General features: G+C 52.4%; 3 protein-coding genes and 1 non-coding gene across 4 annotated transcripts in view; 1 reads left to right on the top strand and 3 right to left on the bottom strand.

The window, feature by feature from the left end:
- Positions 1 to 6,383: 6,383 nt before the first annotated feature.
- On the bottom strand, positions 6,384 to 19,600 carry DAPK3 (death associated protein kinase 3). Its single transcript, XM_068979682.1, has 9 exons — positions 19,554 to 19,600; positions 18,380 to 18,534; positions 12,204 to 12,564; positions 11,809 to 11,938; positions 11,527 to 11,575; positions 10,856 to 10,882; positions 9,622 to 9,774; positions 8,860 to 8,905; positions 6,384 to 8,384 (listed from the first exon to the last, which is right to left on the bottom strand). Exons 2-9 carry the CDS (start codon positions 18,439 to 18,441, stop codon positions 7,848 to 7,850), a joined length of 1,365 nt encoding a protein of 454 aa, XP_068835783.1. The 5' UTR covers positions 18,442 to 18,534; positions 19,554 to 19,600; the 3' UTR covers positions 6,384 to 7,847.
- Positions 19,601 to 23,300: 3,700 nt separating this feature from the next.
- Positions 23,301 to 32,095, bottom strand: EEF2 (eukaryotic translation elongation factor 2). Its single transcript, XM_068979361.1, has 15 exons — positions 32,037 to 32,095; positions 30,792 to 31,006; positions 29,759 to 29,940; positions 29,456 to 29,667; positions 28,812 to 28,990; positions 28,597 to 28,702; positions 27,977 to 28,090; positions 27,734 to 27,872; positions 27,422 to 27,617; positions 26,551 to 26,809; positions 26,088 to 26,195; positions 24,988 to 25,341; positions 24,657 to 24,839; positions 24,437 to 24,569; positions 23,301 to 23,998 (listed from the first exon to the last, which is right to left on the bottom strand). The coding sequence occupies exons 1-15, from the start codon at positions 32,037 to 32,039 to the stop codon at positions 23,805 to 23,807; spliced, it is 2,577 nt and encodes an 858-aa protein (XP_068835462.1). The 5' UTR covers positions 32,040 to 32,095; the 3' UTR covers positions 23,301 to 23,804.
- LOC138086715 (small nucleolar RNA SNORD37) lies at positions 29,066 to 29,130 on the bottom strand. The gene has a single exon (XR_011145421.1). It is a non-coding gene; the product is annotated as a small nucleolar RNA SNORD37 (small nucleolar RNA).
- Positions 32,096 to 55,864: 23,769 nt separating the features above from the next.
- The window catches only part of PIAS4 (protein inhibitor of activated STAT 4), a 23,231-nt gene continuing 12,289 nt past the window's right edge, over positions 55,865 to 66,806 (top strand). Inside the window, exons 1-2 of the mRNA XM_068980321.1 lie at positions 55,865 to 55,891; positions 60,631 to 61,057. Of these exons, the coding sequence (XP_068836422.1) occupies positions 55,865 to 55,891; positions 60,631 to 61,057 (454 nt within the window). The remainder of the gene's footprint in view (positions 55,892 to 60,630; positions 61,058 to 66,806) is intronic.

The following is a 66,806-nucleotide window of genomic DNA, read 5'->3' as shown; positions in this document are numbered from 1 at the left end:
CTCTGCTGGGGGGACCCTTCCTGAATGTCCTAACAGCCCTGGGAGGAGGAAGACAGCAGCAGAGGCCCAGGAGGCGGGGGGCGAGGCTGCAGAGCCCACTCCCTGCCCCCCACCTTCCTTGTTCTATTTCAGGACGCCCCCACCCCAAGCACTTGCCACTCACATCAAGTAGCACTCAGCCGGCCCTCTTAATCAGCAGTAACTCTGCCCGCCCCACCTGAGTCCCCACAGGGTCAGAGCAGTTGCCTCTGAAGGTGGCCCCCACCTCAGGCATCCTGTCTGCCAGGACGCTGAGGGGGAGTCCTTGAGACACACCCTGGGGTTGGGGGACAGCCAGTGCCTAAGGGAGGAGCAGGCTGACTGGGAGAGACAGGCAGCCACAGGCCCTCCGCGGTCGCCCAGGAGCACCCCCCAAGTCCACCCAGAGCACTCTGGGGGGAGCCTGGGGCTCCCTCCAAGACATGCCTTCATGGCCACCCTGTCCAGTTTAAGCTTCTCTCGGCCTTCGAAAAGCCAGGGAGAGGAGGGAGCGGCGGAGGGTGCAGAGGCAACTTGCCATCATACAAACAGGGCCCACCTGTAAGTCCTCCTTATCTGGGGACCCTCAAAAATACAAAACCCCAGGTGGTGGGGTTCAGCCACCAGCTTCCCTAGTGGCTCGAGTAATAAAGAATCAGCCTGCAACGCAGGAGACCAGGTTTGATTGCTGGGTCGGGAAGATCCCCTGGAGAAGGGAATGGCTATCTATTCCAATATTCTTGCCTGGAGAATCCCATGGACAGAGGGGCCTGGTGGGCTACAGTCCATGGGGCTGCAAAGAGTCAGACACGACTGAACGAATAACACACACGCGCAGGGGGTGAGGTGGAGGTGGACACAGGGGTGGGGGTGGGTAGGGGGGAAGCCCTGGGCTCCCTGAGGGGAGACAGCACCTCAGCCGTAACTGCAGGATGCAGGCATCCTGGGGTCGACCGGCCAGGGAGGGGCCCCGCTCTGTCCCCGCAGGACAAGGAGAGTCCAGCAGGAGAAGGCCCAGCCCCCACTCCTGCCCTCCCCCTCCCGGCACCCTCTCCCAGCCCGCCGGTGGAGTGCCCCAGGCGAGGCTGTGTTTGCGCGTCCTGTGCGTGGGGTATGTCTTTCACCGTGGTTCTGTGTCTCACTTTTCCGGCCACCGAGTGGGGCTGGGCAGAGGGACAGGGGGATGGTTTCAGTACTTACTTTTCTTTTTCTCTCTGTACAACGGGGGGGCTAAAGGTCTCGGGGGCTGAAGGAGCCTCCTGATGCTGGCGGGGCTGGCTTTATAGGCCACCCTGTGCCCTGGGCAGGCGTTTCGGTTATTAATAGTGGCTGCCGCCTCTTGCCCGAGTATGGTCAGGAGCACAGCAGCTGTGGGTGTGTGGCCACTGGGCCAGGGCAGGTGGCACAGACAGACAGCCCTCTGCCCCCTGAGAGGCCAAGCATGGGCTGGTGACACCTGGGCCAAGCCTCCCAATCTAACCCCACCAGCTTAGTGATGGGGTGCCCAGGGTGTGCTGGGCCCCGACACACCCCTTCCTCCATCCCTTGCCCCTACTCTGGGTACCACTGTCTCTAAGGACAAAGCTGACTCACACAGAGGTGCCCTGCCTGCCAAGAGCCAGGTCAGGGGCCACGTGAACCTAGGCCCAGCTGACTCATTTAGCAAATAGCGCGTGGTTAACGCAGATACTGGTGGGCGGCCTCAGTTAAGGCCCAATCTGGGACTTCCCTGGTGGTCCAGGGGTTAAGACTCCACGCTTCTATGCAGAGAGAGTGAGGGTTCCATCCCTGGTCAGGAAACTAAGACCCCACATGCTGTGTGGCCAAAAAAAGGCCCAATCTCATGTGCTAGGAAAACCGGGAGGGCCCCAGCCACCCCAGATGAGGTCCACTGGCCCAACGCCAGATTTCTCAAGGGACCAAGAGACCGGGTGGGCTCCTGCTGTTACTGCCCCGCCAGCCCTCAGAATTATTCAAGCAAGTCAGCAACACCCTCCCACCTAGTCCTCTCACCACTAAAGCCTGCCCCACACAGCCCAGGGTTCACCCTGCCCGAGTGCGCCCCAAGTACCCCAGGGGCCTGCGGCATCCTTCTTCCCAGAGCTGTGAGTCCACATGATTAATAAGGAACCATCCATTCCTCTGCCTGTGTCAGACGTCCTGTGTCTAGCCACCCTTGACCCCACAGTGGGGCCCTTGCTCTCTCCAATGAGTGACAAGGAGGGGATTGAAACACAGGCCACTGGGAATTCCTTGGCGGTCCAGTGGTTAGGACTCTGCACTCTCATTGCTGTGGCCCCAAGTTCAATCCCTGGCTGGTGAGCTAAGATCCCACAAGCCACATGGCATAAAAAAGAAAGGAGAAAAAGAAGTCACTCACCCAGGATCCTCCAGGTGAGCAGCCCAGCCATAACCCACAGTTCTGTCCACGCCCCACCTGGTCCACTCCAGGGTCTGAACCCTGCCCACCCCACCACCCTGGAGGGTCCACATTGTCTCAGCTCCCTGCCCAACAGGTAGGCAGGAAGGTACATGGATGGGGCGGGCAACCACAGGACATTGCTGGATCCCCCTGTGCCAAGTCCTTGTCCTGGGGTGGCCTTGAAATCATCTCCCCTCAAGGGGGCCCCAAGACCCCCACCCCTCCCATGTCTTCCCCCAGCTCCAGCCCCTCCTGACCCTTCTCTGCTGGCCTTTGGTAGTGCCAGGAGGCTTCCTGACCTTTGGAGAACTTCTTTATAGGTCCAGCTGTCAACCCTCCCCCGAAAGATGGAAGCCATCGGCCAGATTCAGGGAACAGTGAGAAAGCTCAGCCCAGGGCTGGAAATAGCCCCAGTGATGCATCCCCCTAGCCTGAGGGAGCCGACAGAAGCAGATAGGGTAGGGGGGCTGAAGAAACAGAACCAGGCTCTGCTTTCTTGACATGAGAGAGGCCATTTCTGGTCTTAGTCATTTCAGGATCTAAGCCTGGCCATGGTGTGCATCCCAGAGAAGGTCTCTATAATTAATGAGCTTAAAGAAACAAAGGGCTTTCCTGGTGGCTCAGACAGTAAAGAATCTGCCCGAAAAGGGAGAGACCTGGGTTTGATCCCTGGGTCCAGAAGATCCCCTAAAGAAGGGAAAGGCTACCCACCCCAGTATTCTTGACTGGAGAATCTCATGGACAGAGGAATATAGTGGGTTACAGTCCACGGGGTGGCAAAGAGCAAAGAGTCGAACATGACTGAGTGACTAACACTTTCACTCAGGAAACGAAAGCAGAGATGAAAGACTGTTCATCAGGCAAGAGAAGCAACAGTGGCAAAGATCAGTTGTAAAGACACCTCAGTTCTGGTAGTAATGGTAAAGATTAGCCTAAAGCACTTTTTCATTCACATTTTTACTTTTTTGGGGGGGGGACCATACAGCATACAGGATCTTAGTTCTCTGACCAGTGATTGGACCTGTGCCCTTTGCAGTGGAAGTGCAGGACCTTAACCACTGGACCACCAGGAAAATCCCCTGAAGCACCCTCTTGAGCTGTTTGGCGAAATTTAAACCCCCCTTGAGAGCTAAACCATCAGATCAACTGGAACCTAAGGGGTGACGATATTGACCTTCTCTGACTTTCGTGACTTCAATCAAATAAAGCTTGGTCTCTGTCTAACGCCCCAAATCAGAGCCCTCCCAGACCCTCTCCTGGTGTGGCTCTAGAGGCATGATCATGACCCCTGTGCCCGCCACCATCTCTCTCTGCAGCTGGTGTCGTGACATCTACTTGGAGAATTTGACCTGCCCGGGGACTGCTCGGCTGGCCTGAGTTCTCGTGCACTCTGAGTTGCTCTGATTTAATTCGTTTCCGCAGGACTCTAGAAGTTCCCGCCCCTCCTCCTAGCATCTCTGGTGGGAGCAGCTGTTGCCATCCTGGTACGGTAAGCAGTGAGGGGGATCTCTGCAGTTTCAGGGTGCAGCCAGCAGCAGAACCCCAGCCTCCCTCACTCGCCATCCTCTGCACAAGCTTGGCTCTGAGATAAACATGGGCTTTCAGTGGCTTCCTTGCAACAAGCTTCACATATATGAACCAACCGCTGGGCAGGTCCAACCTGACGCCACCAGCTGGGAGGATGGGACTCATGGCTCCCATGGTTCATACTCCCCATCCCCTACCCACCCCCACCCAGCCCCGCTCAAGAGGCAGCACGGGTGTGTGCTAAGCCTCCTTAGTCGTGTCCAGCTCTTTTCAATACTATGGACTAGTCCACCATGCTCCTCTGTCCATGGGACCCTCCAAGAAAGAAAATGAGTGGGTTGTCATTTCCTCCTCCAGGGGATCTTCTCAACCCAGGGATCGAACCCACGTCTCTACTCCTGCATTGCAGGCAGATTCTTTACCACTGAGCCGCCAGGGAAGCCCCTCAAAAAGCAGGCAAGAAGACAAAGCCAGACACAGGGAGCCCTGGTTCTGCAGACCTACTGGGAGGCCCATGCTCCTTGTAGCACTCAGCACTAACTTGCACCACCGCCCCCCTAATCACACTCCTGAAAGAAAAGGGGCTGAGGGCGTGGCAGAGGGACAGGGTGCTGAAAGAGGGGAAGTGAGAGTTGAGTTGCTCAGTGAACCAATAGGGGGGGTTGCTGTGCGCCTTCATCAGTGCAAGTCTGCTACCTCACACCCAGCGCCTTAAAACATGTGTTGTCATCTCACAGTTGTGGGCCAGGAGTCTTGATTGGCCTACCTGGGTCCTCTGCAGAGGGTCCCTCAGGAGGCTGCAATCCAGGTGCCAGCCCAGGCTGGGCTTTATTCGAAGGCTGGACTAGGGAAGGACCCACAGCTAGGACCCCTCACATGGTTGGTGGGCTTCACTGCCCGCTGGCTGTTACTTGCCACATGGGCCTGTCCAACATGTGGACAAAGCTCACCACGTCAAAGCCAGCAATGAAGTCAGCTGGAAGTCAGTCTGTGCAGCCTACCCACCAATGTGACCTCCAGCACCTCCACAGCATCCTGTCATCAAACTGCCAGGAGGCCAGCCTGCTCTTAAGGGAGTAGGGAGCAGGAGCGGGGGCTCCTTGGGGGCCTGTCTGCCAGACAAGGTGAATCACAGCATGTTAGCTTGCAGGCTCTGCCAAGGGTCAATACTATCAGTAAATGATTGTGGGGGACAGAGACACTGGCAGGTGCTTTGTGAACAGACAGTGGTTCCCTGTGCCCTTAGCTGACAGATTGAGAAAGCAATTCGAGACGACCTGGGTCAGGGGGCAGAGGTCGTCTCAGAGCAAGGACCCTGAAGACACTGGGAAATTTGCCCTCAGCACAGAAGTGCTCTGGATTCTGAAAGGGCAGGTGTGAGTCCAAAGAGGGCTGTGGCTTCTACCCGGAAGCCTTAATCAGAAAGACTGGGAGAGTGAGGCCCCTCCTTTGCCTCCCATTATCTCCCTGACAGCCTAACTGGGTAAAGGCTGGCTAGCTGAATGCTATTCACTGGTGCCCCGGAGTCTTCAGGGGGCCTCTGGCTCACCCCTCTTGGGGTCTGGAGGCCCTCCAGCACTGCATGGAAGCCCATTTCTTTTCCAGGTGGCACCCGGACAATGGCTCACACAGTCACCCACACTGGGCGCCCCTTTCCTGCCACAGGCTGACTGCATTTTGCAATGAATCACAGGGGGACGTGCTGCTCAGAGTCCTGTCTCAAAGGGCTACCACCAGGACAATCACGGACCGACTGGAGATACCTGAGTGGGTTCGACCACGCCACAGGCTGCAATCTACTGAGACTCTGAAAGTGGAAGTCGTTGACCAAAAAGACAGGTAATTCCCTGGTGGTCCAGTGGTTAGGGTCCTGTGCTTCCACTGCAGGGCACATGGGTCTGATCCCTGGTTGGGGAACTAAGATCTCCCATGCTGCACTTCATGGTCACAAAAAAAGGAACACCCCCAAATAAAAAATGAAAAACAAGTTTTACAGAGTCTTCTCAATTTTTCTAAAATTGGTTTAAAACAGGGGGAATAGGGAGATGCAAGGAACGAGGGAACAGAATGCTGACCAGGCCGCTGGGAAGGAAGAAGTGAGTCAGAGGGACCCTCTTCAGAGCCACATTCCAGACCCAGAAGCTGGGTGACTGGGGGCAGGAGTGGCAAGGACACCTCCAGGCAGGCCCAGAGCAGGCAGGGGGCTGTGACCTGGCAGCGTCTCAGGAGCAGCAGAGGGACAGGAAACCCCTCCAAGCCAACTACAGTCGCCTGGACGCCTCCAGCTCTTCAGAGACATCCCCAGCTGAGCCCCAAGACAGGGGCAGCCTCCAACACCCCCCAGGGCTGTAAGGGCCGGGAGCAACAGAGGAAAGAAGATACAAGAGGCCACAGAGGCCGTGGTGTCAGCTAACTGCCAGGCAGGCCACCCCCATCCCAGCCAAGCAGAGAAGAGCAGGAGCCAGGGAAGTGGGTTTTATTTCCTTAAGGCTGGCAGCAGGCACATGCTCAGAGCTGTGTGTGTCATACAATGGTGCTTGTGAGGGGCACAGAGTGGGCCCGCCCTGCCCCTTTTTGCCAGCCCCACAGCCAGGCTCCAATGCCCTCCTCAGCCCTGCAGGGTGTTGTAGCCTGAGCCCTGCCAGGGCCACGGGTGAAGTGCCACCCACCTGCCCACCCATTCCTCCCCGCATATGGCCTTGGCTGGCCTCTCTTGCGAGGAGTCCGGGGGGCTGCATAAGGGCCCCTGGATTAACACAACGGCAGCAGGGAACTCCGCTGGAGCTCAGCATGGCCACAGTTGGGACCCAGGTTTTGCTGAAGCCTGGTTCTTAGGGCACATTCTCTGGACCATGCTGCAGGGCAGCACCTAGTGGCAAAAAGCAGCACTGCCACGGAGACCACTTGGGGCGCCTTCTCCAGCAGCTGCACGGAGCGCAGGAAGGTGGGGCAGGCTGTAAGGGACCATGGGGCTCTCCAGGTAGGGGATGCTGGTAACAAGGGTCCCTAGCAGTTACTCCAGGGTGTCCACTAGAGAGATGCTGATCCAAGGGTAGCACTGGCGAAGGGAGTATGATAGGGTGGGGCTAGGGATGAGGCGGGGTTGGGACCCTACTGAAGGCTCTAAGCGTTGTCAGGGAGCTGAAGAGACAGGGAGGTTCCAGGGCTCTTCACCCCCTTCCCCATGGGAGGCCTGCCTTGGCAAGAAGTGGAGACTCGGCCTTGCAGATACTTCCTTTACCGCACCTGGGCCCTGTGCCCTGCCACCACCACCCCCTGCAACACAGCCCCCAGACTGACACCTCCTCAAGGGCTGGGGGCACTGAAAGGGGCTGGGAGATCTGGATCAGAGGCCCTTCCACCACTGACTCTGGAGGAGCAGTTTCTCTTCTTCAGAGTGGAGGAGCCAGGGTGTTGAGCAGAGGCTCTCCCTCAGTTCGGAGCCCCAGGACATTCACAGACAGCCGCCATGCCCCCGCACCGAGATTCCACACCCTTGGACCAAATAGAGAGCCTGAGGCTGCCAGCCAGGCTCTGAATGTGAAGGCTGCCAGCCCAACCCGGGGCGGGTGTGAGGCATGTGTGTCCACCGTGGCCAGTTTCATGGATGTGCCGCCCCTCGCAAGAGGCCCTGAGGTGATGCTGCCCTGGAGGCTCCCGGAGTGGAGCCACAGGAGGGAGGGAGGGGCTGGGCTGGGGGCACTAGGGCGGTGCAGAGAAGACCCAGACCGGCCCCCTCCTCTGGGGCGGAGCCGGGCCAAGCCGGCCGTGGATTCCCGGGCCCCATGGAGCACATCCTGCCTCCAGTTCCTGGGCGCTGCGGGGCCACATCGGGGCGATGGGGCCTGCCACGGCAGAGGATGCCACACCCTGGGCGGCCCTAGCGGAGGCTGCACTCCCCCTCCTGCAGCTTCTCCTGCTCCATGGCGCGCACCAGATCCTGCACGAACCGCATCTCGGAGGCCACCTGCTTGGCCAGTGCCTCGTATCGGTTCTCCAGGCGGCTAAAGCGGCGCTTGAGCCCAGTGGCCCCGAGCAGGGCCCCCTTGGCCTCCTCCTGTGCCTGCCGCTGCAGCGCCTCCGTCTTGTGCAGCTCCTGGCGCAGCCGCCGCAGGTCCTGGCCTAGGCTCTCATTCTCCTCACGGTACCAGGCCTCCTTCTCCTCGTAGATGGCCGTCAGCGCCTCAAGGTCCTCATGGAACAGGCGTCGGCTGTGCTCCAGCCCGCGCAGGCCCTCCTCGGCTGCTGCCACCTCCTCCAGCACTTTGGAGAAGCGCTCGAAGTTGATGTAGGTGTTGTTGGGGGGCATGCTCGAATGTGACTTGATGGTGTACTCCTTGAGGCGCGCCGTCTTCAGGCGCCGCCGCTCTGGCTTCCGGCCGCTGTCTTCCCGCCGTACATTTCGCCGCCGGATGGCCTGCAGGGGGAGAGGAGGGGAGAAAAGGGCGCCTTGGACCAGGGCCGCAGGGCAGCCCCCCCGGGCCATGTCTGGCCCTCCACCCATGTTATATTAGCCCATGGCCCTGCCCATCTAAGTACACATGGTCCTGGCGCTTTCCCGCTGATGGTTGAGCTGAGACCTGAGGGCAGACCACATAGTCACACCAGAGACCACAGAGCCAGAAGTATTCACTCTCTGACCCTTGACTGAGGCTGCCAAGCCTGACCTTGGCCTGGAGGTGATCCCTTTATGAGAAGTTCTGGGGAGGCCACCCTGCTGTGTGCAGAGGGGGCTGTGGACTCTAGCCAACAGTTCAATGAGACAACTCCGACACTACAGTGACATACACCCTGTGCCCACAGCATCTAGGCCCACTCCCGTGGGGACCCTCGCCCATGCTGGGGCTGCTCCCAACTACCATGCCCATGTGGGGGCAGCCCCACCACCTCACCTTGATCCAGGAATGCTCCAGGCTCTGGGCGATGGTCATTCTCCTCCTGGAAGAGCCCCCAGAACTGGTTAGTTGCATGAGTGCCGCCTTCACTGTCCTCCCCACAGACAGCAGGAAGGGGTGGTCCACGCTCTCCCCGCTGCAGCTCTGGCTCTCAGCCCTACTTGTGGCTGACTCAGGGCACCTCCCCTGGGCCACCACCCTGAAACCTGGTCCCTGAAGTCACTGTTCAGCCCAGCAGCAAGTTTCTGAAACAACCATGCCAGTACAGGCACAATTAAGGTCTCCCACTCTGCTTGCCCGGCCATAAGGAGCCCATCAAGGGGCTTGGGGATGATGTGGACTCCAGGGTTTCCATGTTTTCCGCTAACAGCACTGACACCTAATGTTGGGGTCTCATAACTCAGACACCCAGAGGAGGAGCCTGGGGAGGACTACCCCATGGGAGCACCTCTCGGTGAATGAAAGCTCTGTGTTGCCAGCATATTTAGCTCTTTCTAGGGAAAAAACCCAACAGTAATTTAGAATTTTATATGAAACCTCCTATCCTAAACACTGGCAACAAATGAAAAGCTTTGTAAGAAGCAGCTTCATAGGAGGGCCAGCCTAGGCCTCCCTGTGCTATCTCCGCCCAGAACAGGCGCCATGGCCAACTCCCAGGTACGGGAGTGGCATCTCAGATGGATACATTACTTGTCCTCGGCCACAGCGCCCATTCTGGGGGACTTGCCTGGCCCACCCTGCCCGGCCCAGTGCTCCTACTTGGGGTCTTTGACAAGCAGACGGCGGATGAAGTCCTTGGCCAGCTCGCTGGTGTTGCTGAAGTACTCCTCGTCAAAGTCGTAGTTCACAGCCGAGATGTTGGTCAACGTCTCCTGCTTGGTTTCACCCAGGAACGGGGATGCGCCACTCAGCCTAGGAGACGGACACCAGGCTCAGGGGGGCCAGACAGGTGTGCGGTCACTCCACGACCAGGATGCTGCCCAGGCCACCACCCAGCTCCGCTGTGCCCATGGAGGGGGCAGATGGGGAGGGAGGTTGATGCCAGGCCCCTAGTCACCCTGCATAAATGCGCCCAGCCGCCAACCAGAGGCAGGGAAAATCCACTGCCCAGCCAGTGAGGGGTGCTAAAATGAGTCAGCAAAATCTCTGCAGAACCTCAAAGTATCCCCATAGACTTAGTCTCAGAGGCTTGGTCTCAAAGCCCCTTCCCTGAAGCCTTTAGTAGTTAGAGGCAAAATGGTTAACTGGGGTTGGGGGGCGGTGCTGGTGGTCCTGGCCGACACCACAGACGTCAGGTGTCCTTCCAGTGTGCTGCGCTGAGGCCACACCACCACCCTGCACGGATCTGGATGTGTGATGCTGTGACTTTTTAGGTGAGAGATATGTATAGCTGGTTTTCACTCCTAACTGCAGGCACACAAAACCGTTGTAACTTCCTAAAACCCAAGGCAGGAGCATCTACTGCTATAAAATTTGGTCTTTGTTTCATTTCCTAAAACAACTCCAGAGAATAGAGATAAAAGAAGCGTCTTTTCTTGCTCATGACAAGCCCCTTCCAGCCACACCTGAGTTGGTACCAATGAGGTGTCTGTGGAAAGGCCCTAAGGAGAGGGCTGCCAGTTGGGGAGAGCAGTGGGGTCACAGAGATGGATCTTTCATCCTGCCTCTAACCTCCAGGAAGGGGAGGGGCTGGAGGCTGAGTCTAATCTCCGAAGGCCTGTGATTGAATCCACCACACAGAGGAGTTGCCAGTCCAAGGACGAGGAGACAACAGTCCCAGCCCAGAGCCTCGCGTGGTTACTTCACTGCCTTGGAACTCTCCTGAACATACTCTCTCCTGCACACACTCACGCAGTTGTCCATCCATCGAGAGCCCCTGAGCACTGCAACAGGTCAGCGCACTGCAGGTCCTGCATTCCCCTTGTGACACCTGCACAGAAGCCTCCCAACCCTCCTCCTGACCCAGCAAAGCCCTGGGAGGGCGGGTACTCACAGGATGTAGGTGATGACGCCAATGCTCCTGGAGGATAACACACAGAAGAGATGGAGTCAGCTCAGCCGCAGGCTCAGCACCCCAACCCCCAGAGTCCCAGACTGTCTAGCCAGGTCGGGGGCAGGCCTGTCAGCCCCAGGGACCCTCTCCCTCCAGGGTCTGAACAGCCCCCACCAAGTCCCACCTTCTGCTCCAAGGGTCTCAGGACCAAATACTGAGGCACCTCTGGCCATGGCTGCCTGCCCAGACTCAAAGTGGCCGGGGTGCGGGCAGGGTAGACAGAGCACAAGGGCACCACAGGCCATGCAGATGTGGAGCCCTTTGAGGCCTCTGTGGCTGAGGGCAGACCTGGCAAACTCTTTCCATTAATGTAAAGGGTGAGACAGTGAGTGTTTCAGGCTTTTCGGGCTACAGACAGTCTCCGTCACATATTCATCTGTTTTTAACAACCCTTCGAAGACCTGAGAACCCTTCCTAGCTCACAGGCCTGGATAGGTCAGCAACCTCTGTCCTAAGGCGATGGTTTGTGTTGTCCCTGACCCATGGCTCCAAGACCAGAAGAGGGGCTGCACCCCAGCCCGTGGCTGTGACCCGGCAGCTCCTGGGCACAAGGGGAGGGTTCCCTGAGGAGAAGCAACAAGGGCGGCCCTGGGCCCACCACCCTCACTCACCACATGTCTGCCTCCAGACCCAGGGGCTCATAGTTGACGATTTCAGGAGCTGCAGGGACAGGGAGACAGCGTCAGGGGCACCCTGGACACGGCCCAGGGGAGTAACAGAGCCCACAGACATGGCTGGCTCTTGGCAGGGAAAGCCAAGGTGGTGATCGCCCCAGGCCTTGAGTCCTCGGTGCCCAGCACTAGGGACGATGGGAAACCTGAGGCCTGGGGGGCCTGCCTCCCCCTAAGCCAGCTGGAAATGCTCCACTGCCCCCAGGCCCACCCGTTCCTCACCCACAAACTCCGGGGTCCCAAAGATGTTCTTGAACTCATTCCCTGCCTCGATCTTGTGGGCGATGCCGAAGTCAATGAGCTTGATCCGTGGGTTCGGCACATTCTTGTCCAGGAGCATGATGTTTTCTGGCTGGTTGTGGGGAGAAAGGCAGGGGGATGGACAGGGGCCTCTGAGCCTGCTGGCCCCATGTCTCAGGGAACAGCACTGGCCCAGCCCAGTGTGTGGGATGTGTGCAGGCTGACTCGCCTCCACAGGTCCAGCCCAGAGCCGTCCATCTCCTCAACGCCCCCAGCAGGGACACCCTGGGAGAAAGGAGGTGGACCCTCTCAGCCCTGTCCTCACCCACGCTGGCCAGGCTCCTCCCCGGCTCTGTGTTGCGGGCCCAGTGGGCTACCTTGAGGTCGAAGTGGGCGATGCGCTTGGAGTGCAGATAGTGGACACCGTCCAGGATCTGCTTGAGGAACTGGGTGGCCTCGTCCTCGGTCAGTGACTCCTTCTCGGCCAGGAAGTCAAAGAGCTCACCGCCTGAGACCAGCTCGAGGATGAGCACCACGTCCGTCCTGTTCTCAAAGATGTCATGCAGTGTGATGATGTTGGGGTGCCGGATCTCCCGCAGGATGTTCACCTCCCGCTCGATCTCCTCTCGGCTCACTCCCCGGCGGCTGGACGACAGGCGGCGCTTCTTGATGAACTTGGCTGCATACTCCTTCCCAGTACCCTTCTGCCGGCACTTCCGCACAATCGCAAACTGTCCGCTGCAGGGACAGACGGGAGGGGAGGAGGAAGCAGGTGCTGAGAGAGACGCAGGACTCTGGGGACCTGGGCCACTCCCCAGGACAGTGCGTTCCAACCACCTCAAGAATGCACCCCTGGCAGCAGTGCTCCACATGAGCGCAAACTGGCCCTGAACACAGTGGCTGCCCAGAGTGTCTGCAGCAGCGAAAGAACCAACATGGTTCCATGTTTACCAAAATGAAGCGGGACCCTATCATGGCAAATCAGGTGGAATTTTTTGCAGTCTTGAAAGATGATTCTTGAGGCACTGAGAGGACAGACCCCCATGAAGACCTGCTCAGTGAAGACAGCAGCAGAGGAACACAAGGAATGAGGTTATTCTGGGTAAAACAGAAAGGTACAGGATTTCCCTGATGGTCCAGTGGTTGAGAATCCGCCCGTCAATACAGGGGTCACAGGTTCAATTACTGGTCCGGGAAGATCCCATGTGCCATGGGGCAACTAAGCCCAAGTGCCACAACTACTGAGCCCAGGCGCCCCGGAGCCAGTGCTCCTTAACAAAAGAAGCCACTGCAATGAGAAGCCTATGCACCACAACTAGAGAGTAGCCCTAACTCACCACAACTAAAGAAAGCCTGAGCAGCAACAAAGACCCAGCTCAGACAAAAATTCATTAACTAATCAAAAGAAAGAAAGGTACATGTTATACCACATATAGAGGTATGTTGGCATGTAAGAGGCTGCCACAGGTAAGAGGTCTGAAGGACACATGCCCGGCTGTGAGCAGCAGATATCTCTGAAGAGCAGGACTGAGGGCAGTGAAGCAGGTTTTTTCTTTTTATTAATATTTGCTATGATTCTGCATGATTCAACTTTTCACAGCACGTTTCATCACAGTTTAAAATCTAAGAAAAGATAAAAAGCCACTGAGTTCAAAAGAGCTTCAGAGTGAAAGAAGCACACAAGTTTTCACAAGAGAGGAGGGAGGATATGGAGAAACTGGAACCCTGGTGCATGGCTAGTGGGAAAGCCAGACAGGGAAGCTGTGGTGAAAACTGTCTGGAGGTTCCTTAAAACCTTAAAAATGGAGTTACCTTCAGACCTAGGAATTCCACTCTACAAAAACTTGTACACAAATGTTCACAGCACCATCATTCACAGCAGTCATAAGGTAGAGATAAATGCCGATCAGGGGATACAGCATACACAAAATGTGGTCCCTCCACACACAGGAGCATTATTCAGTCCTGAAAAGGGGGGAAGCCCTGACACTTGCTACAATGTGGATGGACCCTGAGAATATGATGCTCAGTGAGAGAAACAGATGCAGAAGGACACTCAGTGTATAATCCACTGATGTGAAACATCTAGAACAGGCCAGAGAGTAGGTTTCTGGTTGTCAGGGGCTGAGGAGGCGATGAGGGTGACTGACCAGAGGGATGGAGCTCCTTTGGGGATGATGAAACGTTCTGAGATTATTTAATGGTGATGGCTGAAAAACTGTGAATATATGGAAGATCGTTAAGTTATACAGTTTAATAGAGTAAACAGTATGGTGTGTGAATTATATCTCAAGACAGCTGTTATTTGAAGAGAAAGAAACTATTTACTGTCCTTCAGGGAGCTGTCCAATGTCCAAATTCTTTTGCTGTCTAGGAACTTAGCTATGTTAACTTGCTTTCACTCACGAGTTGAGTGAAAAAGGCCAGAGGATAATTATTTTAAGCTTTACAGGCCATATGGTCTCTGTCACAATTTGTGTGTGTTTTTACAACCCTTTAAAAAAGTGAAAAACCATCCTACGTTCATGAGTGGACCATACTGAACTAGGCGAGGGCTGGACGTGGCCCACTGGCTATGGGCCACGCGAAAGCAGACTAAGTCTAAGACAGAAGGCACACAAGGGACCTCAACCAGGTCCCACCAGGGGCCAAGAGAAAGGGGACAAGGTGACTCTGTGACAGCTCTCAGAAATGGGACCCCTTGGGCAGAGGAAGGGGTGGCCGAGATGGGCCCTGGGGACAGGGGGGATCTCTTCAGTTGGTGATAGCACAGACAGGACAGGCAGAACAAGAGACAGATGAGTGAGGGTGTCTTTGCCCAGCGAGCAGGGTCTTCAGAAAAACCAAGGGACCCAGTAAGTGGACCTTACTAGGACGGTCTGTACCAGATGCAGCTGGCAAGCATCTAAAGCCGCTGTGCACATGAGCATCAAGGCACAAAGGCGCCACGGCGGCTACTGCAGACATGCTCTGTGCCCACTCAGGCAGGCAAGGTCAACATAGGGAGGCGGGAAGTGCAAATTATCTCCAATCAAGATGAGCTAAATAATGGTCCACGTCTGAATCCCTGGGACCTATGGGCGTGCCACCTCACAGGGCAGAGGGGCTCTGAAGACAGAATTAAGGTCCCTGAGATGGGGACGACTCTGGACTCCCCAGTGGTCCCAGTGTTATCACAAGGTCCTCGTAAGAGGGAGGCAGGAGGGTCAGAGGCAGAGAGAGATGGGAGATGTTGTGCTGCTGCCTGTGAGGATGGAGGGAGGGGCCGCAAGCCAGGGATGCGGTGCCTCTAGAAGCTGGAAGAGGCAGGAGCCTCCAGAGGGACCAGCCTAGCAGATTGATTTTAGACTCCTGACTCCCAGACCTTGACGTAAAACATGGGTATTCTTCTCAGCCACTAAATTGTGGTAATTTGTTACAGCAGCAACAGGAAACTCATACACTAGTCTAAAAGCCAAGAGCACAGTCAGACGAGAAATGTCATGTGTCCCTGATCAGGCCTCCCCCCAATCCCTTAAATCCACCACAATGGTCCCCTGGGTACGTTGTGCTCCTGCCCCCATCAACATCTTAGCTAACACTCCTCATTTCTGAAATGTCTTTCCTTCTCCCCTCTGCCTACATCAACCAAGCAAATTCTTCCAGGTCCACCTCCCACCCAACAATGACACTCCGACAGTAATTACATCAAATGCCACGTGTTTGCTGCCTACTGGGAACATTCTAGGCTGGAATGTGTGGCATGATTCTCAAATACAAGGATTTCTTCCCCTCTAGTTTTATTCCAAGATGAATCAAAAAACTAACAAAGAGTTCATGGCAGGGGGGAGGTGAAACTTTCCTGGTCATCTAGTGGCTAAGACTCTGCACGCCAATGCAGGGAGCCCTGGTCTAAGAACTAGATCCCACACGCTGCAATGAGGATCAAGGAGTCCATGTGCTGCAACTGTAACTAAGACCTGGCAGAGCCAAATAAATAATATATTCTCTTTTAAAAAAAAAAATGTCATGGGAAGGGAAACCAAGACACTATTAGTGCTAAATTGTGTCCCCAAAATCCTAATCCCTAGGACCCCAAAATCTGACTACTGTGATTTAGGGCCTTTGAAGAGGTAATTTAGTAAAAATGAGGTCACTGGTGCTAAGTTGCTCAGTTGTGTCTGACTCTCTGCGACCCCATGTACTGTAGCCCAGCTCCTCTTGTCCATGAGATTCTCCAGGCAATACTGGAGTGGGTTGCCATTTCCTCCTCCGGGGAATGGTCCCAACCCAGGGATCAAACCTGCATCTCCAGCACTGGCAGGCGGATTCTTTACCACTAAGCCACCAGGGAGCCCGAGGTCACTGGGGTGCATCTTAATCCAACAGGGTTTGGTGTCCTTGTAAGAGGAGGAGGTCAGGACACAGACACGCACAGAGGGAGACCACGTGAGGATGCGGGGAGGGGGGGCATCACACACCAATGAGAGAGCCTCAGAAGGCCAGCCTGCAGCACCTTGACCTCTGACACCAGCCTCCAGCAGCCTGAGTTAACGGTTGCAGACATGCTCCGTGACACAGAAACCAGGCTGGCGTCCACACTGACCAACCATAGATTAATTTATCTTCCAAGATTGCCCAGGTGACTTGACTTGGGAGAACCCTCCATACACATCCACACAAAAATATTCACTCCCATTTTATTCAGCCCATGACTCCCAGGACAAGGAAACTTGGCTGGGCTTAACTCAAAGCAGAAGCCAGACGCCCACTTCTGGCTCCAGCACACTTGCGCTTTACGATCAGGAAGGCTTAGTCTCAAGGCCTGAGTCCTGCCTGCCCGGCCATTTTCAGTCTACATGGCCTTGGGCAAGCTGGTTTCCTGTTCTGAGCCTCAGTTTCTTCATCCACAAAATGGGGATGATAATGGTCCTGCCTGGTAGAGCCTTTCACAGATGAATGCGAGTGTAACAAAAAACAGCCCAGGACTCAGATGGCCAAACAACATCTACAACTTCTACAGTTGCAGCACAGTCTGCACAGTGTTCCATGGCATTAATCCTTCACCTCGTGTGTCTCTAAGAATGTTCTGGATCATTACATAGGGCAGCGCTGTCCATGATGACAGCCACTGGCCACACAGAAGCTGCCCAGCCCATTCAAACTGAGGTGTGCTGTGAGCATACAAGACACACCAGAATTCAAAGGCTTCACATCAAAAACACGTAGTAAACTATTTCATTGAAAATTTTTATAGGAACTTCCCTGGTGGTCCGGTGGCCAAGACTCCATGCTCCCAATCCAGGAGGCCTGGGTTCCATCCCTGGTCAGGGAACTAGATCTTGCATGCCACAACTAAAAAAATCCCGAGCGCTGCAACTAAGACCTGGAGCAGCCAAATAAATAAATATTTTTAAAATAATAATTTTTATAATGAATGACAACCAAAATGATAATAGTTTGACCTAACAAGTTAAATAAAACACATTATAATAAAATTATTAAAGTTGACAGTTACTAGAGAATTTCAATAAAATTCCTACATGGCTTGCTTTATACAAGTTGCCATGCTCTTTTTAATGGCTGCATAATATTCTGTTGACAAGGCAGTGGTGCTGTGATGGTCACTGAAAAGGCCCCATCTTCTGTTCACATAAAGTCCTTACAGTGACTCTCCCCATCCCTAGATCTTAGGTCTACATATATGCTATACTCACAGAATTAACTCCTAGGAGTGAAATCGGTGAGTTAAAGGGAACACACATGATAGTTTTACTGACTACTGCCCAGCTACTCTCAGCAGAAGGCCCTAACATTTTCAGTAACAGAGTCTGAGCTTTCCGTGGGGGTGGGGGAGATGGCCTGCATTCCCTGCTGCTCTACCAGAGGAAATTCCTAAAGGAGGGACTTCAGAATCCCAAATGAGCCCCACAGGCTCTCTCAGCAAAAGCCTGATGAACGGCTCAGTTATTTACATTCCCTTCTGGTGACATCATGGAGCCGGCCAAGGCAGTTCCGGGAAGGCCAGCCAGCAACAAACTCACCAAATAAGGGTTGAGGCTCGGGAGTAAAAAGGATGGTAGCTGGCAGGTCTGAGGCAGGAGAGCTCCCAGGGGACACTCCCAAGCCCGGCCTGGCAGGAAATCAGCTGCCTGGCTGGACTGGGAAACCTCTGCTCTTTCCCACAAGAATGCTAACAATGGGCCAGGGTGTGGGCTCGGACAGGAGGCCTGAGAGGCTCCACTGCCTCCCACAAGACAGGTTTAAAGACACAGAGAGACCTTTACCAACATCTACTGCTCTCATGCCATAGGCCAGGCACTGTATTAGGTGCTGTTTGGACTCAATCATGTTTATTCCCAAAGGAAGTGCACAGGGGATGTCGGAACAAGAATTCCAGGCCCAGAATGGCTGCCTCCAAAGCCCAAACTCATCCCACAGCGCATGATACTGACTCATCCCTGCTTGGGGAGAGCAGGAGAAAGGACAGGAGGAGAGGAGATACCCTAGAAGACCCCACAGTGGGTCGGGTCGCCCCCCCCTCCTCAGGGCCCCATCAGAGGGGACTGCTCACCTTCCCAGCTCCTCTCCCATCTCATAGTGGTCTTCCACATCCTCCTGCCTGAATGTTGACATGGTGGCCGGTCTGCCTTCCAGCGTCTTCCACCCCAGTACAAACCTGGCCAGTGGTCTAGGAACAGTACCTCACGGAGTCCTCTCGCTGTGACCCTGGAGGAGACAGAAAAACAGAAAAGGACTGAGATGCCAGTCATTACTTCTGGGTCAAAGGATCGATCAGCATCTCCCAAATAGGTTTCAGATTCACCATGCTGAAATTCCACATTCCCTGTAGAAAGCACTTGCATTTGGTGGGCAGGGTGCTTTCATGTGTCATCTCATTTAGATACCACACTGCCCCAGGGGTCAGTGTTAGCCAGGCTTGTGCCACTTACACCCCCGTAACTCCCAGGAGCCATGGGTCTGTGGTTCTGCACACAACACCCCAGTCTTTTTCTGCCTCTTCCTTCTAGGCTTCTCCCAATCTTATCCATAGCCCCCAAATTCCTATAAGTTCTCCCACACTCTTCACACCCCCAAACCCTGGGACACCCTGATTCTCTGCCAGATTTACGACACACTCCCATCTCCCTGTCCCTCAGCAAGCTTAACCCCTCCTCCTCCTTACCCACTGCCCCCACATGCCCTCCCCTCCTCGGCTGGTCACTAAGACCCTCTGCGGCGCTGGGCTTACCCCATCTCTTGCCGCCGCCTTCCTGAATTTACCAGGAACTGAACAATGGCTTCCAAGCGCCTCCAAGGCCCTAACCCATTCTTGCTCCCTCTGACCTCCGCCGTGCTAGCAGTTAACTTCCTCCTCCCCCTTCCTCGAAGACACCTCTTTCAAGTTTCAAAGGCCCCCGCCCCAAGCTCCACACCCACAACGGAACCCCGCAAAGGGCCACATCTGAGTCTCCTCCATGATCCTTCGCCCCCAACCTTCTCACAAGCTCCAAGGCAGACCCCTACAGCTTCCTTCAGAGACGCAGCCAAGAGTCCCCCAATCCCCAACGTCCCGGCTCCAGCGTCCCAGAGGCCGCCACGCCCCTCAGAGGCCCCGGCCCAGATCCTTCTCCTGTTCAGTCATCCCATGGGTCCCCAAAAGTACCCCCTACTAAGTCTCCTAGGACGCCCTCCCCCGGCAGCCTCGGACCGAGTCCGCTCCGCACCCTCGACCCCACGCCGCGGACCTGTCCCTCAGCCGCGCTGGCGGGCGCCGCGTCCTCAGGCCCCGCCGCCTCGGCCGCCGCGACGCGTCAACCCTTGCGTCGTCACCGTGCCCGCCAGAGCCCGCCCCCGAGAGGTGGATCCCACCCCCCATTGGTCAGCACACACAGCGCTCGTGAATCCCCGCCCATCGCCTCCTTTCAGGCCCCAGCCCACGGGCGTCCGGCCCTCCTCACCAAAATGAGGCCTCACCTTTGGTACAGGCTCGCCTCCCACAGCTGATTGGCTGTAAAGAACGTCGGTCAAATTTACGGAAGTCGACCTCCCGACTTCCGGTCCCTGGACCACCCCGCCCCTTCTCCTCTGACCGGGGTCCTGAAGCTGGGAAGTAGGATGCTGAAGTCCTGCATCCCTGTTCCTGCCTTTCTTGGGCGTGAAATACGCGAATCCTATGCCCAGCTCCGTCTAGTCAAGGCTATGGTTTTTCCTGTGGTCATGTATGGATGTGAGAGTTGGACTGTGAAGAAATCTGAGCGCCGAAGAATTGATGCTTTTGAACTGTGGTGTTGGAGAAGACTCTTGAGAGTCCCTTGAACTGCAAAGAGATCCAGCCAGTCCATTCTGAAGGAGACCAGTCCTGGGTGTTCACTGGAAGGACTGATGCTATAGCGGAAACTCCAATACTTTGGCCACTTCATGCGAAGAGTTGACTCATTGAAAAAGACTCTGATACGGGGAGGGATTGGGGGCAGGAGAAGGGGACGACAGAGGATGAGATGGCTGGATGGCATCACCGACTCGATGGACGTGAGTTTGAGTGAACTCCGGGAGTTGGTGATGGACAAGGAGGCCTGGCGTGCTGCGATTCATGGGGTCCCAAAGAGTCGGACACGACTGAGCGACTGAACTGAACTGAACTAATGCCCAGCTCTCTCATGACAGCTCCTGAGGCGGACCCTGGGGCTGCTTCAGTCCCAGGCAGTTTTCTCCTCTGTAAAATGTTCAGTTCAGTCGCTCCTGAACTGAATCAGGTTGGATCTCCTTGCAACCATAGCCTTGACTAGACAGACCTTTGCTGGCAAAGTGATGTCTCTGCTATTTAATATGCTATCTAGGTTGGTCATAACTTTCCTTCCAAGAAGTAAGCGTCTTTTCATTTCATGGCTGCAATCACTGTCTGCAGTGATTTTGGAGCCCTCAGAAATAAAGTCTGACACTGTTTCCACCGTTTCCCCATCTATTTCCCATGAAGTGATGGGACCAGATGCCATGATCTTAGTTTTCTGAATGTTGAGCTTTAAGCCAAATTTTTCACTCTCCTCTTCCACTTTCATCAAGGGGCTCTTTAGTTGGTCATAACTTTCCTTCCAAGGAGTAAGCGTCTTTTAATTTCATGGCTGCAATCACCATCTGCAGTGATTTTGGAGCCCTCAAAAATAAAGTCTGACACTGTTTCCACCGTTTCCCCATCTGTTTCCCATTAAGTGATGGGACCGGATGCCATGATCTTAGTTTTCTGAATGTTGAGCTTTAAGCCAACTTTTTCACTCTCCTCTTTCACTTTCATCAAGGGGCTCTTTAGTTCCTCTTCACTTTCTGTCATAAGGGTGGTGTCATCTGAATATCTGAGGTTATTGATATTTCTCCTGGCAACCTCAGTTCAGCTTGTGCTTCTTCCAGTCCAGCATTAGACGGTAAAGTGTCTGCCTGCAATGCAGGAGACCTGGGTTCAATCCCTGGGTCGGTAAGATCCCCTGGAGCAGGAAATGGCAACCCACTCCAGTATTCTTGCCTGGAGGATTCCATGGACTGTAGCCTACCAGGCTCCAGGCTCCAGTCCACGGGATCGCAGAGTCAGACACGACTGAGCAACTTCACTTCACTTCACTTCTTCACTCTGCATGTAAGTTAAATAAGCAGGGTTGCTATGTTGCTTCAGTTGTGTTTGATTCTGCATAGCTAGCCAGTCCCCACTGTCCATGATACTCCAGGAAAGAATACTGGAGTGGGTTGCCATTTTCTCCTCCAGGGAACCTTCCCGACCCAAGGATCAAACCTTCGTCTCAAGTCACTTTGCGTTGGCAGGTGGGTTCTTTACCACTAGTGCTAAACCTGGGAAGCTGTTAGCCATATTGCAAATACATAAAGATACGAACTAGGATAGGTGTTGCCATTAAATGCTTGAGGACTGTTTTATGACTCCTTTTAGGCTCAAGATACATAAGAACTAGCACTGGTTGAGCTTTACTGCATACCAATCAACAACGTGAAGTAAAATATTTTACTAGTTCTATACTTGGGGAAACAGACACAGAGAGGTTAAGTAACCCACCCAGAGTCACACAGCCAGTAAATGCATTAACTGAGATTCATTCCCAGAGAGGCCTGAACCCAAAGCCCACACTGAACCACTTCAGATACCATCTGACACAGGCCATCCTCTGGTCATGATAGTCCCAATCTCATGCAATTCCACTTCACAACTTGCCTTCTTCGCCTCACACCTCATCCTCGCTTAAGCTTTGACATGAAAGCTCTTCTTCCAGCCTGGGGACCACCTTCCTCCACTAAACCCAAAGCACACTTCACAGCTAAAGCAGCACTTTCTCTCACATTCCCTTCTCCCTATTGTTTCATTAATCTGGTACATTTGTCCCCACTAAAGAACCAACAGTGATACATTATTAACCAGTCCTTACTAGACTTTCTCCCAGGATCACATCACATTTGTCTTCTTAGGTTCCTCTGTGCTTTTTGAGTCTCATTTCCAGGGGTTTTGATGACTGGGTTTTGAAGATTGGTCTGTTCCCTCAATGTGGATTTGTCTTGATGTTTTTCTCAGTTAAAACTGAAGAGATGAGTTTTGGGAAGACCATGTGGTGCCATACCATCATGGGGACTTACCACTGATGACCTTGGTCATCTGGCCCTAGGCAATATTCACCAGGTTTCTACTCTGCCTCCCTCTTCACACTTAACACCAGGTGGCTCAATGGTAAGGAATCTGCCTGCTACACAAGAGACTAGAATTCCATCCATGTAGGAAAAAAGCCCTGGAGAAGGAAATGGCTACCCACTCCAGTATTCTTGCCTGGGCCTGGGGGGCTTCAGTCTACGAGGTTGCAAGAGTCAGACACAACTTAGCAACTGCATAGAAGTAGCCACAAGAGAAATTTAAAGTGAAGTTGCTCAGTCTTTGCAACCCTGTGGACTGCAGCCTACCAGGCTTCTCTGTCCATGGGATTCTCCAGGCAAGAATACGGGAGTGGGTTGCCATTTCCTTCTCCAGGGGATCTTCCCGATCCAGGGATTGAACTAGTTTCCCTCATTGCAGGCAGACGCTTTAACCTCTGAGCCACCACAGGGAGGATGGGTCCAAAGTGAGCACCCAGGCAATCTTCCAGGCCTGAACTGACTGCTACAGCACCAGTGTCAATTATGTAAATACTGGGTTTGCCAAAAAGTTCTTCAGTTTATTTCCCGGACATGTTACAGAAAAATCCAAACAAGCTATTTTGCCAACCCAGCACTCAGTTCTTGAGGCACTCTCTCACATTTGTAATGCTTAGGGGACACATGGGCAAAGTGGCTGCCCTTGTGGACAGCAGACGTCTGGCTGGCCTTGTGACAGATGGACTGCTGGACTGTCACTTGGACACTCACCCCTGTACTGGAGTATCACCGATGGCCTTACTCACTGGCCCAGGGAGCCCATTTGAGCCTGAGCAGATTAAGAAAGACCACATACACACAATCTCCACCATGTTGAGTTTATTATTCCAATGGCACTAATACAGCTGGAGGTGGTCAGTGACACTGTGCGGGCGGGGTTTCCTGCCTTCTAGCTTCTGTCCAAAGAACATCTACCCGCTTGTTTCTTGCCCCTTCTGGAGGAAAATCCACTAGGGGCCATTTACCCAAATAAACCTCTTAATGCGTTTATTTTTAACTTTTTGACATTAAGTTTCCCTCTCAACAAAAAAGTATTGGTTGTCCCATCCCCTCCCCCATTCCCACCAGCCAGATAAGTCCCTGCTCCGAGGGCACTTGTTGCCCCTAAAATCTGGAAATAAATATCGAAAGAAACAGCATCAAGTGTTCATGTTGAGTGATGGCACGAAGTGGGCCCCAGAAACCTGTCAGGCAGAGCATTACTGGGTCTGGACAGCCTCGAGGTGTTGTGGAGAATGTGGGGGCTTGTTGCTGTGGTCACTTGTCCCTGGGCGCAGGGGACGCGCCAAGTCCCACCCAGTGGCAGGCTAAGCAGAGGCCGCCTACAACTTGTCCAGGAAGTTGTCCAAGGCTGGGATCCCTTCCTTCAGGCCTTTGCGCTTGCGTGTCTCCGCCACCACCTGACTGGGGCGGCTGGTGTTGTCAAAGGGGTCACCGGGCAGGATCTGCCAGTGGTCGAACACACACTGGGGGAAGGCCTGGCCACCCGTGTTGGACCTCAGGTCAGCGGTGAAGCCTGCAGAAGGGGCAAACAGTGCTCACTGGGAAGCCCAGATGTGCCTCACGGTCCCCTGGCCGAAATCAGAAAACACAGACACACCAGAGGATCCCAGAAGTCGTATTAGATGTTAACCCCATTACCCTACACTTCACCCAAAGGTTCCCTCAAGGGCTATGATTAAAGAGCGAGGCAGGGCAGGCCCTTCCTAAGCCCCAGGCCTCCATCTGCACCTTCTGAGGACGAGCCAGATCTCCAGCATGGCTGCTCTGTGGCCGTGCTTAGATCCACAGGCCGAGGCCTCTCCACTAAATCAACATAGGTCATCCCCTCCTTCACAAGCGTGCTGCAAAAAACTGCAGGAGGGAGCGCCCTTCATGATGAGAGAGAATGGGCCTGCTAGACTCCACCCAGAAAGCAGCGGGCATCTGAGGACCATGCCAGACTGGTACTCACCAAAGGACTCATTGACAGGGAGGTAGGCCTTCACAACAAACATGGGAGTGCCGGCCACCTGGGTCTCCTCAAAGACGTGGCCCCGCTTTCTGTTCAGGACACCGTAGATACCACCAACCACTTGTTCCGGACACTGTCGGGCAAAAAAGGGCTCTGAGCAGCTGCTGGGCAGGACGGAACCCAAAAGAGCAGCTGGAGGTTCCCGGCCCAGCCCCCTTACCTGGATCTCCACAAGATAGATGGGCTCCATGAGCCGGGGCTGGGCAGTCAGCACACTGGCATACAGGCAGCGCCGAGCTGTGGGGATGATCTGGCCACCCCCACGGTGGATGGCATCAGCGTGCAGCGTCACATCATGGACGTCAAAGCGCACGCCCCGCATATTCTCCTCGCACAGCGCCCCCTATGGAGGAAAGAGGACCATCGTCAAGAACCCACCTCCACAGCAGCCGAGGGACAGGCTGGCCACAGCTGTCTGTTCAAAAGACCACACACAATCCCACCTCGCCCGATGACTGGCCCTGCAGTGCTGTGCCTGAGCACCCCCTCACCTCCTTGGTGGCCCACTGGAAGCCAGCCACCACACTGTCCTTGATTTCATTGAGGTACTGTACACCCTTGGTGATGTCCGTGAGGATGTTGGGGCCCGTGCCATCAGGGCCAAAGCACCAGATCTTACGGGCCTCAGCCACGTCCCACTCGTACTTCTCAGCCAGGTAGCGGGCCCGCTGCTTGAGCTCCTGGCGGGCGGACACCTCGCCCTTGTCGATGTCCTCAGCCAGGCCATCAGGGAAGGGCCGCGCCTTCATGTAAAGCCTATTGTGCTTGTTGGGGGACTTGGACAGGCAGAGCACGTTCGATTCCTCACTGACAGTCTCCCGGTACGAGACAACTGGGTCAGATTTCTGGAAGAGGAACGTGCAGGGTTAGGTCTGCCCCAGAAAGCAGACACCCCAGAACACCACCTTCCTAATGATACCCGCTTCACACTGGCAGAGAATAGAGAGCAGAGCAGGCTCCACCTGACTTCGTGTAAACAGGTGTGCAGCTAGCTACTCGCTAAATGCCCACTGCCAACAGGGCTGGCTACATACACTTCTCGTAAAACTATATATGCAGTATTAATAGAAAAGTGATTGCAAACATACAAGTGCAAGATCCCATTTCAGTATAGTTTCCTTATTCAGAAAAAAACTGTCAATTCCCTGAAGCACAGAAACTTTAATTGCCGCAACTAAAAAGGTTTAACAAGGAAAAACAGCATGTAAAGAAACCCAAAACCTCGGCCAAGCAGACACAGATCTGAGCTCATTTTTATGAAAAAGCAAAAAATGGAAACCAGGGTGTACCAGCTGGGGGTGGTGGGGCCACCTACAGAACCTCAGTGTCTGCCCTTTACCCAAGTTTTTTTTTGTAAACTTGTTAGCAGAAGCTAGCAGACCCCTCACACTCCAACCTTACCTGCGCATCTACAGAGCTAACGTCACAACAGCACATATTATCTGGCAAAAAGGGGCTGAAGGAAGGAGAACCGAGTGACCCCCCCACCAGTGGGACCCTCAGAGCCCACCCAGGTCATCCTCTCCAACAGCCCTTTTAGTATAGGGCATGCAGGCCTCCAGCTGTCACTGTGTGGCAGCACCAACCTCACCTTGATGGGGATGCAAGCATGATCCTCCTCCAGGTCCTTGAGGCAGATCTCCAAGTGCAGCTCCCCAGCCCCCGCGATAATGTGCTCCCCGGACTCCTCGATGATGCACTGCAGAAGGCCAAGAGTCAGCCCAACACTGACCCCAGGACCAAGCAGTAAGCCAAGGGATTCCAGGGGGCAAGTGGAAAGTCAGCTCCAGCTGGACAAGGTGGACTCCCAAAACAGGATTGATGGGGAAGGTATCAGGGCCCGTTTTACTAGTTTTCAACATTAACCTTCTAAAAAGAGCCTCAGGATCCAACCAGTCTGAAGAGACTGTATCAAAGTAGTGTATCAAAGTTGGACTCCTGGGTGGAAAACCATTTAAATGGGCGGGAGTTCTGCCAGGTCAGCCCAGTCACACCACATCAATAAGTCAACAAGCCACTGTGGCAGATGTCACCTCTGGCCAAGGGGCACCCACCTGCACCATGGGGTCCGACTTGGCCAGCCGCTTCAGACCTTCCACCAGCTTGGGCAGGTCGGCCGGGTTCTTGGCCTCCACAGCGACCCTGACAACAGGGCTCACGCTGAACTTCATCACCCGCATGTTGTGGGCATGCTCGAAGGTGGTGATGGTGCCAGTCTTCACCAGGAACTGGTCCACGCCCACCAGACCCACAATGTTGCCACAAGGCACATCCTCGATGGGCTCCACGTAACGGCCCATCATCAGGATTGTCCTGGGGAAGGGGGAACGACACAAAAGATGTCAACACACTAGAACTTGTGTGGCAGATCCAAGTCACCAGACAAGCCTCCCTTGTTTTTTTGGTAGTACCACACTGCATGTATTAATTTTTGGACCAGCGACTGAACCCAAGCCTCCTGCAGTGGAAGCACAAAGTTCCCCTCCTTTGAGCCTGTGCCTGTCTTCATGTCTAGAGGGACAGAGCCAGCTCACCAGGGGCCAGTAACCCAGTGACATCTCAGTGATGGTTCTGGCTCTATCACCAGAAGATCAGGCAAAGTGCTGCTGTGCCTATGCAAGCCTCTGTACCCTAGTACAGTCAGGGCAATCCCACACCTGCACCGGTTGACTGGGGGGCACCACCCTCAACTGCGGTCTTTGGGATCAGGGCCTGCTCTCGAGGCACCTTAACTCTCCTATCACTCTAATTTCCTACCTGCTTCCCAGCTCAGGACTGTGTCACACTGAGAATCCTTAGTTGGGAGGAAGGGTACTATTCCTCCCCCCAGCAGGTCTTACATTCAGATGACCCCACCCTTCCCCCCTCACTGGACAGAGGAGCAGCAGGAGGCTGTTCAGCCCCCTCTAACTCCGAGTACCTCACCTCTGGATCGGCTTCAGGTACAGGTCCTCCTTCTTCCCAGGAGTATAGTTGGGTCCCATGATGCGGACCTTCAGGCCGGTAGACACCAGCCCTGAGAAGACCCGGCCGAAGGCATAGAACCGACCTTTGTCAGAGGTCGGCACCATTTTGGAAATGTACATCATGAGAGGGCCTTTGGGATCACAGCTTTTAATGCCTGAGAAGAGAAATGAAACCCCCAAAGGGAAAAACGTGATTCCATGACAGCTCAGCTTTCCAAACTGAGGCTCTGTCCAGCATCAGGCCCCCGGGGTGCAGGCAGGCCCCACATACCCATGGCTGCCTCATCGTCTGGGGGACCCTCATACAGGAGCTCACAGCGGTACTTCTGGGCTGTCACAGGGGAAGGCAGGTGGATGGTGATCATCTGCAGCAGGGCGTCCCCAGCAGGCAGCCAGCGGCGCATCACAGCCTGGAGTAGAGGATATAAGGGGGAAATGTTAGCAAGAGACCAGAACGAAAATCAGCACAAGCAGCTCCAAGAAAGAGGACTCCAGGGAAAGCCTCTCCACTCACCTTCAGAAGTGGTTTGCCCTCCTTGTCCTTATCTTCACTGTCCAACTTGATGTCCAGTTTTTCAATTAGTTTTGCCGTCTCCTCTTTCTTGAAGTTCATGATTGCATCAAACACCTGATATGCAGGAAAGATGGCAAAGTGGGTTTGGGAACAGACTCAAAGTCTGCAGTTACGTGTAGAGCCTGAAGGGCATGGATGGAGCAGGGCCAAAGCTGCAAAAATCCTCACACCATCAAATGCCTGACTTAATCTAGCAAATAAGGAAATCTCTCAACAGACTTAAGAAAAACCACCCTATGTAAGTGGGCACATTCTCACCGAAAACTCACAGGCTTACAATAGTCAGTCCTTTCTGCCACATCTCGCCTGCTGCCCAGTCAAGGAGGCTGACTGACCCCAAGATGCAGCCCAAAAATGTGGGAGATCTGCTAGCCCGGGCTGAACTGGGGGCCTTCTGATCTCATGCTGTCTCATCTTTGTTTCAGGAGCTGACATGCAGCCTAACCCTGCCTTGCCTTGTGGCATCTTGCCATCAGTTGCAGCAGGTTGGGTACCAGACTGTATGGGGAGCCCAAGGACAGCCCTGGGAATGGGTATCTACCAAGCTTACACTGGCTCACCTTGAAGATTGGGTCCAGGATGAGCTGGCAGAACGTCCGTGGCAGCTTCTTGCCATCAGGGCTATTGGCTGACTTGCTGAACTTGCCAGTGGCTGGATCAAAGTACCTGTTCGAAGAACACCCAACCCAAGAGTTAGAGAAATCAACAGCAGGGGAGGGGGTAACCTGGGTGGGAATGACCCTACCGATACTTGAGCTGTGTCTCGAACACTTACCGGTCTCCCCACAGCTTTTTCATCATGTCCTCCACCTTCTTGGCCCGCTCAGCAGGCCCTAGCTGTCCCTCGCCCTTGGCGGCAAACTTGGCCACATACATCTCTGCAAACTGCTTCAGGGTAAAGGCCCAACCATGGAGACCAGATCCAAAGCCAACAGTACCAAGGACGGGGTCAATCTGCAAGAACGGGAGACAGTTTAGCTGGAATAGATGGACAGAAACCACAGCTACAAAATCCCCAGGCACTCCATGCCTCAGACCTTAGATTTCTTCAGTAGCCATCAGGTCAAAGTGAAGAAATTTTAGTCATCATGTACAAGGTACCCAACCCCTGCGGGGGTGGGGGGGGTGTGTGTGTGTGTGTGCAAAGATCCCACAGGGACTGCCCCATGCACCTGTCAGCAAGCAGGGGGAGCCACGACCTCACCTCCCCAAAAGTCCAGCTTTCCTGTCACTCTAAGGTTCCCTGGATCCCCAGCTTCCACCTCCCAAGAATCCCCAGGAAATCACTGATTCAGAAGCAGTTCCCCAGGGGCAGCTCAAGACCACAGCCCTTCCAGTCTGCCCCACGGGAGCAGCGAAGGGGCTACTATGAAGACAGCAGAGAAAAGTACCCTAAACCCAGCAGTCAGGCTGTCCTACCATGATGTTGCCCATGGGGCCACTCTCGCCCTCGCCATAGGTGGAGATAATGACGTTGACATTCTCCACGATACGCTGGAAGGTTTGGTAGAGCTCCTCAGGCTCCAGTTGCAGCTCAAGCAGGGCCCGGTCCATCTTGTTCATCATCAGCACTGGCTTGATGCGCTCAGCGATGGCCTGGCGCAGCACCGTCTCTGTCTGCACACACACACCTGCAGACCAGCAGGGGATGAGGTGGCTCTTGCAGCCAGAGAAGGGACAGCACCAGGTTCCAAGCTGTCTTAGGGGGTGCCCACTGCTTACCAGACACACAGTCCACCACCACCAAGGCACCGTCAGTGACACGGAGTGCGGCTGTCACCTCTGAGGAAAAGTCGACGTGCCCAGGGGAATCAATGAGGTTGATGAGGAAGCCAGAGCCATCCTTGCTCTGCTTGATGAAATTCAAGTCGTTCTCTGAAAGCTCGTAGAAAAGGGAGATGGCCCTGAAACAATGGGGACAGGTGAGCCAGGTGGAAGCCACACCTTAGCCTGGCCTGTGGTCAATCAGGTTCCCACCGAGGGGGAGTCAGGACGGACACTCTTCATTCCTAAGTGAGGCTGGGATCCAATAAAAAGCCAGGCAGATGCTGCAACCTGTCCCCTCTCCCTGCATTACTCATCCCTAAAGATGAACTTAAGACTCCCAACAGAAAAGCCACCGCCATCTGGGACATTTATCTTTGCTGCACCCTCTGCCAGGGCCAGCCACTTCCCTGGCACCAGAGTCCACCTAGGTCGTCCCAGGCTTGACACACCTGTTGTAAAAAAGCAGCTACTACATAGGAGCTAGAAAGCCCAAAGGCTCCTTTCCACCCTTCCCTGCCCTGGAGGGAAGTGAGTCTCAGAGCAATGACCAAGGACAAACGACTAAATGAAGACAACTGCCATCACTGCTTTTTCTTTGGGGTGGAGGGAGATTCTCACCATGACATCTGGGATCAGAAAACTCACAGGGGGCTGCCGTGCGCAGAGCAAGACTTTGGCATTGACCCCGGATGCCAATACCATCCTCAGACTTCTCCAGACATTGCCAAGAGCCCCCAGCTCCCTTCCCCTCCAACCTCCTTAACTCTACCACCCGTCAATGTGCCTCTTCCCCTGGAGACAAAGGTGCCCATCCCACTAGATGAAGCTCCATCATCCCTCCCAGTTCAGAAGCCCAGCTCTAAAGTGCTCCTCTCCCCAAAACCCTGTGGGAAAAGGCCTATGTCTATCCATCCTGCCCACTACCAAGGACTCAGAGCAAGCAGCACCCCCCTTTCCCTGTGGAGATGACACCAGGGGACTTGCTCACGTTGACTTGATGGTGATGCAACGCTCCTGCTCGTCCTTCCGGGTGTCAGTGAAGCGGGTCTCCCCAGCCCGGGCAGAGGCAATGATACCCGCCTTACACACCAGGGAGTCTGTCAGAGTGGACTTGCCATGGTCCACGTGGGCGATGACAGACATGTTCCGGATGTTGGCCTTCTTGTCCATGATGGCCCGGATCTGGTCTACTGTGAAGTTCACCTGGGCAGGGTAGAGGAGGGGAGGGTCATGACAGGCCAGCACTCCAGGAAGGACCCTTGGCACAGAGACTTTGATCAATAGAGGCTGCAAGGCCCTAGCCAAGAGAGGCTGATCCTTGGTGCTGCCAACTCCGACCTAAATCCCCCTTTCTTTGTTAACACCCCTTTAAAGATGTCCAACTCGCCCTGTCCCTGAAAAGCCTAATCTTGGCTGTCACACCCAAAGTGACAACTCAGAATGGAAACTGGGGACTAAGTCCCAATGAGTGACAAGAGACTCCCTTTATACTACGTAGGTACTGGAGTCTCATGGGGTCCGGCTGAACATCAAGTGTCCCACTGTGCGGCCACTGGTATACCTCGAGGCTTCCCAACCAAAAGGGCTTTCCGAACTCCAAGGTCACCCCTCGCTGGGGTTGTGGGGGTCAGAGCCAACACCCCACCTTTGATTCGTGAATATGCCACCCCCGGTTTGGGGGAGGGGGGGTTGCGCAGCCCTAACAGGCGCGAACCTCCACCTCGTGGCTCCAGGATCAGGTGTTCGCAATTGGGAGGTTCAAGAAAGACAAGAGACCAAAATAACATTACACAGCGGGAGAAGATCGGGCGCTTCTAAAGGTCTTACTCTTCTCTCCTTCAGCCATTTCCAAGACACCCACGGCTCCCGACAGAAAATCAGACTGAAACTCCCGGCCCGCGGGTTACATAAGGCGGCTCCCCTCTCCCGGCTCGCGCTGCGGCGCCCGCCATTACAGCGTCTGCCACATCATCATACCCCCTCGCCCCGCCTCCGCCCCAGCTTTAGCCGGACCCCGGACCCCGCGAGGCGGCGGCGCCCCCGGAAGCGGAGGTCGCGAGCAGTGCGGCGCGCAGACATGGCGGCAGCCGCTTCACCTGCCCCGGCCCCGCCGACCCCACCGCCGCCATGTCTCCTCCCAGTCAGGGAGGCCACAAGTCCCCAGGCTTGGCAGCGCCAGCCCTGCCGAGGCTTCGCTGCCGTTTCAGGTCCCCGGTTGAACAGCGTTGCTCACCATGGTGGCGGATGGCGGTGGATTCTCCCAAGCAGATCCGAGCGAGCTGGGTCGCGCCGAGGATGGCGGCGACGACGGCGGAAGAGAACGCTGACGTCAACACCCGAGACTTTATAGGCCGACGCCGGTTGGGCGGGTCATCTGACCGCGCTTCGGGGGCGGAGCGAAGCGACGCGGCGCGCAAGCGCGTGAACACCCTCCCCAACACCCCGCCCGGGTAACCCCTTAGGCGGCGGCGGGGCTGCTCTAATACCAAGGGTCTGCATGCCATGCTTGGATTTTCCCGGGGGCGTGGTTGCCTCGAGCTGGGTGCACGCCTCCAGGATGCACTACTTAGATGCAGAAAGCGGAGTGGCATTTTAGCTGCGACTAATAACCATATGTTAGCAACTATGTCATTTTGCAAAGTGCCAAGCATTTCAGTGAAGAGGATATTACGATGTGAATAGGGTCTGTGGATTGTACTAAGATTAAGGTTTGATATGGTGTAAGATGATTGACAGTACTAGGTCCGGGACTGGGAGAAGAGTACTTGGACCTCTGGACTAGTTCTGCAGTCACCCGTCTTTAATTCTTTCTTAAAACAAAAAACCTTTTCAAAAGCAGATATTAATCACCCACTTTTCCCACAAAGACAAATTCACCGTCTACTACGGCAGGCATTGCTATAGGTTTTGTGGATAAAACAGTAAATAAAACACCTTATCAGCTCCATCACTAAGTGTTCTTACATTAGATATGCAGGTTTTTCTATGCTTCAGTTTCTTTATCTGCGCAACGGGATGATCAATACTACTTCTTTGTTTGAGGGAGAGTAAAATTCACTAAATACATTTAGAGGGATTAGCACCGAGTCTGACACAGTTCTCAATACTCCTCAGTTATTTCTAATTAGTTATCGTTACCATTATAGAACACATTTTAGGGACTGGCTTGCTGCGTCGCAAGCGTGGGAGCTAAGCGCTTTTCCACATGCGCAATCTCATTTGCGCAATCTCATTTTCTACTTCATTTTCTCTCCAGGGGGAGGCGCAGGAACACTATTTTGTATTCGTGTCCTGATCTGACCCTAAGAAACCGTTGTATATCGGATCTTCTACTCCAGGGAAAGAACTGGCATGTAATTCAGGTTCTTTATTCTTTATAAAGAGTCCAGCTCAATGTCTGGTACACAGTAGGCGCTCATAAGTATATCTTGCATCAGGTAATCATATTCTCATTAGTGTAAATAAATCCCCTTCAATAAATCTTCCCCTAAATTCACGCTGTCAAAAGAAGGGAGCCTGCAGTGATTTCCCTGCGCTGGAAGAAGAAACAGTTGTGCCTCTGTAAAAAGCTATGCAAGTTCGGATAGACTCTAAAATAAGACTGTCTTCTCCTATCCCTACAAAGGGCTTTACGCATTTTGCTTTGTAAAGCGCGGTCACAGCCTTGATTTCATTTAATCAAAGATTACTATCACTATCCCACGTTTAACCCAGGGGGAAACTGAGGCAGTAAGGCGCTGCTCCCTAAATATCTATTGAACGACCGAGACGCAGAGCTGCAGGCAGCTAAAGTCAATGCCCTAGCTCAATTCCGGGTGTTCAAACACGTGCGCCTGTGTTCGTGTGAGGAACGTTTTATATTAATTTTACCAGGCAAGGGCATGCACCCTTTGGGGGACGCGTTTTCAGCAGATGGGTTGAAATAAATGTCTTCTTATTAATTCTTATTCTTAATAAATGTTTTATCTTAATTTTTTAATGTTTAAAGTGCACTCAGCATACAACGTGCACTAGGCTCTGTTCTTGCCTGGAGAATCCCAGGGACGAGGGAGCTTGGTGGGTTGCCATCTATGGGGTCTCACAGAGTCGGACACGACTGAAGCGACTTAGCAGCAGCAGCAAGATAAAATTTCTCAATAAACAATCTATTCGCTTGCGAGCAAATTCAACCCTATTATTGAAAACCTTTGCTTTTCTTCTCTGAAATGTTCTATTTTGCAAGGAAGTGCTGTCAAGTGCCTAAGACGGAGCCTAGCACACGTTGTATGCTGAGTGCACTTTAAACATTAAAAAAAATAAGATAAACCATTTATTAAGAATGAGAAGCTGGATACCCATCTGCTGAAAATGCGTCCCCCAAAGGGTGCATGCGCTTGCCTGGTAACTTAGTCTAAATTAAAGAAGCTGAGGAGAGGAGGATGGCGAAATTTAAGACACCCCTCCCCATACAGGGCTTTCCTGGTGGCTCAGATGGTAGAGCCTGCCTGCAGTGCGGGAGATCTGGGTTCAATCCCTGGATCAGGAAGATTCCCTAGCGAAGGAAATGGCAACCCACTCCAGTATTCTTGTCTGGAGAATCCCATGGACAGAGCAGCCTGGTAGGCTACAATCCACGGGGTTGCAAAGAGTCGGATACGACTGAGCAACTTCTCTTTCTACACTCTAACCCCCATGGGGAGGAGTTCCACCCTGAAGCTGTAGGGATGGGGCCAGGTGTTGGCAGAGGACAACTCCCCACCGGACCCAGAAACCTGGGGGAGAAGCAGAGCTTCAGCATAGAGAAAGCAGCTACAGCCAGGCTCCGGGTCTGCAGTAATAAATACCCGCGGAGAGGTAAAGGGCGGGGAGGAACCAAAAGAAAAAAGTAACCTCTGCAGGGAGGCTCTGCTGCGCATGCGCATGCTGCGGCGCAGGGAGGACAGGAAGACCCCCGGAGGCCCTGGCAGCGGCCCCTGCTGACCAAAGGCCGCCACTGCATGCCCCTTGCATCTGCCTTTGATGCTGTTGAAGGCTTATCGCCACCTTTTAAATTTATTCATTCATGTAGTCTTCCCCACACCCCGGTTTTGTGTGGGCTGTTTTACGCAGGAGCAAACTGAGGCTCAGAGAATTAATTTCCCCAAGGTCACACAGCTAATAAGGGCGGAACCAAGTGACTTTAAAATGTACGGTTGGAATATTGTTGCTGCTGCTGCTAAGTCGCTTCAGTCGTGTCCGACTCTGTGCGACCCCATAGACGGCAGCCCACCAGGCTCCCCGGTCCCTGGGATTCTCCAGGCAAGAACACTGGAATGGGTTGCCATTTCCTTCTCCAATGCATGAAAGTGAAATATGAAAGTGAGGTCGCTCGGTCGTGTCTGACTGCAGCCTACAAGGCTCCTCCATCCACGGGATTTTCCAGGCAAGAGTACTGGAGTGGGGTGCCATTGGAGTATTACTCAACCTTAAAAAGGAAGGAAATTCTGACCCGGGCTACAACATGGATAAGACGACATTGCTGCTGCTGCTAAGTCGCTTCAGTCGTGTCCGACTCTGTGCGACCCCATAGACGCTCCCCCGTCCCTGGGATTCTCCAGGCCAGAACAGTGGAGTGACCCGCCATTTCATTCTCCAATGCGTGAAAGTGAAAAGTGAAAGTGAAGTCGATCAGTCGTGTCTGACTCTTAGCTACCCCATGGACTGCAGCCCACCAGGCTCCTCCATCCATGGGATTTTCCAGGCAAGAGTACTGGAGTGGGATGATATTGCCTTCTCTGAAGACGACATTATGTTCAGTGAAATAAGCTGGAAGCAAAAGGACAAATATTGTATAATTCTACCTATTATCATTGTTTAGTCACTAAGTCATGTCCATGACCCCATGAACTGTAGCCTGCCAGGTTCCTCTGGGTATGAGATTTTCCAGGCAAGAATACTGGAGTGGGTAGCCATTTCCTTCTCTAGGGATCTTCCCCACCCAGGGTTCAAACCCGTATCTGCTTGCTTGCCAGGCGGATTCTTTACCACTGTGCTACCTGTGAAGCCTTAATTATACCTATACTCCTTAAAGGAGTCAAATGAAAAAGACAAGCAAAGTAGTGGGTGCCAGGAGCTGAGGGAAGGGGAACGGGAGTCAGTGTTTGAAGGGGACAGAGTTTCAGTTTGGAAAAATTGAAAAGTCATGGAGATGGATGATGCGGGTGGCTGCACTACAATGTGAATGTACCGAACACGCTAAACTGCACACTCAAAAACCATTAAAAAGGCCAGTTTTACGTCATGTCTATTTTGCCACAATAAAAAAGGAATGGTTTAGTCAGGAACCAACTCTGCCCCACTACTACTTCCCAGATGGACTTCAGATTTGGCTGACATTAAGACAGATATTGTGTCTGCCCACGGGGGTTGCAGGCTGCCCCCTTCCTGCCAGACCGGAGGGGCTGGGGGGATCCCACCAGGGGGAGGGCAGTCCCTTCACCCCAATTGCCAAACAGCCCCCCGCCCACCCCCTGGACCTTCCTCCTCCCTCCACCCCTGACGGTTCTGGCCTTCCCAAACTGCTTTTGATCTTGATTCCTTTTGGGTTGAAACAGACTAAGTTCCCCCCACCACCAGGAACCCCTGTTTTGGGGGGGCCTGTATTTTTTTTAACGACACCCCAGTCCCCCACCTGTTCCTCCCCTTTCCCATGCTGCCAACTTCTAACCGCAGTAGTGACTCTGTGCTTGTCTGTTTAGTTCTGTGTATAAATGGAATGTTGTTGAGATGACCCTCCCTGCGCCGCCTGCTTCCCCTCCCCCCTTTCCTCTGGTCATAGCTACTCATGGAAGCAGGACCAGTAAGGGACCTTCCATTTAAAAAAAAAAAAAACACAATAAAAAGGTTCACTAAAAAAAAAAAAAAAAGACAGATATTGTGAGTTTAGATTCAGCCCTCACTGTCTGTGTGACCTTGGGCAAGTTACATAACTTCTCTGAGCCTCAAATTCTTCAGGTAAAATGTTGAATAATAACAGAACCTGTTGAATTATGGGGATCTTGTGAAACTTACAGAAGCTAATATAAATAAAGCACCTAGGGACTTCCCTGGTGGTCCAATGGCTAAGACTCTGTGCTCCCGATGCAGGGACATGGGTTCCACCCCTGGTCAGGGAACTAGATTTTGCGTGCCACAACTAAAGATCCCACACGCTACACGCTTTAACCTCTGTGTCACCAGGGAAGCCCCAACAACTAAGATGGGACACAGCCAGATAAATAAATAAAATTTAAAAAGCACCTCGCACATTAAGCCCCATTGAAGAGTTTGCTCCTCTTATGGGCTAAACTGTGCCTGCTCCTCAACTCATACATTAAAGACTTAACACCCCAGGACTTCAGAATGTGGGTTTATTTGGAGACAGAGTTTGGAAGAGCCAATTAAGTTAAAATGAGGTCTTTAGGTCCTAACTTAATGTGACACCAGTCACACTGGTGATTGTGGAAACTCAATCTCACATGCAACAGAATATCCCTGCTGTGTATAGCTGGACTACCTAACCCTGAGCTGTTTGCAGTAATCCTGGACCCCTGAGACAAAAGGAGAAATTGACAATAACTAGTCCTATCTTTAAAAAATCGGATGCTGAGATCCGATTTCCCAGAGGGAAACTGTGAAGACACAGAGAGAAGGCAGCCATCTGCTAGCTAAGGACAGAGGCCTCGGCAGAAACCAACATACCTCAATCTGCGACTTCTGACCTCCACAACTGTGAGACTATAAATTTCTGCTGTGTGAGCCACCCAGTCTGTGGCATTTTGTTGTGACTGCCCCGGCAAAGTGAAAAACAGCCCTCATTGTGGAATAAACACTAGATTTTATATATTGCAACCATTCCTTCTAGGAGCATTTATTAACACTTACTACATGCTGTATTGAACAGAGCGAGGAACTCTCTTATATTTTGAGGCACAAAATTTAAACGGCGGGTTGGGTGCTCCAAAATACTCAGTCCCAATGGTCATTATTATTATTTTTTGACTGCACCATGTTGCATGTAGGGGTCTTATTGTTCCCCAACCAGGGACTGAACCCATGCTCCCCCACATTAGAAGTACAGAGTCTTAACCAACTGGCCCTCCAGGGAATCTCCCTGATGATATTATTGTTGTTTAGTCTCTAAGTCGTGTCAGACTCATTGCGACATCATGGACTGTAGCCCACCAGGCTCCCCTATCTGTGAGATTCTCTAGACAAGAATACTGGAGTGGGTAGCCATTTCCTCCTCCAGGGTATCTTCCTGACCCAGGGATCGAATGGATGTCTCCTGCATTGGCAGGCGGATTCTTTACTACTGGGCCACCAGGAAATGCCCCAATGATTACATTAAAAAAAATTTTTTTGGCCGTACTGTGCAGCATGTGGGATCTCAGTTCCCCAACCAAGGATTGAACCTGTGTCCCCTGCATTAGAAGCATGGAGTCTTAATCACAGGACCATCAGGGAAGCCCTCTGATGATTATATTTTAATATCACTTTTTAAAATTCAAATAAATACAAAAACAGTCCATGACGACAAGGAAAGCACCCAACTTCTTTTTTTTTTAATATTTATTTATTTGACTACACCAGGTCTGAGTTGCCACACATAGGATCTTTAATCTTTGTTGTGGTATGTAGGATCTTTTTAGTTGTGGTATGAGGGTTCTTTAGTTGCACGCACAAACTCTTAGTTGGGGCATGTGGGATCTAATTCCCTGACCACCCTGCATTCGGAGTATGTAGTCTTACCCATTGCACCACCAGAGAAGTCCCAGCATCTGATTTTTTAAAGATAGGACCAGTTATTGTCGATTTCTCCTTTTGTCTCAGGGCCCAGGATTACTGCAAACAGCTCAGGGTTAGGTAGTTCAGCTACACGCAGCAGGGATATTCTGTTGCATGGAATTTTCTGGAACAGGTTTAGGAAGGGGAGTATCGCTTCTCTGAATGATTGGACAGCTGAGTGTAGGGAGGTCTGGCAGGCTGCATGGTGGGAATGGGCAGGCCAGCGCTGGTACCTAAGATCACTGAACTGTGTCTAGGTTTCAGGGAGGAGCTTGGCCCCTTGCAGAGATTCTGTTCAGATCCAGTTTACAGAGGTTAAAACTGAGACTCCTAGAGGGTAAGCGAAGGTGGGTCTGTTGACTCCACCTTTCGTGAGGGTTCCAGTGAGCCCTTAGGGACTCAATTAGAGACCTGCTCGAACTGTTTTGCATTTCTTTGTTCCTAAACTGCCCCCTGGGACCTCCGGGCTTCGGGACTTTCCACCTGCCCCGCCCTTCCCTGCCTGCAAACACACCCATCAGCTCCGAAGCCAGGCTCAACCTTTTTGCAGGGGATCGCTGACATCCCTCCAGGCTCGCCGCTGTTGGGTCTAAGCAAATGTTTTCCTGGGAGCCTGTGAAGTGAAGTAAAGTGAAAGTCGCTCAGTAGTGTCCCACTCTTTGCGACCCCATGGACTATACAGTCCATGGAATTCTCTAGGCCAGAATACTGGAGTGGGTGACCTTTACCTTCTCCAGGGGATCTTCCCAACCCAGGGACCTGAACCCAGGCCTCACACATTGTGGGCGGATTCCTTACCAACTGAGCCACCAGGGAAGCCCTGGGAGCCTGCGGTTGGCGGGGGGCGGGGGGAAAGTCCCTGCCCTCTGGGGAGCTGACCCTCTGGAGAAGGAAATAGTCAATCAGATATTTGCACAAATGGAAACTTTCAAATTGTGCCAGGAAGGAGGGAGAATGAGAATTGGGGCTTGAACAGAGGGTGGTGATCTAGCCTGGAGGAATCTCAGAGGGCTGCCTGGAGGAGGTGATTCCTGAAAGATGAGAAAACTCTACTGAACTAAAGTGGAGAGGGTAGGACTCTGGTGGATCTAGGGGTTAGAACTCCGAGGGAGGGGAGGGGAAGGGAAGGGGAAGGGTGGCAAGGTTTGATGGGGGTGGGGACTAAAATCCTGCATGCTTTCCAGAGTGGCCAAAAAAAAAAAAACCTTAAAAAACAGAGTGAACAAAAATAAGACTTTAAAAAGAAAAGAAAAGAAAAATACTATAGAGGGCATTCTAGGGAGAGGGAACAGAGCAAAGGGTTCTGCTTTAGAAGGACCTGTCAAAGAATGACTCTGAGACAAAAGTTGGCTAACTTTTTCTAAAAGGACCAAATAGAAAACTTTCTGGCCTTTCCAGCCACACAGCTTTTTGGTCACAGCCACTCAACTCTGTACATAAGCATCATCAGGTGCTGCTGCTAAGTCGCTTCAGTCATGTCCAACTCTGTGCGACTCCAGAGATGGCAGCCCACTAGGCTCCCCGCGTCCCTGCGATTCTCCAGGCAAGAACACTGGAGTGGGTTGCCATTTCCCTCTCCAATGCATGAAAGTGAAAAGTGAAAGTGAAGTCACCCAGTCGTGTCCGACCCTCAACAATCATCAGGTGACACATACTCAAATAGGCGTGGCTGTGGTCAAATAAAACTTCATTTATGAGCTGTAAAATTTTAATTTCATATCATTTTCACATGACATGAACTATGATTCTTCTTTTGATTCCCCTCCTTAATCATTTAAAAATGTAAAAACCATTCTCAGCTTATGGGGTATACAAACACAGGCATTGAGGGGAATATGGCCCCCAGACCATAGTTTGAGACCTTCTCCTGCCCCCACAGGATAAGGATGTCCCTATCATTTATCATCTAAATAAGAGCACTTTACATTTGCCAAGTTGTGACTGAATTTTTAAATTGAAGTATAGTTGATTGACAATGCTGTGTCAGCATCTGTTATACATATTTATGTGCATATATATATTTTGTATAAAATATGTATACTATGTTGTTGTTGTTTAGCCTCTAAGTTGTGACCGACTCTTTTGCAACCCCCATGGACTGTCTTCTCTGGTGGCTCAGCTGCTCATGAGTCTGCCTGCAATGGGGGAGACCTGGGATCAATCCCTGGGTCAAGAAGATCCCCTGGAGATGGAAATGGCAACCCACTCCAATATTCTTGCCTGGGAATTCCGATGGACAGAGGACTCTGGTGGGCTATAGTCCATGGGGTCACAAAGAGTCAGATACAACTCAGTGACTAACACACATGGACTGTGGCCCGCCAGGCTCCTCTGTCCATTGGAATTCCCAGGCAAGAATACTGGAGTGGGTTGCCATTTCCTTCTCCAGAGGATCTTTCAGACCCAGGGACTGAACTCTCGTCTCCTGAACTGGCAGGTGAATCCTTGACCGCTGAGCTCCTAGGGAAGCCCTATACATAGTATATATGAGTATTATATATGTGTGTATGTATATTGTATACATGTGTTCTTTTAAAGATTGTTTTCCACTACAGGTTATTAAAAATACTGAATCTAGTTCCCTGTGCTCTACAGGAGGCCCTTGTTGTTCATCTATTTTGTACATACTAATGTGGATCTGTTAAAGCCCAACTCCTAATTTATCCCTTCCCTCCCCCTTTCATAAGTGTAAGTTTGCTTGCTTTTTATTTATTTATTTGGCTGCACTGGCACGAGGGATCCTTCGTTGCTTCATGTGGGATCCAGTTCCCTGACCAGGCCCTCTGCATTGGGAGCACGGAGCCTTAGCCACTGAACCACCAGAGAAGTACCCATAAATTTGTTTTCTGTCTGAAGTTGTCATTGAAGTTTAACCAATATACAGAAATGGCATAAATCAAATATATGAAATCCAAAGCCTTTCACAAAGTAACACACACACTAGTAACCCAATATGAAAATCAAGAACACAATGATCAGCCCTCAGAAACCCCAGAAATTCCCTTGTGTCTCTTCCAGTCACTGCTGTCCAAAGATTCCCACCATCATGTCCTCCAGTCACACAGGTCGGGATTGTTGTTGAGTTGCTAACTTGTGTCCTTCTCTTTGTGATGCCATGGACAGGCTTCTCTGTCCTTCACTATCTCCCAGAGTTTGCTCAAACTCATGTTCATTGTGTCGATGATGCCATTCAACCATCTCATCCTCTGTCACCCCCTTCTCCTCCTGCCCTCAACCTTTCCCAGAATCAGGGTCTTTGCCAATGAGTTCTTCCCATCAGGTGGCCAAAGTCTAGCCTTCAACTAACTGGATGAGGCCCACCAATATTAGGGAGGGGAATCTGCTTTCTTTAATAATACACTAACTTAAATACCAAAATCATGGAGAGGGAAACGGCAACCCACTCCAGTATTCTTGCCTGGGAAATCCCATGGACAGAGGAGCCTGGCGGGCTACCATCCATGGGGTCTCAAAGAATCAGACACAACTTCCACAATAACAACAAACACACAATCAGGCAGACTGTGATTTGGGAAAATACCTTTGATGGAAATGTGGCATAAAATGGAGGGTGAAGTGATCCAATGATATGGAATGTATCACATCAGGCGGCCAAAGTATTAGAGTTTCAGCTTCAGCATCAGTCCTTCCAGTGAGTATTCAGGGTTGATTTCCTTTAGGATTGACTGGTTTGATCTCCTTGCTATCCAAGGGACTCTCAAGTCTTCTCCAGCACTACAGTTCGAAAGCATTAATTCTTTGGCGGTCAAACTCTTTATGGTCCAATTCTCACATCCATACATGACTACTGGAAAAACCATAGCTTTGTCTGTATAGACCTTTGTCAGCAAAGTGATGTCTCTGCTTTTTAAGATGCTGTCAGATCTGGAGAGGGGGGAAATTTTTGAATTTCATACATGTTGAATCATGCAGCATGGCCTCTTTGGAATCTGGCTTCTTGCACTTGAAATTCATATGAAACTTTGTCCACGTTTTGGAAGGCTGGACTTTGCGTAACCTCACTGCTCTGTTCTCTTTCTGAGACCCCGGCATAATTTCCTTATCCGTTTCACTGTTGTTGGGAATTTGGGTCATTTCCAGCTTGGGGTGGTTTTGACTAACTCAGTTATGGAACATTCTAGCACGTGTCCCAACAGCGTTTCTGCTGGGTACACCCCTGGGAGTGGGATTGCTGAGTCATGCGTGGTGCCTGATTGCAGTTTGAGTGGATATATCCGTTCACCGAAGTGCAAACCAGGACGGTTTTGAAAGCAAAAGGGATACTCATTTATTTACGCCTGGATAAAAATGATAACACCTGGTTTACAGGAGGGTTGTAAACTAGACTTATCCCAGACCCCTGGGATGTGTGGTTACCCCAGGGTGTAAGGGAGGATCTGAGTGAAGACCCCAGTGAGCAGAACCCTGATACTTCCCATGTCTGATGTAAGCCTCATTTGTAAGATGGAATGTGTAATCATCACCGTCTTGGCCTTCCAAGAGCCAGCTCACTGGAAAAGCCCCTGATGCTGGGAAAGATTGAAAACAAAAGGAGAAGGGGGAGGCCGAGGATGAGATGGTTGGATGGCATCACCAACTCAGTGGACATGAATCTGAACAAACTCTGGAAGACAGTGGGGGACAGAAGAGCCTGGCATGCTGCTGTCCATGGGGTTGCAAAGAGTCAAGTCTGACGCGATTTAGCAACTGAACGACAATAGTAACAATTCTTGCCCTACACCACAGGATCAAACCCTGGAGCGATTTTTCCCCCGGGGGATACTAGGCCATGTCTGGGGACATTTGTAGCTGTCACAACTGGTGGGGCTCTTGGCATCAAGTAGGTGGGGCTAGGGAGGCTGCTCCACACCCCACAAGGCCCAGGATGGCCCCACAGACAATGATCTTGCCCCAGTGTCCACAGCGTCAAGATTGAGAAAAACTGTATCTTTGATTTTTAAAATATTTATCTATTTGGTTGACTTTTTAAATATTTATTTATTTGGCTGCACTGGGTTTTAGTTGAGGCATGTGGGATCTTGTTCCCTATTGTTCTTCAGTCCCTAAGCCATGTCTGATTCTTTGCGACCCCATGGACTGCAGCACGCCACGCTCCTCTGTCCTCCACTATCTCCCAGTGCTTGCTCAAATTCATATCTACTGAATATTGGTGACGCTATCTAACCATCTCATCCTCAGCCACCCTCTTCTCCTGCCCTTAAGCTTTCCCAGCATCAGGGTCTTTTCCAGTGAGTTGGCTCTTCACGTCAGGTGCTCAAAGTACTGGAGCTTCAGCTTCAGCATCAGTCCTTTCAATGAATATTCAGGGTTGATTTCCTTTAGGACTGACTGTTTTGATCTCCTTGCAGTCCTGACCAGGGATCAAACCCAGTTCCCCTGTATTGGGTGCACGGAATCTTAACCACTGGACCACCGGGAAAGTCCCAATATATTTAAACAATAAACAGTCTAAATTTTTAGAATGCAGATGGTATTCATTCACCCAACACACACACTTAGTGAGCACCTCCTGCCTTCCAGGCATCCTTGTGTAAGTGGGGTTTATACTTTAGTGAGGGATGGCAGGGAGGTCAGTAAATAAATACTGTTGTTGTTCAGTCACTAAGCTGTGTCCGACTCTTTGTGACCCCATGGACAGAAACACGCCAGGCTTCCCTGTCCTTCATTGTCTCCTGGAGTTTGTTCAAACTCATGTCCATTGAGTCGCTGATGTCATCCAATCATCTCATCCTCTGTCACCCCCTTTTCCTATGTGATATGCCAAATAGTGAGAAGTGCTGTAGAGGGAAGTAAAATAGGATTAGGGAACATTATTGAAGTTCTGGGGGCAGATGGTAGCAAATACCTGACCTGCATCTTGAGTAATCTGTATGCAGGTCAGGAAGCAACAGTTAGAACTGGACATGGAACAACAGACTGGTTCCAAATAGGAAAAGGAGTATGTCAAGGGCTTCCCTGGTGGCTCAGAGGGTAAAAGGTCTACCTGCAATGCTGGAGACCCGGGTTCGATCCCTGGGTTGGGAAGATCCCCTGGAGAAAGAAATGGCAACCCACTCCAGTATTCTTGCCTGAAGAATCCCATGGACAGAGAAGCCTGGTAGGCTACAATCCACAGGGTTGCAAGGAGTTGGACACGACTGAGTGACTTCACTTCACTTTAAGGCTGTATATTGTCACCCTGCTTGTTTAACTTATATGCAGAGTACATCATGAGAAACACTGGGCTGGATGAAGCACAAGCTGGAATCAAGATTGCTGGGAGAAATATCAATAACCTCAGATATGCAGATGACACCACCCTTATGGCAGAAAGTGAAGAAGAACTAAAGAGCCTCTTGATGAAAGTGAAAGAGGAGAGTGAAAAAGTTGGCTTAAAGCTCAGCATTCAGAAAACGAAGATCATGGCAACTGGTCCCATCACTTCAGCAAATAGATGGGGAAATGGTGGAAACAGTGTCAGACTTTATTTTTGGGGGCTCCAAAATCACTACAGATGGTGACTACAGCCATGAAATTAAAAGATGCTTACTCCTTGGAAGAAAAGTTATGACCAACCTAGACAGCATATTAAAAAGCAGAGACGTTATTTTGCCAACAAAGGTCTGTCTAGTCAAGGCTATGGTATTTCCAGTGGTCATGTATGGATGTGAGAGTTGGACTATAAAGCTGAGCGCTGAAGAATTGATGCTTTTGAACTGTGGTGTTGAGAAGACTCTTGAGAGTCCCTTGGACTTCAAGGAGATCCAACCAGTCCATCCTAAAGGAAAATCAGTCCTGAATATTCATTGGAAAGACTGATGTTGAAGCTGAAACTCCAATACTTTGGCCCCCTAATGCAAAGAACTGACTCATTGGGAAAGACCCTGATGCTGGGAAAGATTGGCGGGAGGAGAAGGGGACAACAGAGGAGATGGTTGGACGTGAATTTGAGTAAACTCTGGGAGTTGGTGATGGACAGGGAGGCCTGGCGTGTTGCAGTCCATGGTGGTGGGGGGTGGGGCGCACGGGCACACAGTTGGACACAACTGAACTGAACTGAATGTGTAAAAAGATTATCAGGGCAGAGCCCTGAAGAAGATCAGGAGACAAGATCAATGTGGATGTCTGCCGCAGGGGCAATCCAGGTGTGACTGCAAGGGCCCTGGGGCAGCACCATGCTGTGTGTTGAAGGAACAGCTAGGAGGGGAGGTGACTGAAGCAGAGTGAGCGAAGAGGACAGAGAAAGTAGGTGAGGGTGGGTTTGGGTGGGGGTTGGACAGCTGCCTTGTGACTTACAGGGAAGACTTGAGGTTTTTCCCTGAGGGAGGTGGGAGCCCTGGAGCACCACGGTCAGAGGAGGGGCAGGACCTGACTCAGGCACTCACCAGTGCCCTCTAGTGGCTTCTTCCGGGAGGAGAGACCACGTGGTGGGTCCTGGCCTTGGGGACTGTGCTGGGGCAGGAGAGATGGTGCCGGCAAAGAAATGGATAAATGGTCCATTCATACAGTGGAGTATTATTCAGCCATAAAGAGGAGTGAAGCACTGACACGTGCTGCAATGTGGATGAACCCTGAGTATGTGACACTCAGGGAGAGAAGGCAGACAGAAAAGGCCACACTGGTGTGATTCCATTTATATGAAATGTCTAGGACAAGCAAATCCACAGAGACAGAAAGTAGGTTAGTGGTTTTCAGGGGCTGTGGACGGGAATGGCGGCTGATGGGGACAGAGCTTCCTCTTGGGGTGATGTTGTTGTTCACTCATGTCCGACTATTTGAGACCCTGCGGACTGCATGCAGCACGCCAGGCTTCCCTGTCCTTCACTATCTCCTGGAGTTTGCTCAAACTCGTGTCCACTGAGTCAGTGATGCCATCCAACCATATTTTAAAATGAAAATATAGTGCATTAAAACTCATTAAACTGTACATCTAATACAAACCCCTTGACTCTGACCATTTCACCCCACTCCCCCTGGCCCTACCCTGGTCCACAGCCCTATCATTATGGGCCTGCACTAGTCTCTCCTTGGCTTCAGGTTTCCACTATTATTACCTACCAGCCATTTTTCCACAGCCACCATCTTATCTTACCCTGAGTGCTAGTTAATTATTATCTTATTTTTATTTGTTTGGCCCTTTTTGTAGCCACAGGCACATAGCATGCAGGATCTTAGTTTCCCTTGGACCACCAGGGAAATCCCACCGGTTAATTTTATATGTCTACTTGGCTGAGCTGCAATACTTTGGCCACCTGATGCGAAGAGCTGACTCATTAGAGAAGACTCTGATGCTGGGAAAGAGTGACTGAATGGCAACAACTTGTCTGAGCCAAGGTGCCTAGATATTCGGTCAAACATTACTCTGTTTCTCTGACGGTGTTTTCAGATGATTTTGTGTTTTTTTTTTTTCTCCTTTACTGACAGACTTTATTATTTGAATATTTGCAACTATGACTCTACACAAATTTTAGTTTCTTATAAAACTATACATTCCATATCGCTAGGTCACTTCACTCTCCATTTTATGCCACATTTCCATCAAGAGGTATTTTCCCAAATCACAATCTGCCTGATTGTGTGGTTGTTGTTGTTGTTGAAGTTGTGTCTCACTCTTTGCAACCCCATGGACTATAAAGCCCACCAGGCTCCTCTGTCCATGGGATTTCCCAGGCAGGAATACTGGAGTGGTTCGCCATTTCCCTCTCTATGATTTTGGTATTTAAGTTAGTGGATTATTAAGGAAAGTAGATTCTCCTCCCTAGTATGGGCGAGTCTCATCCAATCAGTTGAAGGCCTGACTTGATTTTGGCCACCTAATGTGAAGAGCTGACTCATTGGAAAAGACCCTGATGCTGGGAAAAGTTGAAGGCAGAAGGAGAAGGAGGTGACAGAGGATGAGATGGTGGGATGGCATCACCACCGACTCGATGGACATGAGTTTGAGCAAGCTCAGGGAGATAGTGAAGGTCAGGTAAGCCTAGCGTGCTACAGTCCATGGGGTCACAAAGAGTCAGACACGACCGAATGACTGAACAATGAAAGCACAAGATTGATCTGACCAAATAAAATGGAATTCTGCCAGGAAATGGGCTTTCAGACTAGAGCTATGACTTTAGCTCTTTTCTAGGTCTGAATGTACAAGTGAAATTTTAATATCCTTGTTTTCCTAGGTGACCTTGGCAAGTCACGTAACCGCTTAAGACCTCAGTTTTCTCACCTGTAAAATGGATTCAATGATGGTACTTATTTCATGGGATTGGTTTGAGGATGAAGTGGTAACACATGTTAAGTTCTTAAAACAAGGCTTTGACAGTAAGTATCAGCTGGTAGTATTACCAAGAGCAGATTATGGTGATTTCCCTGGAAAGTGGAACTGGTGGGTCAAAGGTTAATTGATCTCCTTTTGTGGAAAGGCAGTCAACCCAGCTATTTTCCGCACTGGCTCTTTTAAAATTTCTCAGCTTCTCTTCCTCTTCATTTAAAAAAAAAATAAGAATTATCAGGTAGAAAGACCCCAGGTAAAGTGATCACAAAGATCAACTTGGGAAGCAATGGGTTTGGGGGAAGAGGGGACTGGGGCTTCGTATCTGTTTAGCAGCCAAGGACAATTTTTTTTTCCCCTTTTTGATCATTCACTGCTTTCTGGATCTTAGTTCCCTGACCAGAGCTTGAACCCATGCCCTGCTGCAGTGGAAGAATGGAGTTCTAACCACTGAACCACGAAGGAAGTCCTGAGATTCCATATGAATTTTAGAAGGGCTTTCTCTATTTCCAAAAAACTTGTTGGCATTTTAACAGGAACTGAAGCAAATCTGTAGATTGGTTTGGGTAGCATTGACATCTTAATAATATTAAGTCAGGCAACATAGGGAATAGGAGAAAATAGTTGCAAATCATGATGAGGGATTAATGTTCAGAATATAGAAGGAACTCTTAAGGCTCAACAGCACACCAAAAAAAACCCCTGATTTTTACTTAATTTGTGGAGATATTTTTAATTTATTTATGTGGCTATACACTGTCACCCTGTTTATTTAACTTATATGCAGAGTACATCATGAGAAATGCTGGACTGGAAGAAACACAAGCTGGAATCAAGATTGCCGGGAGAAATACCAATAACCTCAGATATGCAGATGACACCACCCTTATGGCAGAAAGTGAAGAGGAACTAAAAAGCCTCTTGATGAATGTGAAAGTGGAGAGTGAAAAAGTTGGCTTAAAGCTCAGCATTCAGAAAATGAAGACCATGGCATCTGGTCCCATCACTTCATGGGAAATAGATGGGGAAACAGTGGAAACAGTGTCAGACTTTATTTTTTTGGGCTCCAAAATCACTGCAGATGGTGACTGCAGCCATGAAATTAAAAGACGCTTACTCCTTGGAAGAAAAGTTATGACCAACCTAGATAGCATATTCAAAAGCAGAGACGTTACTTTGCCGACTAAGGTCCATCTAGTCAAGGCTATGGTTTTTCCTGTGGTCATGTATGGATGTGAGAGTTGGACTGTAAAGAAAGCTGAGCGCCGAAGAATTGATGCTTTTGAACTGTGGTGTTGGAGAAGACTCTTGAGAGTCCCTTGGACTGCAAGGAGATCCAACCAGTCCATTCTAAAGGAGACCAACCCTGGGATTTCTTTGGAAGGAATGATGCTAAAGCTGAAACTCCAGTACTTTGGCCACCTCATGCGAAGAGTTGACTCATTGGAAAAGACTCTGATGCTGGGAGGGATTGGGGACAGGAGGAGAAGGGGACGACAGAGGATGAGATGGCTGGATGGCATCACTGACTCGATGGACGTGAGTCTGAGTGAACTCCGGGAGTTGGTGATAGACAGGGAGGCCTGGCGTCCTGCGATTCATGGGGTCGCAAAGAGTCGGACGCGACTGAACTGAACTGATGTGGCTGTATGGGGTCTTAGTGGCAGTATGTGTGCTCTTTTCTTACAAAAAAAATGTTTATTATTTTGTTTTTGGCAAGGGCATAGTTGCTCTGTGGCATGTGGGATCTTAATTCCCCAACTAGGGATTGAACCCAGGTCACCTACAATGGAAGGCAGATTCTTAACTACTAGATCATCAGGGAAGTCCTCTAAAACAACCTGGATTTTAAAAATGGGTGAAAGACTTGAATAAACATTTTTTTCCCAAGAAGATATACAAACGGTCAATAAGCACATAAAAACTGAGCATTCTAATTACTAACCCTTAGGGAATTAAAATTAAACCCCAGTAAGATACCACTGCATACCTATTAGGATGGTTAGTATTAAAAACTAATAAAGAAAACAAAGTAACAAGTGATGTAGAGAAACTGGAAACCTTGTGCACTGTTAATGGAAATGGAAAATGTATGGAGATTCCTCAAGAAATTAAAAATAGAGCTACCATTTGTTGTTGTTGTTGTTCAATTGCCAAGTCGTGTCCGACTCTTTGCATCCCCATAGACTGTAGCACGCCTGTTCCTCACCATCTCCCGGAGTTTGCCCAAGTTCCTGTCTATTGACTTGGTGATGCCTTGTCCCCTTCACGGACCACAGCCTTGTTCTGGTGACGGGGCTTGGGTAACTCAGTGAAGCTATGAGCCATGTTGTGCAGCCCCACCCAAGACGGACAGGCCGTAGTGAGGGTTCCTGAAAAAACGTGATCCACTGGAGGAGGGAATGGCAAACCACCCCAGTATATTTGCTGTGAGAACCCCATGAACTGCATAAAAAGGCAAAAAGAAACTACCATATGATCCAGCAATTCTACTTCTGGGTGTTTACCCAAAAGATTTGAAGGCGGTTTCAAAGAGCTATTTGTACCCTCATGTTCAGAGCAGCACAGTTCACAATAGCCAAAAGATGAAAACAACCCAGGTGTCCATCGACAGATGAATGGATAAACAAATTGTCCATCCACACAATGGATTATCACTGAGCCTTAACTAGGAAGGAGACTCTGACACCTGCTACAACGTGGATGAACCTGAGAACGTGATGCTCAGTGATACAAGCCAGACACAAAAAGACATACTATGTGATTCCACTCACCTAAAATTCCTAGAGGAGTCAGATTCACAGAGACAGGAAGTAGATGGTGGGGCCAGGGATTGGGGGACCAGATGGGCAGTCAGTGTTTCATGGGGACAGAGTTTCAGTTTGGGGGGGTTGAGAAAGTTCTGGAGATGATGGTGGGGATGGTTGCTCAACAATATGATGTGCTTAATGCCACTGAGCTGTGCACTTAGAAATGGTTAAAATGATAAGTTTTATGTTATGTGTATTTTATTACAATTAATTTTTTTTTAAAGCAAGATGGAAGGAAAAAGGAAAGGGAAGGAGGAAGGAAGGGCCAAATTTAGCCTGACAACTTCCTCTGTACAGCCCTTGAGCTAAAAATGTTTTTCTCAATGTTTGAGGCAAAGAATAATATTTCATAATATGTAAAAATTATATATAACTCAAATTCAATGTTTAGAAATAAAATTTTACTGGCACACAGCCATGTCCATTGAGTAGAGTCGTTACAGAGGCCGTGTGTAGCCTGCAAATTTGAAAATATTTATTATCTTGGACTTTGCAGAAAATATCTGCCCGCCTCTTCTTCAAAATAGGTCTGGCAGGGACTTCCCTGGTGGTCCATTGGCTAAGACTATGTGCTCCCAATGCAGAGAGCCCAGGTTCGATCCCTGGTCCCACATGCTGCAACTAAGACTCGGTGCAGCCAAATAAAGAAAGAAATAAAAAGCAGTGTCTGGCATATAGTAGGTATTCGATACTTGGAGAAATTATTACTGAATATCGAATGGAAGAGTCTGATGCAGTTTACAACTGCACTCTGGTCTTTGGAGAGGGTCAGGCCTGGATTAAGACTTTGGCTCTGGCAATGTCTGGGCGGGTTGCTTCCCATGTCTGAGTCTGGGTTTCATTATCAAAAACAGGGATCAACCAGAATGTTGATCACACACAGAAAGCTTGATGTGGCAGTCTTGGGAGAATCAGCAGCCTTCGGTTTAGTTCAGTTCAGTCGCTCAGTCGTGTCCGACTCTTTGCGACCCCATGAATCGCAGCATGCCATACCGCGTGAGTGAACTCCCAGAGTTCACTCAAATTCACGTCCATCGAGTCGGTGATGCCATCCAGCCATCTCATCCTCTGTCATCCCCTTTTGCTCCTGCCCCCAATCCCTCCCAGCATCAGGGTCTTTTCCAATGAGTCAACTCTTCGCATGAGGTGGCCAAAGTACTGGAGTTTCAGCTTTAGCATCATTCCTTCCAAAGAACACCCAGGGCTGATCTCCTTTAGAATGGACTGGTTGGATAGCCTTGCAGTCCAAGGGACTCTCAAGAGTCTTCTCCAACACCACAGCTCAAAAGCATCAATTCTTCGGCGCTCAGCTTTCTTCACAGTCCAATTCTCACATCCATACATGACCACAGGAAAAACCATAGCCTTGACTAGACGGACCTCTGTTGGCAAAGTAATGTCTCTGCTTTTGAATATGCTATCTAGGTTGGTCATAACTTTTCTTCCAAGGAGTAAGCGTCTTTTAATTTCATGGCTGCAGTCACCATCTGCAGTGATTTTGGAGCCCCCCAAAATAAAGTCTGACATTGTTTCCACTGTTTCTCCATCTATTTCCCATGAAGTGATGGGACCAGTTGCCATGATCTTAGTTTTCTGAATGTTGAGCTTTAAGCCAACTTTTTCACTCTCCACTTTCACATTCATCAAGAGGCTTCTTAGTTCCTCTTCACTTTCTGCCATAAGGGTGGTGTCATCTGTATATCTGAGGTTATTGGTATTTCTCCCGGCAATCTTGATTCCAGCTTGTGCTTCTTCCTTAGTTACTGAATATCATGACTGCCTCATGATTCCCCTGGTGTTAACAATCAGCAGCTCACAGTCCACTTAGTTTCACTGATCTAGCCCCATGCCCTTCTCACTGCTGCTGCTGCTGCTGCTAAGTCGCTTCAATCATGTCCAACTCTGTGTGACCCAATAGACGGCAGCCCACCAGGCTCCACCATCCCTGGGATTCTCCAGGCAAGAACACTGGAGTGGGCCACCATTTCCCTCTCCAATGCGTGAAAGTGAAAAGTGAAAGTGAAGTCGATCAGTCGTGTTTGACTCTTAGCGACCCCATGGACTGCAGCCTATCACGGCCCTCCATCCATGGGATTTTCCAGGCAAGATACTGGAGTGGGGTGCTATTGCCTTTTCTGGCCCTTCTCACTAGTTTGTTCTTTTTTTTTTTTTTTTTGCAATCTAAGTTCCCTAAACAGGGACTGAACCCAGGCCCTTGGCAGTGAAAGCTTGGAGTCCTAACCATTGGACTGCCAGGCAATTCCCTCCTCCTTAGTCTAAGGCAAATCCTGTAGCATTTCTCCTGTATATATGTCCTCATGTATTCTTTCTCCTCTTGTATTTTATTATTTTGTATTTAGGTATCGTTGATTTACAATGTGTTAATTTCTGGTGTGTAGCAAAGTGATTCAGTTACATATATATACATATGTATATTCTTTTTCAGATTCTTTTCAGTTATGGTTTGTTACAGGATATTGAGTATCATTCCCTGAAAGATACAGTAGAACTTTGTGTTTATCTATTTTGTATATAATAGTGTGTATCTATTAATCCCAAGCTCCTACTTTGTCACCCCCTGCCCCCACCATACCCCTTTGGTAATCATGTTTCCTTTCTATGTCTGTGAGTCTTTTTCTGTTTTATAAATAAGTTTATTTGTATCATACTTTAGATTCCACATATAAATGATACCATACGATATTTACCTTTCTCTTTCTGACTTCATTTAGTATGGTAATCGCTAGGTCTATCCATGTTATTGTAAATGGCATTATTTCATTCTTTGTTATGGCTGAGTAGTATTCCATTGTATATATAAACCAAATCTTCTCTATCCATTCATCTGACTAAATACTCTTTTGAAAGTGAAGTGAAGTTGCTCAGTCTTGTCCGACTCTTTGTGACCCCATGGACTGTAGTCTACCAGGCTCCTCTTGTCCATGGGATTTTCCAGGCAATAGTCCTGGAGTGGGTTGCCATTTCCTTCTCCAGGGGATCTTCCCAACCCAGGGATTGAACCTGGGTCTCCCACATTGTAAACAGACACCGTCTGAGCCAACATAGCCATAATACCATTATCAGATCTTTAACTGTTCTTGATGGCTGCAAGAATCTTATCATGTTATCAAAGTTCCTAAAACTATACATTACCACCACAAAAGGTGGTTGTGGTTTAGTTGCTAAATCATGTCCAACTCTTGGACCCCATGGACTGTTGCCTGCCAGGCTACTCTGTCCATGGGATTCTCCAGGCAAGAATACCAGAGTGGGTTGCCATTTCCTTCTCCAGGGAATCTTTCCAACCCAGGGATTGAACCCAGGTGTTCTCCATTGCAGGCAGATTCTCTACTGACTGAGCTATCAGGGAAATTACCATCAAAGGAAAAGTGCATAAAAAACTTGGTGAAATCCAAGTATTTGTACTTGAATTGACTGTGTGGTATCAACATCAATTTCCTGGTTTTGACAACACACTGTGGTTGGTTATGTAAGATATTATCATTGGGAGAAGCTAGACGAAGGGTGCCTAAGGGTCAAGGGTGCCAGTTTTGCACCTTTTCTTTTTTTAATGGCTTTAGTTTATTTAAAATTTATTTGATATGGATCATTTTTGAAGTTTTTACTGAATTTGGTACAACAGTCTTTCTATGTTTTGTTTCCTCCCCGCCCCTACCAAGGATCAGACTCATCCCCCTGCATTGGAAGGCAAAGTCTTATCTACTGGACCCCTAGGGAAGTTCTCACACCCTTAAAAAAAAAAAAGAAAGTAACTAAGAAAAGTAAAACAAAACCCTGCTGAGTCAGAGTTCTGGTGAGGCGAGGGAAGTCACTTATACAAAGTTGTATAACCTCTTATAGCATATTAAAAAGCAGAGACATTACTTTGCCAACAAAGGTCCGTCTAGTCAAGGCTATGGTTTTTCCAGTGGTCATGTATGGATGTTAGAGTTGGACTGTGAAGAAAGCTGAGCGCCGAAGAATTGATGCTTTTGAACTGTGGTGTTGGAGAAGACTCTTGAGAGTCCCTTGGAATGCAAGGCTATCCAACCAGTCCATTCTAAAGGAGATCAGTCCTGGGTGTTCTTTGGAAGGAGTGATGCTGAAGCTGAAACTCCAATACTTTGGCCACCTCATGCGAAGAGTTGACTCATTGGAAAAGACCCTGATGCTGGGAGGGATTGGGGGCAGGAGGAAAAGGGGACGACAGAGAGTTGGTGATGGACAGGGAGGCCTGGCGTGCTGCGATTCATGGGGTCGCAAAGAGTCAGACACGACTGAGGGCTGAACTGATACCCTCTTAAATTTTACTATTTTCTTCATCATGGATATTTCTGCATTTTTATATAAAAATTAGTAACTTGATAACTGAGTCATTTGGCGCGCTTCATTTTCTCAAGGGATGGGCCCCGAAATACGTTTTTATCCTCTTGCTTTCTTTGACACAAGAAAGTTTGGGCTTAGCAGCTCACCGACACTGGGGAGCCACGGAGAGCTCTAAAGCTGGTAAATTTCCGATTAGCGCAAATTCCAAAGGTTTACCGTGGGTGGAGAGGCGGAAGTGGGCGGGAGGGTGGTCACCTGCACCGCGGGAATTGGGTAGGGGGTACAGCATTTCTCCGCCGGCGGCGCACCAAGGGGGTGTGGCGCCCTCGCCCTCTCAGCCACCCCAGGACCCGGATGTACAGCGCGTGGGGCTCCCGGCCCGCTGAGAATGAACCGCGCTGCGCTCCAAGGCGCCTCACTGCACGCACTGGCGGCCGCTGCGCGGGCCAACCATTTTCTCTCTCCAGGCAGCTAGGCGTCCGGTCACGAACCTGGAGGCTGCCTCGCGCAGAAGACCGCGACACCTGGCTGCATTGTTGTCGCCTCAACTGTCTACTCTCTCGTCAGACAGGACCCAGTACCCGCCCCAACCTGTGCCGGCCTTGTACCCCTTTAAGAAACCAGACACGGCCAGGGGTGGGCGTGGTCACAGTGAGTGAAACGGGGGGGCGGGGGGTGGTGCGTAGTCGGGCCGCCCTGATTGGCCGGAGGCCCGGGCGGTGGCCGCGCGCGCTTGCGCAGTGCGCGGTCGCGCGCGCCAGAGGGGAGGAGGGCGCGAGGGTGATAATTGGCCGCGGCGCGGGCCCCGCCCGCGAATGGAAGGCAATCACGTGACGCGACGGCTGGGGGCTCCCGGCGCGGGGGACGCTGGTGGCCAAGATGGCGGCGGAACTGGTGGAGGCCAAAGTGAGTGAGCGGCGGCGGCGCCGGCCAGGGCGGGCGGGGGACGGGGGTCGGGCGGCAGCCCGAGGTCTGTGCCTTCCGCTCGGGGCCCCACGGCGCGGCCCGCCTGCGGCTCGGCGTCCTGCCCCCTCGCCCGTCCCTGGCCTGGGAGCTCCGGTTGCGGGCGGGGCGCGGGAGGCCGGGGGCGGGGCCCCCAAAACCTCACCCCAGTCTCCGAGGCAGGGGGTTCGGCCCCCCCAGGCGTGAGGTTGGGTCCTCCCCTCTCCAACCCGAGCGACTAGGGTCCAGATCGCGCTGAACGCAGGCACAGGGCCGCGCCTCCAGCTTGAGGCACATTCCCCCCGGACAGCGTGACGGGTTGGGCTGCTCGTCCCTTCCTCGAGGTCGGCGCTCTTTGGCTTGGGGGAGTGTCTGCCTCTCACCGCTTCCCATGGTATAGTGGGCTGGCATCTGGGTCTCAAGTCTCCTCGCCCAGCTGATCAGGCTGCGCTTGGCGGCTCTCTGCTCGGAAGGGTCCTCTGACTTTTCTGGCACCACTTCCACCATCCTGGGTGATGAGCTGGGGATCCTGAACCGCCCCCAAACACAGGGTGTCTCTTGAGGGTCTGTACCCCAGGTTGGGGTTTAGAGCCCTTATTCAGCTCCCGCTCTGGTCCCAGAGCCCCGCCCCCTCCTGACACCCTTCTCACCCCGGAGTGAGCGCGGTGTTAACTGAGCTTGCCTTCCCGGTGTGATGGAGCCTTGGTCCTGGTGTCAGCTCCTTCCTAACTCTTTTCTCTCAGTCACAGGTCCTGGGTTTTGCGTTCCTTCTCACTCTTTCTCCTCCCGACAGCATTTGTGCAGCTGTGAACTCTGCTCCTGGGAGCCCTAGACTCCACACTCGCAGGATCAGACCCCGTTTCCAACCCCAGCTGCTTCCCTTATACTCACGCCATCACGAGTCTACTGCTCAGACCACACTCCCCACACAGCCCCTCTTTAGATCTGTTTAGACAGCCCAGCTCTGGCGTCTGAGGCCCTGCTCTTTCTGCGGGTCTCTTACGTTGATCCTTGAAGTGTCCCCAGTTGATCGCAAGGTTCTTTAAAATGGTTCCTAGTCTGTCTCCCCTGTATTGCTGTCTGGGGTCCACATTCTACATCCCAAGGATGTTACTCCTTCTAGCTTGAGGCCCCTTTTAGCCATCTTGGGACTAAGCTGGGAGCATCCCTCTCCCAGGGAAGTATCTACTGTCAGATGCCTCTGTGAGGTGAGGCTCCAGAACCCTTGCCCCTGACTAGGCTAGGTTCTTGCCTGAGAAGTTTACTCAAGGCCGCTCATCTTTCGGAGGTGGGAAAGGGACCTAGCAAGACAGGCCCCGCCCCCTCCCCCGCTGATCTCTCCTCCCAGGGGTCCTGACCTGTAAATGTTTTCTCTCTCTCTCGCTCCTCCCTCTCCCTCCGTCTCCCTTCGCTTCCCACGGGGATCTGAAATACAGCCCTCATGGTTCTGTGATTATCGAGTATTACTCTCCCTTCACCCCTGAGTGCCCTCCACCTATACCTGCATCACACATGCAGCCACCGCTCTGTTTTGAGAAATTGAGAGTTGCCCTAGAGATGCAGGGGTCCAAACCCTGCCAGCCCAAGGTGGCATCCTGTGGCCTGAAGTCCCCTGGAGCCCTGAAATTTAACTTCCTCAGGGCACTGTGGGCCTGTGGCCCTAGATGCAGGCCTGCCACTCCAGCCAGAGAGTAGGGTCTGAACTATTATACCATCTAGGGCCTTGAAATATGATCTGATGAACTCTACTTGACCCTTCCATGACTGGGGCCCCCTCCCCAATTAGATCAGATTGATCCTTTGTCAAGTTCTCTAAACCATGAGCCTCTGTCCTAGGGGGTCTCAGGACTGCCACCCAGCCTTCTCTGATCCTCTGGAACCTTCCTGCTTCTTCAGCACCTTGCTGTCCCCATGGAGTGCTTTACATGTCATTGAAATAACCCCTTCTTTGAGACACTTTCTTAAACCTTTCATAGTGATAACCAGAGACTTATCTTTTGGGATGCAAAATGGGCTGATCTGAGAGGAGAGCAAGGGGGACTTATTCATACACTTGGAAATCTGAGACTCTTCACCTGAGGCCCCTGAGAGGGGTTGCGGGGAAGGGTTGGACTGGGCACTCCCCTATGCGCTGAGTTCTGAGTTCCTGCAGTGGGGAGCCCCTGTTCAGTTGAGTGTGGCTGTTCTATCCAGGCCGCTGTTTCTCCATGCGGCTCCTGAGGGGCCCAGAACTGAGGCTCTGGAAGCTGTTGCGGGCCTGGCGCTGTTTATAAACACAGATCTGAGGGGCAGGCGGGTCAAGATAAAGCCAGGCAGGAAGTGATCTGTGTAGTGCTTGGGGCTTCTTCCTGAATGTTTGCGCCCCGCTCATTCCGCTCCCCCCACCTCCGCCCAGTGTCAAGGGCAGGCTCCTGGGTAGTGGCAGCTGCTGAGAAATCCGAGTCCTGAACATATGGCAGCTCAAGAGGTGTGCCCCAGGCTGCGCGTGCACAGGCGGCTTCCGGATGTCTCCAACCTGGTGGAAGGGGTAGGTGGGGGCAGGGGCTTCCTAGGGCGGGGTGCCCTGTTGTGGTCAGACTCTTAAAGGCCAGGCCCACCTGCTTCAGGCTCAGTGGCTGGTGGTCAGCTCTTCCACATGACTTCGCTTCTCCCCTTGAGTGCCTTGGGCCTCTTCCAGAAGAAACATCTTGTCTGCAAGCCTTTCTCCTCTGTTCAAGGTAGAAAGTCAGACTGAGGGAGGCAAAGCCTCTTTGTTTGCAGAGTTTTCTGACTCTGTGGGGGCCTGCAGACCACTGGGTCCCCCACCCAGGGGGCATGCTGGGGAGTGAGGGGCTTCTCGGAACTGGAGGTAGACAGCCTCAGGAGTCCAGATACCGCCAACTCTGCTGTGGACACATGGAGAGGCCTGGCACCAGCTGCTTCCCTCTTGGAGCCTCAGTTTTCTCACCTGTATAGTGGGCACCAATCTCGGTGAGATTAATGAGTGCAAAGGCCAGCGAGCTTGGCATGGGTTTGCATGCCCCCTCTGCAGCATGGGAGGAGGAAGAAGATCCTGCAGCAGCAAAAGTCTCCCCCTTCAAGGCTTTGCAGGCAGGACTGGGCCCCCCTCACAATTTTGAGGCTGACAGGGACCCAGGCTCCCCTGGGAACCTAGGGCAGAGCTTGCACTTGAGCCTCAGGCTCCTGAGTCCTGGGGCCATCACATGGCACATCTCACTCTTTGATACCCAGGAAGCACCAGCGCCTTCTGGCTTTGAGGCCACTGCTGTAAACAGCCTGGCAGGGGTCCTGCCCACCTCAGACCGCAGACTTTTTCTAGTTGATTTTAAGTGATTTCTTGATTTCTTCGGCGGCTGTCCTGCCCTGGGCTCGCAGCTTTCCACATCCACACTTGTCGCCTGTACTTTTTCTTTTTTTCATTCCCCCTGGAAGTTTCTCTTTCCCACCACATTTCATTTATCACAGGCCAGCTTCAGGGCTCAGCACAGGTGGCCCCCAAACCTGGCTGGCCCATCCTTCTGGGATACTTTGCTTATGGAGCATATTAGGGAGTCCACAGTATCGTGGAGGGCAGGCCACTGCTGGTCAGCCCCACAGAAAGCATCAGGGTCCACTGTGCTCTTGTGCTTGATCAGATTTAATTGGAGGGACACCACCAGGTGATACTCACCAGACCTCAGTCATCACTTTGCCACAGCTCAGTTACAACCTCTGACTGTTGGGTCCCTGTGCTTCTCTTTTGAGGGGGGATCTTGCCCCTAGGGGTCACTTGCTGATGTCTGTGGGACGTTTGTGGTGGTCATGACTGGGGTTTGGGGGGAGCTCCTGGCATCAAGTGGGTGGGGCCAGGGATGCTGCTCCATACCCCACCATGCCTAGGACAGCCACACCCCAGAGAACGATCCAGTCCCGAGGCCTACAGTGCCGAGGGGAGGACGTCTGCCGGGGTGACCTGCAGATTCTTTGATGGCCTCAGCAGTGCTCAGCTGAAATAACCCGGTGCAGGGGCAGCCTGGTAGGGAGGAGCTACCCCGGTTCAGAGTCAGGTTTGGATCTTGTCTGTAACTGGAGCTCAGCCTAGCCTGGCAGGGGTATTTGAAGGACCAGAATTAAGTACGTAATCACTTACCCAGCTCAGTCCCTGGCAGATGAGTTGTACTGAGCAAGTGGTGGCTACTGTTCTCTGGACCGAAGGAAAGATGTGTTTGTGGCTGATGTTGCCAACGTTGGTTGAGTACTCATCCTGCTTCTGTGCATCTTCTCTGGCCCTTTCCACATGCTAATGGGGTAGACCTGCCATCCTCCCTGACGAAGAGAGGCCATCAGTATTCCCAGCTAAGGAATGGCTGAGACTTGACCAGGAAGCAAGATTCCCAGCTCCTGCCCTGGGACTGCTTTCAGGCTTGAAGATGGGAAAAGAGGACCTAAAACAGAAGCATTCGTGGTGTGGTGGCGGGGTGGGGGTGGGGGGCAGTCAGAGAAGATTTTGCTGCGTTGGTGATGCTGAGAAAGGCTGGAGGAGGGGAGCAGGGCTGAGCTGGGACGGGGCCTCACAAGGGAGGGTGAGCACAGGCATGGAGGTGGGACCGAGCCCAGGCTGGGGGGCTTGGTCTTCCCTGCCACCCTCCCAGTTGGCCCGGGTGGCCCCTTGCCCTGGCAGCATCTCCATCTGAGCGTGTGTGTCTGTGGTTGCTCTTCCCCAGAACATGGTGATGAGTTTCCGAGTCTCCGACCTTCAGATGCTCCTGGGTTTTGTCGGCCGGAGTAAGAGTGGACTTAAACATGAACTTGTCACGCGGGCCCTCCAGCTGGTCCAGTTTGACTGTAGCCCCGAGCTGTTCAAGAAAATCAAGGAGCTCTATGAGACACGCTACGCCAAGAAGAGCTCAGAGCCTGTACCCCAACCCCACCGGCCCCTGGACCCCCTGACGATGCACTCCACCTATGAGCGGGCCAGCTCGGTACCCAGGACTCCCCTCACAGGCCCCAACATTGACTACCCCGTGCTCTACGGGAAGTACTTAAACGGACTCGGACGGTTGCCTGCCAAGACCCTCAAGCCAGAAGTGCGCCTGGTGAAGCTGCCCTTCTTCAACATGTTGGATGAGTTGCTGAAGCCCACTGAGCTGGGTGAGTCCCTGTCCCCCCCAGGGTGGCCCCGCCTCCCAGGTTCTCCCGGCATCCAAGGCCCACCAAGTGGCCAATCAGGAGCATTTTCGGGGGGGGGCATCAAGAGCTAAGGGGCTGCGTGCAGGGGGCTTGCCCCTCCCAGAAGACACAGGGACCCACTTTTGGGTCCTTGAATTAGTGAGGTATAGCTGTGTAACAAGTTACCCTAGATTCCAACAGCTTGGAGTAGCCGACACTTCAGTTTCTGAAGGTCACAGCTTGGGAGTGGCCTAGCTGGGTTGTTTTTGCTTGGAGTCGCTCAGGAGGTCATGGTCCAGCTGTTGCCAGGGGCTGCCTAATCTGAAGGCTCGACTGGGGTAGGGGTGGCATGCTTATTCATGGGACCGAGACACCAGCTGTTGGCTAGAGACACCAGCTCTTGCCACATGGGCCTCTGTGGGCTGATTGAGTGTTCTCCCAGCATGGTGTGGAGTGGTGGCTTGTTTTCCCCCTGACTGTGATGGGGCAGCGGGAGGGGGCTGCAGAAAGGGAGAGACAAAGTGAACGTGGTCACATGTGTGAGCTTGTGACCCCACTGGAAGCCAAGGGCTCCGCTGCAACCTCAGCTTGGAAGTAGCATGTTTTTGCTTCTGCCATATCCCACTGGTCACAGGGACCAATTCTGCTGCACTGTGGGCAGGGCTTTCACCAGGCTGGACCACTGGGAGGCAGGGATCACTGAGGGCTACCTGGAGGGGTGGCTGCTCTGCTCTTAGTCCTGGTGGCAAAGGAGCTGGGGGTTTGATCTGAGGTTCAACCTGATTGCCCCACCATCCCCGCCCCCCTAGCAGAAGGCTGTTTCCTAGTAGGCAGCCTGTAGGAGTGACCCTGGTCAGCAGGATCAGGCCTGTCCACACAGGCGAGCCATCAGGGTGTGGGTAGGTATGTCTACAAGAGGCGGGGGCCGCCACGGGTGGAAGAGATGATGTCGCAGAACCTTGTTCTCCTTTCTCTGTCCCTTGTGTTGTCTGAGGACCTGCTGTGTGTCAGGCCTATAGGGTGGTATGTGAATAGGCCCCCACCGCTTCCATGCAGCCAGATGACTGGGCTGGGAGTGAGTGTCAGCCTGGACTCAGCCTCAGAAGCTGCCCTGAGCCTCCTACCCGCTGAGCCACAGCTTCCTGGGCCTCCAAGGCTCCAGAGAGCGAGTAGAATGCAGTGGGGTGCTTGTGGTCCCTCCAGTTTTCCCACGTCCCTGAGTGTTCCTATTCACCCACACCCTCCTCTTCCCCCTCACCCACGCACTCAGTCACAGCATATCTCTAAGCACCTGCAGGGTGGGGGATGCAGACAGAGCCCGCCATGCTTGTAGAGGCTCCCTGCTAGCACCCTTTGCTTGGGGCCTCCAGGTACCCCAGCCTAACCTGGTGCTGTGTGTCCTGAAGCCCAACATGGTGGGCCCTGGTCATGAGTCATTCCCAGCACGCAGTGCCAGAGGTCATGGCCGCTCCACGCCCCCGCCCACCATGCCCCTGGCCACGTGGCTCAGTCCCAACCCTGCTGACCCAGCACCCTGCCTTGCTCGGCAGGGGCCCCCTCTCTGCCCACAGGCTTTAACTCCAGCCCCCACCTGCTGGCCCCTCTGTCCTGCCCTAGTTGGGAGTGGGAGGGGAGGGGAGGACTGGCGGCTACCTCTCTCCTTCTCCTTGCCACCCTTGGACTTGGGGAGGGTGGGATCGGATCAGAGGTAAAGGAAGGTGCCGCTCATGGTGGTCCTGGGGTCTGAGGCCTGCACTGCAGCCCAGGGCTGTACCCTCCACTGCCTTTTGTCTGGCATCAGGAGGTGTTTCCCAGCCCCCAGGTGGGGGCAGGTTGGCCCAGCTGCACCTGTCATGGGGGTGACATGACAGCACTGGGCACCCAAGGCCCTTCCCTGAGTTTCTCTGTCTGCTCACCCCGCCCTGGCCTCTCTTGATGTCAGAACTCATTCCCCAACACCCCCAGCACGATCCCTGTAGACTGTGGGGCCTCAGCTCTGGCTGGGTCGCTGTTCTAAAGATTGAGCTGACAGTTCAGACTCTTTCCTAAGGACTCAATCACCATCTTTGCAACAGGGAGGCTGGGTTTTTACCGGGAGGCTGCGCAGCAGGCTCAGCACTCGGCAGGGGCCAGGGCCAGGACTGGAGGTGACTTTGAACTCGGGGTGGCAGCCTCCCTCCCTGGCCTGGACCGTGGGCTTCCTTCCTGCACACAAATGTGCAGTCACTCCCGGCCCACAATGCATCACTTTGCCCTGAGCCCCCAGGGACGCCGGTCACCTGATCTCCGGGAGAGTCTGCTCCCCTGTCTGCACCAGGAATCACTCGGCTCTGCTCAGAACAAAGAGGCCGACCCCACCCTGCCTGTGCTCCCACCCATTCCCCTGCCCCTCCCCCAGGATGCACCCTTCTCCCGAGTCTCCAGGACCCCCAGGGGTTGCCCGTGGTCCTAGGGGGGAGGCGTGATTGAGTGAGCACATACACCGGCCCTGAGCCAGCTGGCCCCCTCTGGCCTGGGACCAGCCATTCTGGGTGCCTCCCCACAGTGCCTTCTGTGGCTGGCACAGCCCAGGATCCCCCTCAGGAGGCTCAAGCCAACTTCCCCTTCTCCCGCACCCCGGGTTCTGACCTGCTGCCTGAAAGGAGGCCCAAACAGCTTGGTTCTGTTGCCCAGAGCAGCCACCGGCCGGCTCCAGGATGGAGCCCGCGCCTGGCCGACAGGAGACATAAATCACGCACAGAGGAATGTTCGGGTTGGGGGAGGGGAGGGGAATAATGGAGCCACAGGCCCGGAGCTGGAAGGACCTTAGGAGGCAGATGATCCACTCCGCAGGGGTGGGGATGGCTTCCAGAAAGGTCAGGAGACTAGCCCAAGGTCACACAGCATCCTGAGGAGGGCCCCCTGGAGCCCTGTGCTCAGCCAGCTTCCCCGCTCTGAGCCCTCCCCGTGCCATGGCTGCCTTGCTTTCCTGTGGGGAAGCACCATCTCTGAACCACTCTGGACTCCGGGCCTCATTTCAGGATTGGGAGCCCAGCCGTCAGGGCCAAGCATCCAAGGCAGAGGCGCTTACAGGGGGCCGGGAATGCAGTCTTACATCCAGTGCTGCTGCTTGGGTCTTAACCCCCTGATGACCTGAGGGCCCCCCAGGCCTGGCCACTTGGGCTGTCAGTGAGCAGAGGCTGACTGGGGAGGGCCAGACCTCAGGGCCACGGTGCCTGGGCGAGAGGAGGTGCTGTCATGAGATGCGCTGGCAGAAGGAAGGAGGCGCGACCTGTCCTGCACTGCCCCTCGGGGCTCCTGGCATCCTGTGGGCAGTGCCTTGTGGGGTGGGACCACTCAGGCGGCCTGGCTGGTTGATCGAGCTGCTCCCCCCAGGTCTCCTTGTGCCCCAGGAGGTGGTTGGCTGACTGTGGTGGAGAGCTGCCAGTCTAGCGCCCGCCCCATTGGGTAGAGCCCGTGTAGGTACCTCATTCAAGGTCTAAGCCCTTGGGCTAGTATTGCCCAACTGATAAGCAAGGCAGTGGGGTCCCTGACTGGCAAGGAACGCTCTGAGCAGCAGTGGGGGTTGTCAGTACCAGGAGCCCTGTACTGTGCATTTGTTGGGAGGTAGCTGTCAGGAAGACTTCCTGGAGGAGGTCACAATCTCACTCAGACCTGAGGGATAAGTAGTAGTCAAGCTGGACGTGAGCGGGTGGGTGGGTGGATGTGATCCAGGCGGAGGCCCAGTGGTGAGAGAGCTCGTGAATAGAGGCTGTTGTGACCGGAGCACGGTGTGGCGCAGGCCGGTGGCAGGAGAGTGGCCTGGATGTGGGTGGCTTGTGGGGTGAAGGGGACCGGCTGGCATGTCCTGAGGGCCTCTCAGGTTTTCTGGGCTGTATTTAACCTCTGTTCTGAGGCAGAAACTACCCCTAAGGTGCAGAGAGACAAAGTCACCTGCCTGCTGCCCCACAGCCTGGTGTGGGACCCACCCCGCCCACAGGCCCTCCGTGGCATTCTTGGCCATTCCATGCTGTGGGAGCCTGGACGGTCACAAGGTGTCCTGTGTCCTGTGTCCCAGCTCCAGGGGCAGGTGGCCTGAGCCCCTGGGCTGCTTTGGCCTCCCCTCTCCGTGGTTGTGGGAGGGTTTCCGCCAGCTCTGCAGCACATGGTTGCCCTGGGGAGCACCCAACACAGCCTGTGAAGGGCTCCTCGGGTGGAGGTGGAGGTTTTCCTCACAAGGCCTCCTGCCCACAGGCGTCAGTCCTGCTGGAGGAGTCTCACCTCCATTGTCCATGATCCCCTCACCTCCCAACTTGCTGCACAGCTCTGGTTTTCACCTGCCCAACATCCCTCCTCCCTCCTGTTTTCTCCACATGCTAACTGCCCCGCCACAAGCTTATAGACAGCAGGCTGATCCCATTCCTTCTCTACTCCAAGCACTCTCCTGATCTCCCGGCTTGTCTGCAGATCCCCTTCTTGCCCTCACTTGCTCCCCACCTCCAGCACTCCTGGCCTGGTCCATGCCCTGGGGCCTTTTCACATGCTGTTCCCAACATGGTCCTCCCTGCTCCACAGCCTGATCTAAAGCTCACCTCCCTCTCTTCCCCATCACTCTCTCATCCTCCGAGGCCTGGGGCTGGCTTGTCCCCACCACATCCACGGGTCGGAGGGGGTGCAGGCAGTGTGAGCAAAGGCTTGGAACTGAGAAGCAACCGCAGGCTGCAGGGAGAACAGCGAGACCCCGCTTCTGCATTCGTTCCTCCGCTAATCCTGCCAGCAGGAAGTCAGGGGTGCTCACCCCAGGTGGAGGAGCTGTTGTGCCCACCCGCCCCCCTCCATTGTGAACCCCCTGCTCTGCTCCCAGCCCTAGGCACCTCTTTTACCTCTTCTGGGACTGGACTCGCCATCCTGTTACCACTGGGGCCAGGCCTTGGCTGGGAGGAGGGGCCTTGGGAGCCCAGGGGCCTGCCAGCCGAAGACGGAAGTGGGACGATTACCAGTCATAGCCAGTCGAATTCTTTTATATATGTGTGTGTATGTTTCTCTCTCTATTTATTAATTTATTTATCTGGCTCTGCCAAGTCTCAGGACTTCTCTGGTGGCTCAGACAGTAAAGAATCTGCTTGCAATGCAGGAGACCAGGATTTGAACCCTGGGTTGGGAAGATCTCCTGGAGGAGGGAATGGCAGCCTACTCCAGTATTCTGGCCTGGGAAATCCCAGGGATGTAGCACAGTGGATCTTCAGTGCCAGCATGTGGGATCTAGTTCTCCGACCAGGGATCGAACTCTGGCTCCCTGCATTGGGAGCTTAGCCACTGAACCACCAGGGAAGTCCCAGCCAGTTGACTTCTTAAAGTCTCTTTCCGTTTAAACTTTTGTAAAAATATGTTTATCTGAGAAAAGGCAGGTTAACAGCAAAGCAGCCAGGCGCTTATTCCTGCTGCTGCTGTCTTCTCTCTGTGCCGTGTGCCCCTGCTGCTGGTTTACCGGTCACCACTACCCCCACCTTCCCAGTATACGTCAAGTACCTGCTGAGACCATTGCATATGCTTTGCTGGTGGTGCTTTGCAGGGCTGCCTGGCTCTCTGTCAGGGTCCCAGGGGAGGTTTCCCTGGTTCAGTTGCTCCGCCTGCCGTGGACCCTGGGGCAGGGTTCTCCCTTTAGTCCCGGAGAGGCTCTGAGGCCTGTGGGTGTGTTTGGGACTGGGAAGGCGTGTACCTCCTCCCAGCCCCCACACCACCTGGCAGGGCC

Source organism: Capricornis sumatraensis, chromosome 9 (assembly GCF_032405125.1).
Source record: "Capricornis sumatraensis isolate serow.1 chromosome 9, serow.2, whole genome shotgun sequence".
NCBI classification, from domain to species: Eukaryota; Metazoa; Chordata; class Mammalia; order Artiodactyla; family Bovidae; genus Capricornis; species Capricornis sumatraensis.
This window is presented reverse-complemented; position numbering and strand designations above follow the sequence as displayed.

Coding starts and splice junctions, on each gene's coding strand:
- EEF2 (XM_068979361.1), bottom strand. Junction 24,570..24,656: donor TCTATCTTGTGGAGATCCAG/GTAAGGGGGCTG, acceptor TTTGCCCGACAG/TGTCCGGAACAAGTGGTTGG. Junction 23,999..24,436: donor CCCTGTCAATGAGTCCTTTG/GTGAGTACCAGT, acceptor CCCCTTCTGCAG/GCTTCACCGCTGACCTGAGG.
- DAPK3 (XM_068979682.1), bottom strand. CDS start 18,441: ATGTCAACATTCAGGCAGGAGGATGTGGAAGACCACTATGAGATGGGA. Junction 9,775..10,855: donor GGCGTCATCACCTACATCCT/GTGAGTACCCGC, acceptor TCCGTCTCCTAG/GCTGAGTGGCGCATCCCCGT. Junction 8,906..9,621: donor CTGCTTGTCAAAGACCCCAA/GTAGGAGCACTG, acceptor GGGCTCTTCCAG/GAGGAGAATGACCATCGCCC.